Here is a 60,948-nt window from a genome sequence, read left to right on the forward strand (position 1 = left end):
CTTTGCAATTTTTCTCTATTTAAATTATAATTTGCTTTTCTATTATTTCTGCCAAAGTGGATAACCTCACGTTTTCCCACATTATACTCCATCTGGAAGTAGACCTGAGTCCATGATCGGATTAGCCATGATCACACTAAATGGCGGACCAGGCTCGAGGGATTATATGGCCTACTCCTGCTCCTATTTCTTATGTCCTTATGGGCCACATTTATGCTCACTCACTTAGCCTGTCTATATTCCTTTGCAGATTTTTTGTGTCTTCCTCACAATTTGCTTTCCCACCCATCTTTGTATCATCGGCGAACTTGGCTAAATTAAACTCGATCCCATCATCCAGGTCATTAATATTGATTGTAAATAGTTGAGTACCCAGCACCAATCCCTGCGACACCCCACTAGTTACTGTTTGCCAACCGGAAAATGACCCATTTATCTCGACTCTCTGTTTTCTGTTCGTTAGCCAATCCTCTATCCAAGCATATATTATTCCCAATCCCGTGAGCTTTTATCTTGCGCAGTAACCTCTTATGTGGCACTTTATCGAATGCCTTCTGAAAATCCAAATACACCACATCAACAGGTTCCCCCTTATCCACCCTGCTCGTTACATCCTCAAAGAACTCCAGCAAATTTGTCAAACATGATTTCCCTTTCATAAAACCATGCTGTTTGATTGAATCATGCTTTTCCAAATGTCCTGCTACTGCTTCCTTAATAATGGACTCCAGCATTTTCCCATTGATAGATGTTAGGTTAACTGGGTGATAGTTTCCTGCTTTTTGTCTGCTTCCTTTTTTAAATAAGGATGTTACATTTGCGGTTTTCCAATCTGCTGAGACCACCCCAGAATCCAGGGAATTTTGGTAGATTACAAACAATGCATCCACTATCTCTACAGCTACATTTCATAAGACCACAGGATGTAAGCCATCAATTCCAGGCGACTTGTCCGTCTTTCGTCCCATTATTTCACCGAGTACTACTTCATTCGTGATAGTGATTGTAATAAGTTCCTCCCTACATATAACCTCTTGATTATCCACTTCGATATTACTCTCAGTGACCGAGTGGTTGACTCTAATAGAAACATAGAAACATAGAAAATAGGTGCAGGAGTAGGCCATTCGGCCCCTCCAGCCTGCACTGCCATTCAATGAGTTCATGGCTGAACATGCAACTTCAGTACCCCATTCCTGCTTTCTCGCCATACCCCTTGATCCTCCTAGTAGTAAGGTCTTCATCTAACTCCTTTTTGAATATATTTAGTGAATTGGCCTCAACAACTTTCTGTGGTAGAGAATTCCACAGGTTCACCACTCTCTGGGTGAAGAAGTTTCTCGAACTAAACTAATCTCGAACTATTTCTGTCAGATATTAACTCCTGCGCGGTCCCAGCAAAAACTTCCACTCCCTCGTCCCTCCGATGTTTTTGCAGGATTGCTTTGTGAAGACAGCTGAATGGGGAGAAATTACAACATGCTGCGGTGCAGAGGGACCTGGGGATCCTTGTGCATGAAACTTTTTTGGAGTTTACCTGAAAAACATAAACATTAATCTGTGCCCCCCGACCTGGATGACACACCAGACATTTACAAGGCCCTTTTTTCATTTTTTTTTTTTTTTGTGTTTTTCTTTTTTGGGGTTTTTTTTTTTGGGCACTAATATCACATTTTTTTTTTCCAGTGCCCCCTATAAAAGGGGAGGGGGACACTAAAAGCACCGGCAATTAAAACAAATTAAACTTTAAAACATAAAATCAAATTAAAATTTGGTTGCCGGGCGTGATGATGCACTCCAGTCCCTCCGGTGCCCACCTCTCGCGGAAGGCCACGAGCGTACCGGTGGACACCGCGTGCTCCATCTCCAAGGACACCCTGGACCGGATGTAAGAGCGGAAGAGAGGCAGGCAGTCAGGTTGAACGACCCCCTCGACCGCCCGCTGCCTGGACCGGCTGATGGCACCCTAGGCCGTGCCCAGGAGCAGTCCTACGAGGAAGCCCTCGGACCTACCCGCTCCCCTCCGCACAGGGTGCCCAAAGATCAGGAGAGTGGGACTGAAGTGCAGCCAGAATTTCAGGAGCAGCCCCTTTAAATAATAAAACAGGGGCTGCAACCTCGTGCACTCAATAAAAACATGGAACACGGACTCCTCCAGACCGCAGAAATTGCAGGCGGCCTGGGAGTCCGTGAACCGGCTTAAAAATTTGTTGCACGGCACTGCTCCGTGCACCACCCTCCAGGCCAAGTCCCCGATGAATAGTGGGAGGACTCCCGCATAGAGTGCCCTCTATCGGGGACCACTGCCTCCTCCGGACGGCAAGATGGTACGCCATGGCGTGTCCGGACGGCCGGCGAGGATGGAAAAGTTGAGAGTGTGCAGGAGCAGCCCATACAGGAAACCCCTCCGCGCGGAACTGAAAAGCACGGAGGAGATTTCCCCGAGGCGGCTCAAGTTGTGAGGCGCCGGCCCCCGAGGGAGGTTCCGGGGTTTGGCGCCGATGAGGAATTCCGTCCGGACGGGGGTCAGTTCGGACGGGATCTCCCCACGTGCTTGAGCCTCCTTGATGCACCTAACAGAGTCAGGGCCCAAAGCTGTTTTTAGCGACTCGATGGCTTTGGCCGCGCGGCGGACGTCGGCTGAATTTAGGCGCCACGCCAGCGTGCCTGGCGCCATCCAGCCCGCTCCTCCGCCATCGAGCAGGTCCCTGACCCTGGTCACCTCACCAGCCACAGCCCTCTCCTCCGACCGCCACATAAAACCTCGGTCGTGGAGGTACGGATTCCCGAGCAGCGGCTCCTGCAGGACAGCCGCCACTCCAGCCGGCGGAGAGCTGCGCTTGGTGGAGACTTTGTTCCAGACCCTGATGAGTTCCTTGTAAAAGACAGGCAGCTCCCGGAGGGCGGTCCTGACACCCCCCAAGTTCATAAACAGGAGCTGCATGTCGTAATTGAGGTCGCGCTGCTGGCGGAAGAAATACGTCGCCAGAGCACACCACCTAGGAGGGGGCTCGACGTAAAGGTATCTCTGCAGGGTCTGAAGACGGAAAGTCGCGAGCTGGGCGCTGACGCACACAACGACTGACCGCCCTCCTCAAGCGGGAGACTCAAGACCGCGGCAGAGACCCAGTGCTTCCTGTTGTTCCATAAGAAGTCCACCAGCTTCTTCTGTAACTTGGCGACAAACGCAGGGGGAGGGGTCAAAGTGACCAGCCGGTACCACAACATTGCGGCCACCAGCTGGTTTATGACTAGCGCTCGACCCCTGTAGGACAGCACTCGGAGCAGTCCTGTCCAGCGCCCTAGGCGAGCGACGACCTTGGCCTCCAGCTCCTGCCAGTTCGCCGGCCAGGCTTCCTCGTCGGGGCTAAGGTAGACTCCCAGATAGAGGAGATGGGTCGTACTCCAGGCAAAAGGCCTGAGCTCCTCCGGCAGGGAGTCCACCCGCCACTGACCCACCAGGAGTCCGAAACATTTCTCCCAGTTGATCCTGGCGGAGGACGCGGCCGAGTAAATCTCCTGGCACTCACACATCCTCCGCAGGTCAGCGGGATCCTCTACCGCGAGGAGCACGTCATCGGCATAAGCCGAGAGGACGACCTCCACGCCCGGCCCTTGCAGAGCCAGTCCCGTCAACCTCGTCCGCAGGAGGCGCAGGAAAGGCTCCACGCAGATGGCATATAATTGGCCGGACATGGCGCATCCCTGGCGCACCCCTCTCCTAAAGCGAAGGGGCGCCATCAAGGACCCGTTAACCTTAATCAGACACTCTGCGGCGGCGTACAAAAGTCGGATCCGGGCGACGAAATACGTCCCGAACCCGAAAGCGTGCAGAGTTCCGAGCAGATAGTCGTGATCCACCCTGTCGAACGCCTTCTCTTGGTCGAGAGATAGGAAGGCGACCGACAGACCAGCCTCCTGGGAATGATTGATGAGGTCCCGGACCAGATGGATGTTGTCGTGGATTGTCCGGCCCGGGACCATGTAGGACTGGTCGGGGTGGATCATGTGGTCCAGCACGGCACCGAGGCGAGCATACATCGCCCTGGCGAAGATCTTGTAGTCCGTGCTGAGGAGGGAGACCGGGCGCCAGTTCTTAAGGAGGTGGAGATTGCCCTTCTTAGGCAGCAGGACGATGACTGCCCTGCACCAAGAGAGGGGCATCTCCCCGGTCGCCAGACTTTCCCCCAGGACCCGCGCGTAGTCGCTCCCCAGGACGTCCCAGAATGCCCTGTGGAACTCCACGGTCAGCCCGTCCAGCCCCGGGGTTTTTCCCCTCGAGAGCCGGTCGAGGGCACCGGTCAGCTCCGCCAGGCTTAGCGGAGCTTCCAAATTTTCACCGCCCTCCGGGCTGACTTTCGGCAGGTCCTCCCACAAAACTCTATGCGCTTCCTCGCTGGACGGATCCGGAGAGAACAGAGCCCCGTAATATTCACGGGCCCTGTTGTTGACGCCCTCCGGATCCAAGACGAGAGAGCCGTCGTCGGCCAGCAGCGTCAAGAGCTGCTTGCGGACACTCTGCCTTTTTTCCAGCGAGTAGAAGAATAGGGAGCCGCGGTCCAGATCCCACAGGAACCGGATCCGCGACCTCACGAACGCGCCTCGGGACCCGACGAGCTGCAGGTCCTTCAGCGTGGCCTTCTTCGCTTCGTACACCGTCCGCAGGGCCGGGTCCCCGACGACTTGACCGAGACGGGACTCCAGGTCGAGCACCTCTTTTTCTAGGCGCCTGACCCTGGCTGCCGGCCTCTTGGTCGACCCCCTCGCGTACTCTTGACAGAAGACGCAGACGTGAGCCTTGCCCACGTCCCACCATAGCCTCAAGGAGGGGAAGCCCCCCTGCTTCCTTCTCCAGTTGGCCCAGAATCGACGGAACGAGTCCTGGAACCGCTCGTCCTCCAGCAGCCGGTTGTTAAAGTGCCAGTACGCGGACCCCATCCTTGCGCGGAGCGAAGCAAGCTCCGCCCACACCAGGTGGTGGTCCGAACACGGCACCGGCCGCATGGAGGCCGCCGGGACGCAGGAAACGTTCGCCCGAGACACGTAAAGGCAGTCGACTCTGGACCATCCTACTCCAGGCCTCACCCAAGTAAAGGCGCTGGAGTCGGGATGGAGATTTCGCCAGACGTCCACCAAGTCGAAGGACCCGACCAGGTCCCTCAACTTCCCCATCGCCGTCATGCTCTGCGGGGCACCGGAGCGGTCCCTCGCCTCGAGGGTGCAGTTAAAATCCCCCCCGAGGACAATGCAGTCGCCGACGTCGACGGAGCCAAGAAGAGCGGACACCTCTTCGAAGAAGCGCATTTGCTGCGGGCCTGGCTGAGGGGCGTACACGTTCATGAGATGGAGCGGCACGTCCCCCAGGCGAACCGTTACGTGCAGCAAGCGGCCTGGCATGGGCTTCTCGACCCCCAAGATCTCCGGCTAAAAATGCAGGGCCAGCAAGATGGCCACCCCACTAGAAGTGGCGGTGAGGTGGCTCATGCGGACCTCTCCTTGCCATTCCAGGAGCCACGTGGCTTCGTCTCCCGGAACGGTGTGGGTTTCTTGCATGAAGCACACCGCATATTTCCCCTCCAGCAGGAGCGAAAAATTGTTAAATCTACGGCGTGCCTCTTTGCCGCCGTTGATGTTGAGGCTGGCTATGGTTATCTCCATGACAAAAGCATAGTGTAACCTCTACCTAACCTATTGTTGGGGGGGGGAGTGGAGTCGTTTGCTGACCTCCACTCCTTCAGCAGCCCAGCGAGGAACTTTTTGAGCCGGCGCAGCTCAAGGCCTTGCATCTTTGATAAGGGCCCGCCCGCGGCCATGGTTTTAGCGGCGGCGCGGACGGAAGCGATGAGCAGCCCCGGCTCGGATCATCTTTCCCGGACCAGATGGGCTCGGTTGCGGCGACCCTGGCTCTCGACAAAAAAGTCCCGGAGTACCTCTACGGGAATGAGGGGGGACTCAGCGGCGGGCACGAGGAGATCCACCGCCTCACTGGCGATGGACTCGAGATCTTCACCCGCGTCCTCCACCGAGTCCCCGTCCTCCTCCGGGAGGTCGCCGCTAGCAGCCGGCCCGTCGACCGCACGAGGTACGGCAAACGGCCCGGCCGCTCCATCCGGCCCTGGCTCTGCCCCGATCCCACCCCCAGGATCGTCGGCAGAGGAGTCCCCACTGGGCTCTTTTAGAATTGGTGCTGGGTCGGGGAGCGACAGCGGAAGGGGTTCCTCCTCCGCCCCAGGAACCGGGAAACACGGAGAGACCTGGTCAAAGAAATGAACCAGGTCCTCCAAGTCCCCCAGCCCCAAAGTAGGGGGCGAGGGTTGTTGTTTTTCCCCTTCTCCGCTGCCACCCCCCGGCCCAGCGTGTACAGATTCATTAAAATTGCTAATACTTTGTATTTCTGCCGGGTCGAGCAAGTCCCGGGGGAAGTTGGATATTGGCTGGGCGGGCTCGGGTTCGGCCTTTTCGGCCCCGCCCGCCTCAGTCCCCGGGACGCTCGACCCGGCGGCAACGCATTCCTCTGCTGGCCCCACGCCCCCCATGACAGGCAGATCTTTCACACCATCCCCGGGAGGCAGCGGCTGGGCAGCCTCGACTGTCCCACCCTCCCCGGGGACAGATTCCTCGCGCCTATGGCACGGTTTGGGGGCGCCGGTGGGGGACGCGTGACACGCGGCGGGCACCGACTCCTCCGCGGAGGGATGTTGTTCCCCCCCCGCCTCATTGGAGCGGCGCCTCCTTTTGTTCCTGGGGGGGGCGCGGAGGCAGGGAGACCTCCATGTCTGCCGAAGCCTCCCGCTCCACCCACCCCTTTTTCTTGTCTTGCCCGCGCCCGAGCCCCTCTGTGATACTGATCAAGGGCTCGGGCACGGGCTCAGGGCACCCCGCGCTCGCCGGTGACGGGGTTGGGCCGAGCGCGGTAAATAGATTATCTGGTGCACTGAGGGGACCCGCCTCTAGATGTTTCGTCTTCTTCCGTGCCTTCTTTCCGGTCGGACGCTCTCCCTCCCCCCCACCGGAGGCCGTGAAAACAAAGGCCTCCGACGATGCCTGCGCACCTATGGCTCCCGGCACGCGGACGCAACTAGGGGGAGGGGTGGCGGCGGCGCCAGCCTTGGCCGCCTTTGGTGGTTTGGCGGCTTTGGAGGCGGGGCAGTTCTTGCGAACATGCCCCACCTCCCTACAGGCATGGCACCGCACGCCGTCCGATGTCCAGAAGACACGGTAGGCATTCCCCTCGTGCACCACATTAAAATTGCCCTCTGTTGTCTCCTCCCACGCCAGCCGGACAAAGAGCTGGCGGCGGAAGGAGAACACATGGCGCAGGCTGTTCTCCCTGAGGCCGAGCGGTATGGGGTTGATCCCCGACCTTACCTCCCCCAGTTGGTGTCGGTGAGGGAGGAGGAGCTCAGCGGGAACAAAGGGCGGGACATTCGATAGAATGACCCTCTGCGCGGTGGCCTCGAGAGGGTCCACCGGCAGGAACGCCCCGCCCACCGTGAGCCCCTTTTCAATGGCCAGGGACACCGCTCGCTCCGACCCCAGGAAGAACACGGCCTTCCCAGACATCTTGGAGGCTGCGACAATGGCCGAGGGGCCGACTACCCCAGCCATCGCCCGCACGCACTCAATGCTCATTGTGGGGTGAGTGTAGCTCTTGACCCCGTTTTTCTTTGTAATGAGTCTGAAAGGTGGCAGGGCAGCAGGTGGCGCAGGAGGTGCCGTGGATGTGGACGCCGCCTGCGCATATGTCCTAGCTGGCCCTGCCACCGGCGTAGATGGGGTCGCCATCACGGGGTCCCTTTAAGGGCCACACCCACCCCAAAGTCACAGGCCTTAATGGTCTTAAGTGGCCTCGTTTGAATGTATGAACAGAGGGAGCTCTGAAAGAGGCACACCTCTCCCCTAGTTGGCAATTGGGGAGGGGCCTTGCTCCCTCTGCTCAGTTGTTTTAATTGTTTTTTATTAAAAAATTAGGAGGAAGGGCTCTCAGAGAGAGAGGGGAGAGACAGAGAGAGAGAGATAGAGTGAGGGGGTGTGGGAAAGAGGGAGGCTGCGAGGGCAGGTCTCCCCTCACAGCAATGGGTGGGTGCACTCCCCAGATGGCAAAACAAAACACAGTCTTTGGGGTGGGGGGAGAAGATGTCTTCACCTGGGGCAGCTGGAGCCACACAGGCACACACACCCAACGATGTTAACCAGGGTAATCAATAGTTATCAGCCTGGTAGCTCCAACTATCCCAGGCTAGGCAATGGGGGAGGGGAGCTTCAGTGGTGTGTGGGGCCTAGTTGTAAGCAAGAACCCCACACACACTTCCACACACACACACCCCCCGCGATGTTCCGGCCCTTGAAAGGTCTTCCTTTCTCCCCCCACCAATAAAACAATGTCTTTCGGGGAATGCACCAACACCCACCTGCAGAATATTGCAGAATCTCCCTCCCTCCACACAGGTTGTTGCTCTTTCCACTCTCTCCAACTCTCTGTAGCAGTAATAAAGTTGGTAATTTTTCTGCGCTCCACCTCTCCCTCCGGATGTTGATTGGGTAGCAAGCCAGCCCTTCCCTCCTATTCCTGGGCTGTTCTCAGGGCTCACTCCAGACAGGAGCAAAGCAGGTAGCTCCTTCTCTCTCTGCAGCTTAGCTCCAACTGAATAGGCCACGCCTCCACTGCTCCACCATTGGCCCTTGTGCATGAGACTCTTTTAGGAGTAAACAAAAAACATTAAACCGTGCCCCCCGATCTGGGGGAAACACCAACATTTACAATGCCCTTTTTTATTTAATTTTTATTTTTTGGGGTTTTTTTGGGCACAGAATTGAATTTTTATCCAAGTGCCCCCTACAAAAGGGGAGCGGGACACTAAAAGCACCGGCAATTAAAACAAATTAACTTAAAAACATAAAGTCAAATTAAAATTTGGTTGCCGGGCGTGATGATGCACACCAGACCCTCCGGTGCCCACCTCTCGCGGAAGGCCGCGAGCGTACCGGTGGACACCGCGTGCTCCATCTCCAAGGACACCCTGGCGCGGATGTATGCGTGGAAGAGAGGCAGGCAGTCTGGCTGAACGACCCCCTCGACCGCCCGCTGCCTGGACCGGCTGATGGCCCCCTTGGCCGTGCCCAGGAGCAGTCCTACGAGGAGGCCCTCGGACCTACTCGTTCCCCTCTGCACAGGGTGCCCGAAGATCAGGAGTGTGGGACTGAAGTGCAGCCAGAATTTCAGGAGCAGCCCCTTTAAATAACAAAACAGGGGCTGCAACCTCATGCACTCAATAAAAACATGGAACACGGACTCTTCCAGACCGCAGCAATTGCAGGCGGCCTGGAAGCCCGTGGGTGATCCCAAAAAGTTAGTTTGCAGGTGCAGCAGGTAATCAGGAAGGCGAATGGAATGCTGGCCTTCATTGTGAGAGGGATGGAGTACAAAAGCAGGGAGGTCCTGCTGCAACTGTATAGGGTATTGGTGAGGCCGTATCTGGAGTACTGCGTGCAGTTTTGGTGACCTTACTTCAGGAAAGATATACTAGCTTTGGAGAGAGTACAGAGACGATTCACTAGGCTGATTCTGGAGATGAGGGGGTTACCTTATGATGATAGATTGAGTAGACTGGGTCTTGACTCGTTGGAGTTCAGAAGGATGAGGGGTGATCTTATAGAAACATTTAAAATAATGAAAGGGATAGACAAGATAGAGGCGGAGAGGTTGTTTCCACTGGTTGGGGAGACTAGAACTAGGTGGCACAGCCTCAAAATACGGGGGAGCCAATTTAAAACCGAGTTGAGAAGGAATTTCTTCTCCCAGAGGGTTGTGAATCTGTGGAAATCTCTGCCCAAGGAAGCAGTTGAGACAAACTCATTGAATGTATTCAAATCACAGATAGATAGATTTTTAACCAATAAGGGAATTAAGGGTTATGGGGAGCGGGCGGGTAAGTGGAGCTCAGTCCACGGCCAGATCAGCCATGATCTTTTTGAATGGCGGAGCAGGCTCGAGGGGCTAGATGGCCCACTCATGTTCCTAATTCTTATGTTCTTATATTATGTAAACACCCTGCACGGAATGATCCCAAATTGAGCATTTCCAGGGGACAAGGCTCCCAGCTTTAATCATTCTCTGTCCTTTCCCCCCAGGCCCAGTTCCTTTGTTCAGATTCTGATAAAAGTAAATTGGGAAAAGTGCATTTTGATTTTTATCGGCTCAATTATTGCAGAGAGCTGCGCATGCGCGGCTCAGCCCCACCTCCTGTGTCGATTTCCAGTGAGCACAAGAGCGCATGCGCCCTCCGCTCCCCCAGTCCTGCCTGTGATCACCATTCACTCAGTAAGCGGAAGAAGATGGTTTCAAACAGACGGAAATGGAGAGCACGCGGCCCCGGGGTAAGGCAGCGAGCAGCAGCCTCCTTACAGCAGCGCAGCGCTTTGGGAGCGTGTCCGCAAATGGGCTCAGAGACCGGCACTGAGTCCGGGGGGAGTCGGGGTCTGTATGCAAGGGGCGGAGTGGAGCAAGAACCAGTGTCAGTGCGTGGTGTGAGGGAGAGGCCATTCTCGGGCTGTGTGTGGACAGTGTGTGTCCAGGGGGAAGGGAGATAGAATGGGCAGAATCTGCTGTTTACAATCATTGCTGCTTTCTCTCTCCTAACCAGGAGTGAACGTTCCTGGTTTAGTTCCGTCGGGGGCTGTTTGTTTGTCAGAGGCAGAGTGGAGCAGGAACTAGTTCCGGAGCATGGAGTGAGTGGGGGAAGGGAGAGGCCATTCTCGGGCAGTGTGTGGACAGTGTAAGATAACAGAGAAAGTAAATCACCTCGCTCTTTCAAATCGTTGCTGCTTTCTTTCCCCAAATCAGTAGTGAATGTTCCTGATTCAGTTCCAATCTCACCGTGTCTGTTGTTCTTGGACAGTGAACAGTGGAAACATAACCTGGCTGTGAGGATGTGAGGAGTTTCACAAAGTGCATCTATTGCAGGAGAGGAGTGTGGGAGAAAATATTTTAAAACTGGTTATATTGTCTGGTGCATTGAGTTCTCCAGAACCATGTTGCTGGTGATCGAGAGATACATTGTTCTTCTCTCAGATCCATCATAATCTTCACCTGCATCTTGTGACTAATATTGTTCTTGTATGATTATTCTCAGAGCAATATTCTTCAACCAGCCAGAACAAATGTGAGCTTTCCTCCACCCGGAACATGAGGAACAGTTCAGGCAGCTCCTTCTCCCACACAGTAAGTACATTATCACTCACAGAGCGTAGGGACAAAGAACTGGCCTCAATCCTATTATCACAGGCAGCAGAATCAGTCAGTCCCACAGTGATCCGAAGTGGCAGAGTGACATTGTGAATTTTGCAGCCACATGGAGCAGTAGAATCAGATGCTGTTTCACCATTGGAACCGATCACACTGGCAGGTACATGAAACACCCACACTCACTTGCCAGAAACTGGCAGGTAGAGAATAAAACCCCTATCGGAACAAATAACACAGATAGTATAAATCGTACTCTCATATCAGAAGCTGATGGGTACAGAGCAAAAGCCATATTCAAGTTTCAGAATCTGATGGATTCAGTATTTAACCCCCAGAACATACCAGAAGATGACAGGTGCAGAATAAAACCCACATTCCTGTACCATAGACTGACAGATACAGTATACAACACACACACATATATATGAAAGTAACAGAATAAAATCCGCACTTGCACACCAGAGAGTGACAGGTAAAGTGTAAATCCCATGTGCACATATCCAAAAACTGAAAGGCAGTAAGTAAAATTGGTACTTGCATCGCAGAAACTGAGAGGGGCAGAGTAAAACCCACACGCACACACCAGAAAAATGAAGGTAGAAGGCAAAATCTTCACTCCCATATCAGAGAAATACAGGTAAAAAGTAAAATTGATCCTCACGTTCACATACCAGATACAGAGTAAATTCCACACTCTCACAGCAGGAACTGACAGGTACAGACTAAAACACACAATCAAGTAGCAGGAACAAATGGGTACAGGTTAAAACCAGACCAACATAGCAGAAACTTAGAGGCACAGATTAAACCTCAACACACATACCAAAACCTGACGGGTACAGAAGAATACACACACTCGCACATCAGAGACTGAGGAGACAGTATAAAACCCACACTCACATATCACAGGCTGAGATATAGTATAAAACCCACACTCACATATCAGAGGCTGACATTAAAATCCACATTCCCATAACATAAATTGACAGACACAGTGAAATGCCATACTCGCTTATCAGTACTTGACAGGTACAGAGTAAAGACATCTCTTCCATCGCAGAAACTGACAGGTACAAAGAAAAGCCCACTCTCAATTAAGCAGAAACTGGCAGGGAAAGAGTAAGGCCCACAATCACATATCAGAATTTGACAGGTACAGAATAAAACCCAGACTCCCATAACAGAAATGGAGAGATACAGAGAAAGGCCCACACTCACATACCAGAGACAGATAGATACAGAGTGAAAATCAGACTCATTTACCAGAGACTGACAGATTCAGCATAAATACTCACCTCCATAACAAAAATTGACAGAAAGTAAAACGAATACCCTATCAGGAATTGGTGGTACACAGTAAAACAATACTAACATACTGGAGAATGACGGGTATGAAGGAGAGCTCACATTCACGTAACAGAGATGGACAGATCGAGCACAAAACACACACACTCACACACCAGGAATGGAAAGATACAGAATGAAACCCACAGGCAATTACCAGAAATTGACAGGTACAGGATAAAACCCACACTCTCGTATTAGAAACTGTCACACACAGTAAAACGCTCATCCACATACCAGAGATGGGCAGATACAGAGTCAATCCACATTCATATACCAGACACCCACAATATAAGAAAATAAGAACATAAAAAATAGGAGCAGGAGTCAGCCATACGGCCCCTCGAGCCTGCTCCGCCATTTTGTACTGCAGCACTTTGCAATCTTTCTCCATTTAAATAATAACTTGCTCTTTGATTTTTTTTCTGCCAAAGTGCATGACCTCACACTTTCCAACATTATACTCCATCTGCCAAATTTTTGCCCACTCACTGAGCCTAACTGTGTCCTTTTGCATATTCTTTGTGTCCTCCTCACACATTGCTTTTCCTCCCATCTTTGTATCATCAGCAAACTTGGCTACGTTACACTCAGTCCCTTCTTCCAAGTCGTTAATATAGATTGTAAATAGTTGGGGTCCCAGCACTAATCCCTGTGGCACCCCACGAGTTACTGATTGCCAACCCGAGAATGAACCATTTATCCCGACTCTCTGTTTTCTGTTAGTTAGCCAATCATCAATCCATGCTAATATATTACCCCCAACCCCGTGAACTTTTATCTTGTGCAGTAACCTTTTATGTGGCACCTTGTCAAATACCTTCTGGATGTCCAATTACACCACATCCACTTTATCCACCCTGTTCATTACATGCTCAAAGAATTCCAGCAAATTTGTCAAACTTAATTTCCCCTTCATTAATCCTTGCTGACTCTGCCTGACTGAATTTTGCTTTTCCAAATGTCCTGCTACTGCTTCTTTAATAATGGACTCCCAACATTTTCCCAACAACAGATGTAAGGCTAATTGGTCGACAGTTTCCTGCTTTTTGTCTGCCTGTTTTTTCACCGAGTGCGGCTCTCAGGCCCCAGGTAACACCCAGTGCACCTCTCGGGGCCCCGGGCAACACCCAGTGCAGCTCTCGGGCCCCGGGCAACAACCAGTGCAGCTCTCAGGCCCCGAGTCAGAGCCGCCAAGCCTGGCACCAGCAAACCCTGGGGGCAGTGCCACCCGCACACCACTTGCATTTATGCAGCAGGCCCAGCAATTCCCAGTCGCTCTATCAGGGAGGGCGCTGGATGTGGAAGTCTCTCCCTGACCTCCTGTGTGGGTCTGTTCGTTGCATCAGTTTGAGCTGGAGTGGGGAGGAGGGAGAAGCTGCTGGGTTTCACCCCCAGTACTTCTGGGCCCAGTGGGACCAACAATTTCCCATGTGGGACTGTCACGGGAGGTGGGTTCCCTTTCCTGAAGGACAGTCGTGACCCAGATGTGTTTTTATGACAATCCGGCAGCTTTCATTGTCACTTTTTTCTAGTGCTGGCCCCACAAATGACCAGATTCATCAAGCTCAATTTCACAAACTGCCTTTGTGTTTTTGTGGGTTCTCTCTCACACTCCCTTTTACCTGTTTGAAATTCACTTTATAGGGTATTAAAAGGGGAGGATTTGTAGACTGGAAGCTCAAACCAAACATCACTTCAAGATCTGACAGTCACTCGATACATCGGGACCGGAATATCATCAGCTTTTGACCATGGAAGCAGAAGGCACCGTTCACAGTGGGGAGAAACGGTACACGTGCTCTGTGTGTGGACAAGGCTTCAGCCAATCATCCAACCTGGAGAGACACAAGCACAGTCACATTGGGGAGAAACCATGTAAATGTGAGGACTGTGGGAAACGATTCAACTACCCGTCCCAGCTGAAAATGCACCAGCCATTTACCTGCTCTGACTGTGGGAAGGGATTCACTGCATCATCCCACCTGCTGACACACCAAGTTCCCACTGGGGAGAGGCTGTTCATCTGCACGGAGTGTGGGAAGGGATTCACTGTATCATCCAGCCTGCTGACACACCAGCGAGTTAACACTCGGGAGAGTCCGTTCACCTGCTCCGACTGTGGGAAGGGATTCACTGCATCATCCCACCTGCTGACACACCAGCAAGTTCCCACTGGGGAGAGGCCGTTCACCTGCTCCGACTGTGGGAAAGGATTCACTCAGTTATCCGCCCTACTGAGACACCAGCGAGTTCACACTGGGGAGAGACCTTTTAAATGTTCTGACTGTGAGAAGAGTTTTAAAAGCAAACAGCAACTCCTGACACACCAGCGAGTTCACACTGGGGAGAGGCCGTTCACCTGCTCCGAGTGTGGGAAGAGATTCACTCAGTCATCCAGCCTGCTGACACACCAGCAAGTTCACACCGGGGAGAGGCCGTTCACCTGCGTGGAGTGTGGGAAGGGTTTCACTGTATCATCCAGCCTGCTGATACACCAGCAAGTTCACACTGGGGAAAGGCCGTTCTCCTGCTCCGACTGTGGGAAGGGATTCACTCAGTTATTCGCCCTGCTGAGACACCAGCGAGTTCACACTGAGGAGAGACCTTTTAAATGTTCTAACTGTGAGAAGAGTTTTAAAAGCAAACAGCAACTCCTGACACACCAGCGAGTTCACACTGGGGAGAGGCCTTTTAAATGTTCTGACTGTGAGAAGAGTTTTAAAAGCAAACAGCACCTGCTGATACACCAGCGACTTCACACTGGGGAGAGGCCGTTCACCTGCTCAGAGTGTGGGAAGGGATTCACTCTGTCATACCACCTGCTGAGACACCAGCGAATTCACACAGGGGAGAGGCCGTTCAGCTGCTCTGAATGTGGGATGGGATTCACTCGGTCAGCCCACCTGCTGAGACACCAGCGAATTCACACTGGGGAGAGGCCGTTCACCTGCTCAGAGTGTGGGAAGGGATTCATTCGATCATCCAACCTGCTGAGCCACCAGCGAGTTCACAAGTGACTGCAGGGGTTGGATTCTGCTGTTATTGCTGCTGTTAATCACATCCTGGACTGAATTGTGTTCATTCTGACAGTTGGGGTTTATATCTCTTGTAACGCTAATGTTAATAACTCCTGTAGCTGGACTGGAATTTAATATTTGATATATCGACACATAAATTAGTGTTGCTTTCAACACATTGCTGTGGATTTTTGTCTTTCCCACCTGAATGTTTAGCATCACCTGGCTGGAGCTGAGAAAGGACAATCTGGGGGGAGGATCATACAGGGGGAACAGAATTTCAGCCTGGACACACTAAGATCACTTCATTCCTCTGAACTCAAATGTGTATAGGCCCAACCTATCGTCATAAGTTGACCCCCCTCATCTCCGGAATCTACAGCAGACATGAGCAAGGACCTGAGGCTTATTGAAAGACACATTTCATTACAGACAAGGTTACACTGGGAGAAATGTTCAGTTAGAACAGAAGAAATGGGAGCAGGAGTAGGCCATTTGGCCCCTCAGGCCTGCTCCGCCATTCAATAAGACCATGGCTGATCTGATCATGGACTCAGCTCCACTTCCCTGCCCGCTCCCCATAACCTTTTACTCCCTTATCACTCAAAAATCTGTCTATCTCTGCCTTAAATATATTCAAAGACCCAGCCTCCACAGCTCTCTTGGGCAGAGAATTCCATAGATTTACACCCATCAGAGAAGAAATTCATCACCTCAATTTTAATTGGGCGGCCCCTTATTCTAAGACTATGTCCCCTAGTTTTAGTTTCCCGTATGAGTGGAAATATCCTCTCTGCATCCACATTGTTGAGCCCCCTCATCATCTTATATGTTTTGATAAGATCACCTCTCATTCTTCTGAACTCCAATTTGTATAGGCCCAACCTACTCAACCTTTCTTGATGAGTCAACCCTCTCATCTCTGGAATCAACCTAGTGAACCTTCACTGAACAGCCTCCAATGCAAGTATATCCTTCCTTAAATACAGAGACCAAAATACAGAGTCCATTACAGGCAAAATGCCAAGCAAACCAGCAGCACACTGGCACCTTAACTATGTCTCATCGGTCTACAGGCTTTTCTTAAATAGATTTGCTGAGTGGATATAAACTTATACAAGGTTTGCAGGCGTGATGCTCTATTCACATATTGGAGGTAGAAGAGATGCTGTGAGGTACTTTCAGCAGCTGAAAGTGACTAACAGACTAGGTTTTGTGTTTAGTGAGCCTGGGCGTGTTACCAATACCAGCAAAATCGGGACAGTGCAGCATGGATATGAAAGTGGCTAAGTGACACAAACAGAGTAGTGGTGAACGGTTGTTTTTCAGACTGGAGGAAGTGGAGTTCCCCAGGGGTCAGTACTGGGGCCGCTAATGTTGGTGAATCTGTCCTCCCAGGGGTTTTGTAGGATCTTGCGGAGACATCGTTGGTGGTATTACTCCAGCAACTTGAGGTGTCTACTGTACATGGTCCATGTCTCTGTGACATACAGGAGGGCAGGTATTACTACAGCCCTGTAGACCATGAGTTATGTCACAAATTTGAGGGCCTGGTCTTCAAATACACTTTTCCTCAGGCGGCCGAAGGCTGCACTGGTGCACTGGAGGCAGTGTTGAATCTCGTTGTCAATGTCTGCTCTTGTTGATAAGAGGTTCCCGTATGGTCCACGTTGTCCAGGACCGCGCCGTGCATCCTTGATGACTGGGGGGGCGGGAGGTTTGTGGAGTACCTTTGTCTTACAGATGTTTAGTGCAAGGCCCATGCTTTCGTATGCCTCAGTAAATACCTTGACTATGATTTGGAAGTTCAGCCTCTGTATGTGCGCAGACACAGGCATCGTCCGCGTATGGTAGCTCGACGACCGAGGTTGGGGTGGTCTTGGACCTGGCCTGGAGACGACGAAAGTTGAACAGGTTCCCACTGGTTCTGTAGTTTAGTTCCACTCCAGCGAGGAGCTTGTTGACTGAGATGGAGCAATTCTGGGTACCGCATTTTAGCAAGTATGCGAAGGCTTTGGAGAGGGTGCAGAAAAGATTTATGAGAATGATTCAGGGATGAGGGACTTCAGTTACGTGGATAGTCTGGAGAAGCTGAGGTTGTTCTCCTCAGGGCAGAGAAGATTGAGAGGAGATTTGACAGAGGTATTCAAAATCATGAAGGGTCTGGACAGAGCAGATGGAGTGGGATTAGCTGACGCTCTTGCAGATAGCCGGCATGGGCTCGATGGGCAAAACGGCCTCCTTCCGTGTTGTAACCAGTCTCTGATTCTAAGATGAAGAAAAACCTGTTACCCAGGATGCTCCATCTCCCGGACACTGGGACCCAGTTGGGAACAGAGACCCTGAAGCCCCGTCCATTCTCTGTTCCTGAACCAAGATGGCCATGCATGCGCCCTGATCCCGCCCTGTGCAAGATGGCGGCCAGTGACCCTGCTCACCCGGGCCTGTCACCATGGGGCATGAGGGCTCTAATTTGGGTTCTGAGATTTATCTGTATCTAAACCGTGCTGTACCTGCCCTGGGATTGTTTGATGAGATAGTGCAGAGGGAGCTTTACTCTGAATTTAACCAGTGCTGTACTTGCTCTGGTAGTCTTCGACAGGAAGGTGTCGAGGAAGTGTTTCAATACATATGAAAAATGACGGACAGGGAAAGACCATCTGGTCCATCAAGCCTGTCCCACACAATTGCGATATATCACAGCATATACACTCCACTCCACCCGAATCCATGTGATCTCCTGGGAGAGGCAAAAAAACATTTAAAAAACCCAGGCCAATTTGGGAAAATAAAATATGGGAAATTCCTCTCCGACCCATCTAAGCGATCGAAACTAGTCCAGGAGATCACTCTGGCCATTAAATTCTCTGCAGTACCTACCTTCTGTAAGTGTTAATCTCCGCCGCAGCCACAAACAAATCCAGCTTTTGCTTGAAGGAATTCAGTGAGTCTGTATCCACCACATGAGAGGGCAGCTTGTTCCAGAGGTCTACTATTCTCTGGGAAAAGAACCACCTCCTGACATCTAACCTAGATGTAGCCTTATACAACTTAAATTTGTGCCTCTGGTCCTGCCTAACCTACTTCATTGAAATAAACGGTCAGCTGGAACACTTTCACGTTCATTATCTTATAAACCGCAGTCATATCCCCCTAAGTCTACGCTGATCTAAGGAAAAGAGTCCCAACTCTTTTAACCTATCTTGATAACTAAGATACTTTAGACTTGGAATTAGTCTAGTGGCCCTCTTCTGCACCTTTTCCAGAGCCTCAATATCACCCACCTTGTGAGGAGACCAAAACTGGACACAGTATTCCAAGTGCAGCCTGACTAAGGTATTGTATCAGGACAAAACAGTACGCCTCGTCTTATACTCCATTGTCCTATGGAAACACCCAACGCCCTATTTGCTCTAGCTATCGCTGCACAGCATTGCTCATGTACCTTTAAGGATGTATGCACTAGAATGCCCAAATCTCTTTCCATCTCCACCAGCTTTAATGCCTTTCCCGAGAGGGTTTACGAATGTTGAGCATTTGCCCTGCCCACATGCATGCCACTGAACTTATCTAAGTTATACATCATTTTCCAGTCATGAGACCAGACTCCCAACACCTTAAGATCTGCCTGAATCAGACGAGCCTATTCTACAGTTCCAGCACTTGCACAGATTTTCATATTTCCAAATTTGCAAACTGTGCCCCCAACCCCAAAATCCAGATCCTTAATATAATTAGTGAAAAGCAACGGTCCCAGCACTGATCCCTGCGGGACACCACTGGTGACCAGTCTCCAAACAGATCCAAATCCATCTATAACTGCTCTTTTCCGGCATCCTGCCAGCCAGATCTGAATCCAGCTCAATATATTTCCACTAATACCGGAGGCTCCCATCTCACAGAGAAGCTTCTTGTGTGGTATCCTCTCAAAAGCTTTTTGAAAATCTAAGTAGACAATGTCTACTGGGCTTCCCTCATCCACCAACTTTGTAACTTTTTCAAAAAATATAATTAAAATTGTGAGACATGAACTCTTTTTTTTATGAAGCCATGTTGGGTGTCCCCAATATGTCCCTCCCTATCCAAGTATTCATATCTTGCATCCCTTATGATTCAAGCATCTTACCTATTGCTGATATTAAACTGATGGGCCTATAGTTACCCGGGTCTGCGTTGTCACAATTTTATAAAATGGGGACTACCTTAGCCTCCTTCCAGTCTGTAGGAACCATTCCAGATTGCAGTGAGCTATTTAAAATACAGGCCAGGGGCTCGCACAGCACATGTCCCATCTCCCGGAGGACCCTCGGGTGGGTATTATCCGGCCCTGCTGCTCGATCTATTTTCAAGTTCTTAATTTTTTCTAAAACAATCTGGTTATATAAGTTAATGTTACTGATAAAACTAGTATTATTAAATTCTAATATTTGAGCATGATTTTCAAGGGTGAATACTGATGCAAAGTACTCATTTAATATTTCCGCCATACTCAGTGAGTCCTTTGTAACCTGTCCTTGAACACCCTTCAGTGGCCCAAAACAGTCTTTGATAGTTCTCTGACTCTTCACATAACTCAAAAAGCTCTTCCCATGACTGCCACAGTTGTCCACAATCCTTTTTCCCATTAGCCTTTTTGCTGATCGAATAGCAGCCTTCGTTTTCTTTAATTGTTCCTTGTATTCACCCTATTTATTTGAGTGTTAAATGATTTAATTTATAGAGACATTTCTGTTTATATCTGATTTGTCTTTGTACAGAGCCAGTCGGCCACCTTGGCTTTTTCTCACCACATGTCTATCTTTTGATTTTGTCGACATGTTGGTTTTCAACATTTTTAATCGTATTCTTAAAAACTTTCCATTTATATTCAACATCGGTCGCATCAGCACCGAGGGGGGTTGGCCAATTTACCTGTTGCAAGTCCTCTGCCATTTTGGAGAAGTTTGCCCGTCTGAAATGTGGCGCGAGTCGCAGGTTCTCAGTCCCTTTGGTTCTCCCGGCCAATTGGGAGCGTATAATGTGATCAGTGTTGCCCAGATGTTCCCCCACACCAGGTCAGGCTCACCACTAAACACCAGGTCCAATATATAACTTTCCCCAGTGACTTCATTAACATGTTGAGTCAGGAAACAGTCCTGTATATTGTCAATAAATCTTTCAGCTGCACTTCCCCCAACAGCAGGTAAAGCAGCGTGCCCCTGAATGTCAGGGCAATAACAATGAGCTTCCCTCAGGTTAATTCTCTCTCTGTCCCCCACACAAGCTGCCTGAGCGGCTGAGTGTTTCCAGCACCTTATGTCTTTATTCTCTCAGATTGCAGCATTCCCGCTGCTGAGCTCAGGGGCTGTGTGGGCGGGGCCCTGACGTCACACACGGCGGGCGGGGCCATGTCCCGCGCGCTGCCCGGCTCGCGAAGTAACAGTTCAACTGCCCCGGGTTCAAATCAGGAGCCACGTGACCCCGAGTGGTTCCTTCTGCAGTCCTCTGGGCGGGGCTCTGTGGTGGAGCGGATCTGGGATTGGTGCAAGGGGCTGTCAATCTCCTGTGTGCAGCCAGGGTTACCGGGGCCGCGCTCTGTCACTGGGGGAACTGGGCTCACGGACTGAGAGCGGGCGTCTCAGCCCGAGAGCTGAACAAACACTGGGAGGGACTTTAAAGTGTAACAGTGCCGCTTTGTAACTGTGCACAGAAAATGGCGCATTGCCATCTACATGAGGGAAAATGCGGAAGTGTCAGATCTGATGTTTGCTGTCACACAGGGCGGGACTTTAAAGTTTAAATTAAAGTGTTTGTAAGTGAGCACAGAAACCGAGGTTAGATTACTGTCATCATCAGGTCCCGGGGAATGTGCTGACCCGGACAGTGTGTAACCCGGGGGTGGGCCCAGTGAGATCAGACAGTGTGTAACCCGGGGGCCAGTGAGATCAGACAGTGTGTAACCCGGGGATGGGCCCAGTGAGATCAGACAGTGTGTAACCCGGGGGCCCAGTGAGATCAGACAGTGTGTAACCCGGGGGCCCAGTGAGATCAGACAGTGCGTAACCCGGGGGTGGGCCCAGTGAGATCAGACGGTGTGTAACCCGGGGGCCCATTGAGATCAGACAGTGTGTAACCCGGGGGCCCAGTGAGATCAGACAGTGTGTAACCCGGGGGTGGGCCCAGTGAGATCAGACAGTGTGTAACCCGGGGGTGGGCCCAGTGAGATCAGACAGTGTGTAACCCGGGGGTGGGCCCAGTGAGATCAGACAGTGTGTAACCCGGGGCCCAGTGAGATCAGACAGTGTGTAACCCGGGAGTGGGCCCAGTGAAATCAGACAGTGTGTAACCCGGGGCCCAGTGAGATCAGACAGTGTGTAACCCGGGAGTGGGCCCAATGAAATCAGACAGTGTGTAACCCGGGGGCCCAGTGAGATCAGACAGTGTGTAACCCGGGGGTGGGCCCAGTGAGATCAGACAGTGTGTAACCCGGGGGCCAGTGAGATCAGACAGTGTGTAACCCGGGGGTGGGCCCAGTGAGATCAGACAGTGTGTAACCCGGGCGTGGGCTCAGTGAGATCAGACAGTGTGTAACCCGGGGGCCAGTGAGATCAGACAGTGTGTAACCCGGGGGTGGGCCCAGTGAGATCAGACGGTGTGTAACCCGGGGGCCCATTGAGATCAGACAGTGTGTAACCCGGGGGCCCAGTGAGATCAGACAGTGTGTAACCCGGGGGTGGGCCCAGTGAGATCAGACAGTGTGTAACCCGGGGGCCCAGTGCGATCAGACAGTGTGTAACCCGGGGGCCCAGTGAGATCAGACAGTGTGTAACCCGGGGGTGGGCCCAGTGAGATCAGACAGTGTGTAATCCGGGGGTGGACCCAGTGAGATCAGACAGTGTGTAACCCAGGGGCCTAGTGAGATCAGACAGTGTGTAACCCGGGGGCCTAGTGAGATCAGACAGTGTGTAACCCGGGGGCTTAGTGAGATCAGACAGTGTGTAAACCGGGGGGCCCTGTGCGATCAGGCAGTGTGTAACCCGGGGGTGGGCCCAGTGAGATCAGACAGTGTGTAACCCGGGGGCCAGTGAGATCAGACAGTGTGTAACCCGGGGGTGGGCCTAGTGAGATCAGACGGTGTGTAACCCGGGGGCCCTGTGCGATCAGACAGTGTGTAACCCGGGGGCCCAGTGCGATCAGACAGTGTGTAACCCGGGGGCCCAGTGAGATCAGACAGTGTGTAACCCGGGGGTGGGCCCAGTGAGATCAGACAGTGTGTAATCCGGGGGTGGACCCAGTGAGATCAGACAGTGTGTAACCCAGGGGCCCAGTGAGATCAGACAGTGTGTAACCCGGGGGCCTAGTGAGATCAGACAGTGTGTAACCCGGGGGCCCAGTGAGATGAGACAGTGTGTAACCCGGGGGCCCAGTGCGATCAGACTGTGTAACCCGGGGGCCCAGTGAGATCAGACAGTGTGTAACCCTGGGGCCCAGTGAGATCAGACAGTGTGTGCCACGTGCTAGTCAGAGTAGGAATCGCAGGATAGCGCAGATGAATACGTGGCTTGAGCAGTGGTGCAGCAGGGAGGGATTCACATTCCTGGGGCTTTGGAACCGGTTCTGGGGGAGGTGGGACCAGTACAAACGGACGGTCTGCACCTGGGCAGGCCCGGAACCAATGTCCGAGGGGGAGTGTTTGCTAGTGCTGTTGTGGAGGAGTTAAACTAATATGGCAGGGGGATGGGAACCAATGCAGGGAGACAGAGGGAAACAAAAAGGAGACAAAAGCAAAAGACAGAAAGGAGATGAGGAAAAGTGGAGGGCAGAGAAACCCAAGGCAAAGAACAAAAAGGGCCACTGTACAGCAAAATTCTAAAAGGACAAAGGGTGTTAAAAAAACAAGCCTGAAGGCTTTGTGTCTTAATGCAAGGAGTATCCATAATAAGATGGATGAATTAACTGTGCAAATAGATGTTAATAAATATGATGTGATTGGGATTACAGAGACGTAGCTCCAGGATGATCAGGGCTGGGAACTCAACATCCAGGGGTATTCAACATTCAGGAAGGATAGAATAAAAGGAAAAGGAGGTGGGGTAGCATTGCTGTTTAAAGAGGAGATTAATGCAATAGTTAGGAAGGACATTAGCTTGGATGATATGGAATCTATATGGGTCGAGCTGCAGAACACCAAAGGGCAAAAAACGTTAGTGGAAGTTGTGTACAGACCTCCAAACAGTAGTAGTGATGTTAGGGAGGGCATCAAACAGGAAATTAGGGGTGCATGCAATAAAGGTGCAGCAGTTATAATGGGTGACTTTAATATGCACATAGATTGGGTTAACCAAACTGGAAGCAATACGGTGGAGGAGGATTTCCTGGAGTGCATAAGGGATGGTTTTCTAGACCAATATGTCGAGGAACTAACTAGGGGGGAGGCCATCTTAGACTGAGTGTTGTGTAATGAGAGAGGATTAATTAGCAATCTCGTTGTGCGAGGCCCTTTGGGGAAGAGTGACCATAATATAGTGGAATTCTGCATTAGGATGGAGAGTGAAACAGTTAATTCAGAGACCATGGTCCAGAACTTGAAGAAGCATAACTTTGAAGGTATGAGGCGTGAATTGGCTAGGATAGATTGGCGAATGATACTTAAGGGGTTGACTGTGGATGGGCAATGGCAGACATTTCGAGACCGCATGGATGAACGACAACAATTGTACATTCCTGTCTGGCGTAAAAATAAAAAAGGGAAGGTGGCTCAACTGTGGCTATCAAGGGAAATCAGGGATAGTATTAAAGCCAAGGAAGTGGCATACAAATTGGCCAGAAATAGCAGCGAACCCGGGGACTAGGAGAAATTTAGAACTCAGCAGAGGAGGACAAAGGGTTTGATTAGGGCAGGGAAAATGGAGTACGAGAAGAAGCTTGCAGGGAACATTAAGACAGATTGCAAAAGTTTCTATCGGTATGTAAAGAGAAAAAGGTTAGTAAAGACAAACGTAGGTCCCCTGCAGTCAGAATCAGGGGAAGTCATAACGGGGAACAAAGAAATGGCAGACCAATTGAACAAGTACTTTGGTTCGGTATTCACTAAGGAGGACACAAACAACCTTCTGGATATAAAAGGGGTCAGAGGATATAGTAAGGAGGAGGAACTGAGGGAAATCCTTATTAATCGGGAAATTGTGTTGGGGAAATTGATGGGATTGAAGCCCGATAAATCCCCAGGGCCTGATGGACTGCATCCCAGACTACTTACAGAGGTGGCCTTGGAAATAGCGGATGCATTGACAGTCATTTTCCAACATTCCATTGACTCTGGATCAGTTCCTATCGAGTGGAGGGTAGCCAATGTAACCCCACTTTTTAAAAAAGGAGGGAGAGAGAAAACGGAATTATAGACCGGTCAGCCTGACCTCAGTAGTGGGTAAAATGATGGAATCAATTATTAAGGATGTCATAGCAACGCATTTGGAAAGAGGTGACATGATAGGTCCAAGTCAGCATGGATTTGTGAAAGGGAAATCATGCTTGACAAATCTTCTGGAATTTTTTGAGAATGTTTCCAGTAGAGTAGACAAGGGAGAACCAGTTGATGTGGTATATTTGGATTTTCAGAAGGCTTTCGACAAGGTCCCACACAAGAGATTAATGTGCAAAGTTAAAGCACATGGGATTGGGGGTAGTTTGCTGACATGGATTGAGAACTGGTTGTCAGATAGGAAGCAAAGAGTAGGAGTAAATGGGTACTTTTCAGAATGGCAGGCAGTGACTAGTGGGGTACCGCAAGGATCTGTGCTGGGGCCCCAGCTGTTTACACTGTACATTAATGATTTAGACGAGGGGATTAAATGTAGTATCTCCAAATTTGCGGATGACACTAAGTTGGGTGGCAGTGTGAGCTGCGAGGAGGATGCTATGTGGCTGCAGTGACTTGGATAGGTTCGGTGAGTGGGCAATGCATGGCAGATGAAGTATAATGTGGATAAATGTGAGGTTATCCACTTTGGTAGTAAAAACAGAGAGACAGACTATTATTTGAATGGTGACAGATTAGGAAAAGGGGAGGTGCAACGAGACCTGGGTGTCATGGTACATCAGTCATTGAAGGTTGGCATGCAGGTACAGCAGGTGGTTAAGAAAGCAAATGGCATGTTGGCCTTCGTAGCGAGGGGATTTGAGTACAGGGGCAGGGATGTGTTGCTACAGTTGTACAGGGCCTTGGTGAGGCCACACCTGGAGTATTGTGTACAGTTTTGGTCTCCGAACTTGAGGAAGGACATTCTTGCTATTGAGGGAGTGCAGCGAAGGTTCACCAGACTGATTCCCGGGATGACGGGACTGACCTATCAAGAAAGACTGGATCAACTGGGCTTGTATTCACTGGAGTTCAGAAGAATGAGAGGGGACCTCATAGAACCGTTTAAAATTCTGATGGGTTTAGACAGGTTAGGTGCAGGAAGAATGTTCCCAATGTTGGGGAACTCCAGAACCAGGGGACACAGTCTAAGGATAAGGGGTAAGCCATTTAGGACTGAGATGAGGAGAAACTTCTTCACCCAGAGAGTGGTGAACCTGTGGAATTCTCTACCACAGAACGTTGTTGAGGCCAATTCACTAAATATATTCAAAAAGGAGTTAGATGAAGTCCTTACTACTAGGGGGATCAAGGGGTATGGCGAGAAAGCAGGAATGGGGTACTGAAGTTGCATTTTCAGCCATGAACTCATTGAATGGCGGAGCAGGCTAGAAGGGCCGAATGGCCTACTCGTGCACCTATTTTCTATGTAACCCGGAAGCCCAGTGAGATCAGACTGGTGTAACCAGGGGAGGATGGGCCCAGTAAGTTCAGACAGTGTGTTACCCGGGTAGGATGGGCCCAGTGAGATCAGAGTGTGTAACCCGGGGGCCCAGTGAGATCAGACAGTGCGTAACCCGGGGGCCCAGTGAGATCAGTCAGTGTGTAACCCGGGGACCCCGTGAGATCAGACAATGTGTAACCCGGGGGCCCAGTGAGATCAGTCAGTGTGTAACCTGGGTAGGATGGGCCCAGTGAGATCAGACAGTGTGTAACCCGGGGACCCGGTGAGATCAGACAGTGTGTAACCTGGGGGCCCAGTCAGATCAGGCAGTGTATAACCCGGGGTGTATGGGCCCAGTGAGATCAGACAGTGTGTAACCCCAGGGCCCAGTCAGATCAGACAGTGTGTAACCCGGGGAGGATGGGCCCAGTGAGATCAGACAGTGTGTAAACCGGGGACCCAGTGAGATCATGACAGTGTATAAGCCCGGGGCCCAGTGAGATCAGACTGGTGTCACCCGGGGAGGATGGGCTCAGTGAGTTCAGACAGTGTGTAACCCGGGGAGGATGGGCCCAGTGAGATCAGACAGTGTGTAACCTGGGAAGGATGGGCCCAGTGAGATCAGACAGTGTGTAACCCGGGGAGGATGGGTCCAGTGAGATCAGACAGTGTGTCACCCGGGGAGGATGGGCCCAGTGAGATCAGACAGTGTGCAACCCGGGGACCCAGTGAGATCAGACAGTGTGTAACCCGGGGAGGATGGGCCCAGTGAGATCAGACAGTGTGTAACCTGGGGACCCAGTGAGATCAGACAGTGTGTAACCCGGGGAGGATGGACTCAATGAGATCACACAGTGCCGGTTTGTCTAAGCAAGAGACAGTAAATGCCGCAGTTTTGTCAAGAACTCTGGCGATTTGTGTGATGCTCCCGTGGGCTTGCCGGGGAAATGACAAACTCCAACAAGAATACTCGACCCTGAACTTTCAGTTTTATTAAGCGTCAGAAAAGTATACGTTACATTCCACTTCACACTGTCAATATTTGTCTCATTTTCTGCCCTGCCATTATTAGATCTTCTGGTGAATGATGGAGTGATTGAGAAAGTTCCACAGGTGGAAGGAAACAGGGACTGTAGACTGAGGAACAATGGCCGGTGAACCAGCACAGGATTGTGAGAGCACCAACCAGAGATAACCCTTCTGATTTAAAGAGCTTCCATAGATCGACAGGGGCGAAAGGTAAGAGAGAGTCCCATTGACCCAGATACACCCAAGTCCTGGGGATGGACCACTGAGAAAGGTCAGAGAGAGTCCCATTGACTCAGAAAAACATTGGTCCTGGGGATGGACTGAGGAGAAAGGTCAGAGAGAATCCCATTGACTCAGATACACACTGGTCCTGGGGAACTGCGGAGAAAGGTCAGGGAGAGTCCCATTGATTCAGATACACACTGGAGATGGACTGGGGAGAAAGGTCAGAGAGAGCCCCATTGACTCAGATACACACTGGTCCTGTAGACAGTACACAAAGATTACAAGGTAAGGCAGGAAATGATGGGAATGAGATTGGGAGAGTCTGACCACCGAGCACAATTATCCAGCAGGAGGTCGTGCAGTGGGACTTGAAATAAGATCAGTTTCTGTCTCTGAACACACAGTCACATTGAATCGTGTGTGTTTATAGAGTAAATTTAGTATCACAGTGTTGAGGTAAGTGCAGTAGAGGTTGTATACATGGACTTTCAAAAGCCATTTGATAAAGTATCACATAATGGACTTGTTTGTAAAATTGAAGCATATGGTGTTAAAGGGACAGTGGTAAATTGGATCTGTCATTAGCTGAGGGACAGAGGTCAGAGAGCAGTGGTGGACCGATGTTTCTCGAACTGCGGAGAAGTTTACATTGGGTCAACCAGGTGTCGCAATTGATGCCTTTGCTTTTCTGGTTATATTTTAAATGACCTGGTCTTCGCTATCGGGAGTGGACCTTCGAGGTTTGCTGAGGGCAAGAAAGTTGATTGTAGTAAATGGTGAGCAGGATCGCAGCAGACTTTAGAAAGGCACAGACAGACTGGTGAACTGGACTGAAACATGGCAGATGCAATTTATTATAGCTCAGTGTGAAATGATACACTTTGGGAAGTTCAACATGGAGAAGCAGTATAATGCAGACAGTACTATTTTAAGGGGATGTAAGAGCAGAGAGACCTGGGGGTAAATATCCACAAATGTTTGAAGATGGAAGGGTAAGCTGATAAGACATTTAAGAGAGTGTAAGGCATCTTTCACTTTGTAAATGGAGCACTAAACATAAAAACAAGGAGCTCAATGCTAACCCATTACAAATCAGTGGTGAGGCTGGAGTATTGTGTACAATTCTGAGCAACACACATTAGGAAGAATGCCAAGGTGTTGGAGAGGGTACAGAGGAGGTTTACCAGGATGATACCTGAGACTTCAATTATGTGGAGAGATTAGACATGCTTGACCAATCTTCCAGAATTTTTTGAGGATGTAACTAATAGAGTGGATAAGGGAGAACCAGTGGATGTGGTGTATTTCGAATTTCAAAAGGCTTTTGACAAGGTCCCACACAAGAGATGTGCAAAATTAAAGCACATGGTATTGGGGGTAATGTATTGACATGGATAGAGAACTGGTTGGCAGACAGGAAGCAAAGAGTAGGAACAAACGGGTTCTTTTCAGAACGGCAGGCAGTGACTGGTGGGGTGCTGGAAGGTGCCATGCGGCTGGGGGGGAGTCGGGGGTTGTGGAAGGGGCGTGGCGGGGAGGTGCTGGGGAGGCTGATCAGCCATGATCTTGTTGAATGGTGGTGCAGGCTTGAAGGGCCGAATGGCCTACTCCTGCACCTATTTTCTATGTTTCTATGCTGGGACCCCAGCTATTTACAATATACATTCATGATTTAGACAAAGGAATTGAATGTAATATCCCTACATTTGCAGATGACACTAAGCTGGGTGGCAGTGTGAGCTGTGAGGAGGAAGCTAAGAGGCTGCAGGGTGACTTGGACAGGTTAGGTGAGTGGGCAAATGCATGGCAGATGCAGTATAATGTGGATAAATGTGATGTTATCCACTTTGGTGGCAAAAACAGGAAGGCAGAATATTACCTGAATGGTGACAGATTAGGAAAAGGGGAGGTGCAACGAGACCTGGGTGTCATGGTACATCAGTCATTGAAGGTTGGCATGCAGGTACAGCAGGCGGTTAAGAAAGCAAATGGCATGTTGGCCTTCATAGCGAGGGGATTTGAGTTCAGGGGCAGGGACGTGTTGCTACAGTTGTACAGGGCCTTGGTGAGGCCACACCTGGAGTATTGTGTACAGTTTTGGTCTCCTAACTTGAGGAAGGACATTCTTGCTATTGAGGGAATGCAGCGAAGGTTCACCAGACTGATTCCCGGGATGGCGGGACTGACCTATCAAGAAAGACTGGATCAACTGGGCTTGTATTCACTGGAGTTCAGAAGAATGAGAGGGGACCTCATAGAAACGTTTAAAATTCTGATGGGTTTAGACAGGTTAGATGCAGGAAGAATGTTCCCAGTGTTGGGGAAATCCAGAACCAGGGGACACAGTCTAAGGATAAGGGGTAAGCCATTTAGGACTGAGATGAGGAGAAACTTCTTCACCCAGAGAGTGGTGAACCTGTGGAATTCTCTATCACAGAACGTTGTTGAGGCCAATTCACTAAATATATTCAAAAAGGAGTTAGATAAAGTCCTTACTACTAGGGGGATCAAGGAGTATGGTGAGAAAGCAGGAATGGGGTACTGAAGTTGCATGTTCAGCCATGAACTCATTGAATGGCGGTGCAGGCTAGAAGGGCCGAATGGCCTACTCCTGCACCTATTTTCTATGTTTTGTTTCTATGTAACCCGGAAGCCCAGTGAGATCAGACTGGTGTAACCAGGGGAGGATGGGCCCAGTAAGTTCAGACAGTGTGTAAGCTGGGGAGGATGGGCCCAGTGAGATCAGACAGTGTGTAACCCGGGGGCCCAGTGAGATCAGACAGTGCGTAACCCAAGGAGGTTGGGCCCAGTGAGATCAGACAGTGTGTAACCCGGGGACCCCGTGAGATCAGACAGTGTGTAACCCGGGGAGGATGGGCCCAGTGAGATCACGACAGTGTATAAGCCCGGGGCCCAGTGAGATCAGACAGTGTGTAACCTGCGGAGGATGGGCCCAGTGAGATCAGACAGTGTGTAACCCGGGGAGGATGGGTCCAGTGAGATCAGACAGTGTGTAACCCGGGGAGGATGGGCCCAGTGAGATCAGACAGTGTGTAACCCGGGGACCCAGTGAGATCAGACAGTGTGTAACCCGGGGAGGATGGACTCAGTGAGATCACACAGTGCCGGTTTGTCTCAGCAATAGATAGTAAATTCCGCAGTTTTGTCAAGAACTCTGGCAATTTGTGTGATGCTCCCGTGGGCTTGCCGGGGAAATGACAAACTCCAACAAGAATACTCGACCCTGAACTTTCAGTTTCATTAAGCGTCAGAAAAGTATATATTACATTCCACTGCACACCGTCAATATTTGTCTCATTTTCTGCCCTGCCATTATTAGATCTTCCGGTGAATGATGGAGTGATTGAGAAAGTTCCACAGGTGGAAGGAAACAAGGACTGTAGACTGAGGAACAATGGCCGGTGAACCAGCACAGGATTGTGAGAGCACCAACCAGAGATAACCCTTCTGAATCAAAGAGCTTCCATAGATCGACAGGGGCCAAAGGTAAGAGAGAGTCCCATTGACCCAGATACACATTGGTCCTCGGGATGGACCACTGAGAAAGGTCAGAGAGAGTCCCATTGACCCAGATAAACATTGGTCCTGGGGCTGGACTGAGGAGAAAGGTCAGAGAGAATCCCATTGACTCAGATACACACTGGTCCTGGGGAACTGCGGAGAAAGGTCAGAGAGAGTCCCATTGACTCATATACACACTGGTCCTGGGGATGGACTGGGGAGAAAGGTCAGAGAGTGTCCCATTGACTCAGATACACATTGGTCCTGGGGATGGACTGGGGAGAAAGGTCAGAGAGAGTCCCATTGATTCAGATACACACTGGAGATGGCCTGGGGAGAAAGGTCAGAGAGAGCCCCATTGACTCAGATACACACTGGTCCTGTAGACAGTACACAAAGATTACAAGGTAAGGCAGGAAATGATGGGAATGAGATTGGGAGAGTCTGACCACCGAGCACAATTATCCAGCAGGAGGTCGTGCAGTGGGACTTGAAATAAGATCAGTTTCTGTCTCTGAACACACAGTCACATTGAATCGTGTGTGTTTTTAGAGTAAATTAAGTATCACAGTGTTGAGGTAAGTGCAGTAGAGGTTGTATACATGGACTTTCAAAAGCCATTTGATAAAGTATCACATAATGGACTTGTTTGTAAATTGAAGCACATGGTGTTAAAGGGACAGTGGTAAATTGGATCTGTCATTAGCTGAGGGACAGAGGTCAGAGAGCAGTGGTGGACCGATGTTTCTCCAACTGCGGAGAAGTTTACATTGGGTCAACCAGGTGTCGCAATTGATGCCTTTGCTTTTCTGGTTATATTTTAAATGACCTGGTCTTTGCTATCGGGAGTGGACCTTCGAGGTTTGCTGAGGGCAAGAAAGTTGATTGTAGTAAATGGTGAGCAGGATCGCAGCAGACTTTAGAAAGGCACAGACAGACTGGTGAACTGGACTGAAACATGGCAGATGCAATTTATTATAGCCCAGTGTGAAATTATACATTTTGGGAAGTTCAACATGGAGAGGCAGTATAATGCAGACGGTACTATTTTAAGGGGATGTAAGAGCAGAGAGACCTGGGGGTAAATATCCACAAATGTTTGAAGATGGAAGGGTAAGCTGATAAGACATTTAAGAGAGTGTATGGGATCTTTCACTTTATAAATGGAGCACTAAACATAAAAACAAGGAGTTCAATGCTAACCCATTACAAATCAGTGGTGAGGCTGGAGTATTGTGTACAATTCTGAGCAACACACATTAGGAAGAATGCCAAGGTGTTGGAGAGGGTACAGAGGAGGTTTACCAGGATGATACCTGAGACTTCAATTATGTGGAGAGATTAGTCATGCTTGACCAATCTTCCAGAATTTTTTGAGGATGTAACTAATAGAGTGGATAAGGGAGAACCAGTGGATGTGGTGTATTTCGAATTTCAAAAGGCTTTTGACAAGGTCCCACACAAGGGATGTGCAAAATTAAAGCACATGGTATTGGGGGTAATGTATTGACATGGATAGAGAACTGGTTGGCAAACAGGAAGCAAAGAGTAGGAACAAACGGGTTCTTTTCAGAACGGCAGGCAGTGACTGGTGGGGTGCTGGAAGGTGCCATGCGGCTGGGGGCGGTCGGGGGTTGTGGAAGGGGCGTGGGGGGGAGGTGCTGGGGTGGCTGATCAGCCATGATCTTGTTGAATGGTGGTGCAGGCTTGAAGGGACGAATGGCCTACTCCTGCACCTATTTTCTATGTTTCTATGTTTCTATGCTGGGACCCCAGCTATTTACAATATACATTCATGATTTAGACAAAGGAATTGAATGTAATATCCCTACATTTGCAGATGACACTAAGCTGGGTGGCAGTGTGAGCTGTGAGGAGGAAGCTAAGAGGCTGCAGGGTGACTTGGACAGGTTAGGTGAGTGGGCAAATGCATGGCAGATGCAGTATAATGTGGATAAATGTGATGGTGGCAAAAACAGGAAGGCAGAATATTACCTGAATGGTGACAGATTAGGAAAAGGGGAGGTGCAACGAGACCTGGGTGTCATGGTACATCAGTCATTGAAGGTTGGCATGCAGGTACAGCAGGCGGTTAAGAAAGCAAATGGCATGTTGGCCTTCATAGCAAGGGGATTTGAGTACAGGGGCAGGGAAGTGTTGCTACAGTTGTACAGGGCCTTGGTGAGGCCACACCTGGAATATTGTGTACAGTTTTGGTCTCCTAACTTGAGGAAGGACATTCTTGTTATTGAGGGAGTGCAGCGAAGGTTCACCAGACTGATTCCCGGGATGGCGGGACTGACCTATCAAGAAAGACTGGATCAACTGGGCTTGTATTCACTGGAGTTCAGAAGAATGAGAGGGGACCTCATAGAAACGTTTAAAATTCTGATGGGTTTAGACAGGTTAGATGCAGGAAGAATGTTCCCAGAACCAGGGGACACAGTCTAAGGATAAGGGGTAAGCCATTTAGGACTGAGATGAGGAGAAACTTCACCTAGAGAGTGGTGAACCTGTGGAATTCTCTACCACAGAACGTTGTTGAGGCCAATTCACTAAATATATTCAAAAAGGAGTTAGATGAAGTCCTTATTACTTGGAGGATCAAGGGATATGGCGAGAAAGCAGGAATGGGGTACTGAAGTTGCATGTTCAGCCATGAACTCATTGAATGGCGGTGCAGGCTCGAAGGGCCGAATGGCCTACTCCTGCACCTATTTTCTCTGTTTCTATACCAAAGACTGACAGGAACAAAGATAGATACATACTCCCATATCAGAGACTGACTTGCACACAGATAGATAAATACTCCCATACCAGAGACGGACAGGCACACAGATAGATACATAATCCCATACCAGAGACTGACAGGGACAGAGATAGATATCTACTTCCAGACCAGACACTGATGAGCACAGAGATAGATACATACTTCTATACCGGTCACTGACAGGCACACAGATAGATACATACTCCCATACCACAGACTGACAGCACAGAGATAGATACATACTCCCACACCGGGCACAGAGATAGATACATACTCCCATATCAGACAGTGACAGGCACAGATAGATACATACTCCCACACCGGGCACAGAGATAGATATATACTTCCATTCCAAGCACTGATAGGCACAGAGTTGGATACATACTCCATACCAGAGAGTGGCAGAGACAGAGATACATAGTCCCATACCAGAGACTGACAGGCACAGTGATAGATACATACTCCATACCAGAGAGTGGCAGAGACAGAGATAGATATATACTCCGATACCAGAGACTGACAGGCACACAGATGGAAACATCCTTACCAGACACGAACTGGCACAGAGATAGATACATGCTCCCACACCAGCGACCGACAGGCACAAAAATAGATACATACTCCCGGACCAGAGACTGACAGGGACAGAGATAGATACATACTCACATACCAGAGACTGACTTGCACAGATAGATACATACTCCCATACCAGAGACGGACCGGGACAGAGATAGATACATACTCACATACCAAACACGGACAGCATGGATCGATACATACTCCCGTACTTGACACTGACCGGGACAGGCAGAAATGGATACATCCCCCCATACCAGAGACTGACAGGTACACAGATAGATACAGATGGGAGTACCAGATGGGTAGATCAAGGCCAAGGAGAGGCTTGAGTTCGGGGCCCAGGAGAGGCGAGGGCCCAGGGGCAGCATGGACCAGCCCACACTGCGATATGTGTGCGCACTAGGTCAGTGCCGCAGAGCTGGTCTCCAGTCGTCTTGGATAACCCTTGCCACTGGACCAAGACCTAGCTCTGTCAAGTCCGTGTGGTGGCTGGTGTGCAACTGCCACCACATGTTAAAAAAAAAATCGACGCACAGGTACCTTTCACCCTTTAACATGTAGTTCGGGACCTGGAATATTAGGTCCTTCATTGAAACACCTGTGAACTTTTTGGCATGGAAGCAAGTCATCCTCGACTCGAGGGACTGCCTATGACGATGATGACTCCCATAACAGACACGGACTGCACGGATCGATACATAACTCCCATAGCAGACACTGACAGGGACAGAAAGATACAGAGTCCCACACCAGCGATCGACAGGTACAGAGATAGATACGTACTCCCATACCAGACTTGTTGGGGGGAGGATGACTCATCAGGGGAGGGCAGCAGCAGCCAAGTTCATGGCACCGTAGGTGGCTCTGCTGCAAAGGAGGGCAGGAAAAAGAGTGGGAGCGCGATAGTGATAGGGGATTCGATGGTGAGGGGAATAGATAGGCGTTTCTGCGGACGCAACCGAGACTCCAGGATGGTATGTTGCCTCCCTGGTGCAAGGGTCAAGGATGTCTCGGAGCGGGTGCAGGACATTCTGAAATGGGAGGGAGAACAGCCAGCCTGAAGGCTTTGTGTCTTAATGCAAGGAGTATCCGCAATAAGGTGGTGCACATTGGTACCAACGACATAGGTACGAAAAGAATTTAAGGAGCTAGGAGCTAAATTAAAAAGTAGGACCTCAAAAGTAGTAATCTCGGGATTGCTACCAGTGCCACGTGCTAGTCAGAGTAGGAATCGCAGGATAGCGCAGATGAATACATGGCTTGAGCAGTGGTGCAGCAGGGAGGGATTCAAATTCTTGGGGCATTGGAACCGGTTCTGGGGGAGGTGGGACCAGTACAAACCGGACGGTCTGCACCTGGGCAGGTCCGGAACCAATGTCCTAGGGGGAGTGTTTGCTAGTGCTGTTGGGGAGGAGTTAAACTAATATTGCAGGGGGATGGGAACCTATACAGGGAGACAGAGGGAGACAAAAAGGAGGCAAAAGCAAAAGACAGAAAGGAGATGAGGAAAAGTGGAGGGCAGAGAAACCCAAGGCAAAGAACAAAAAGGGCCACTGTACAGCAAAATTCTAAAAGGACAAAGGGTGTTAAAAAAGCAAGCCTGAAGGCTTTGTGTCTTAATGCAAGGAGTATCCGCAATAAGGTGGATGAATTAATTGTGCAAATAGATGTTAACAAATATGATGTGATTGGGATTACGGAGACGTGGCTCCAGGATGATCAGGGCTGGGAACTCAACATCCAGGGGTATTCAACATTCAGGAAGGATAGAATAAAAGGAAAAGGAGGTGGGGTAGCATTGCTGGTTAAAGAGGAGATTAATGCAATAGTTAGGAAAGACATTAGCTTGGATGATGTGGAATCTATATGGGTAGAGCTGCAGAACACTAAAGGGCAAAAATCGTTAGTGGGAGTTGTGTACAGACCTCCAAACAGTAGTAGTGATGTTGGGGAGGGCATCAAACAGGAAATTAGGAGTGCATGCAATAAAGGTGCAGCAGTTATAATGGGTGACTTTAATATGCACATAGATTGGGCTAGCCAAACTGGAAGCAATACGGTGGAGGAGGATTTCCTGGAATGCATAAGGGATGGTTTTCTAGACCAATATGTCGAGGAACCAACTAGGGGGGAGGCCATCTTAGACTGGGTGTTGTGTAATGAGAGAGGATTAATTAGCAATCTCATTGTGCGAGGCCCCTTGGGGAAGAGTGACCATAATATGGTGGAATTCTGCATTAGGATGGAGAATGAAACAGTTAATTCAGAGACCATGGTCCAGAACTTAAAGAAGGGTAACTTTGAAGGTATGAGGCATGAATTGGCTAAGATAGATTGGCTAATGATACTTAAGGGGTTGACTGTGGATGGGCAATGGCAGACATTTAGAGAACGCATGGATGAATTACAACAATTGTACATTCCTGTCTGGCGTAAAAATAAAAAAGGGAAGGTGGCTCAACCGTGGCTATCTAGGGAAATCAGGGATAGTATTAAAGCCAAGGAAGTGGCATACAAATTGGCCAGAAATAGCAGCGAACCTGGGGACTGGGAGAAATTTAGAACTCAGCAGAGGAGGACAAAGGGTTTGATTAGGGTAGGGAAAATGGAGTACGAGAAGAAGCTTGCAGGGAACATTAAGGCGGATTGCAAAAGTTTCTATAGGTATGTAAAGAGAAAGAGGTTAGTAAAGACAAACTTAGGTCCCCTGCAGTCAGAATCAGGGGAAGTCATAACGGGGAACAAAGAAATGGCAGACCAATTGAACAAGTACTTTGGTTCAGTATTCACTAAGGAGGACACAAACAACCTTCTGGATATAAAAGTGGTCAGAGGGTCTATTAAGGAGGAGGAACTGAGGGAAATCTTTATTAGTCGGGAAATTGTGTTGGGGAAATTGATGGGATTGAAGGCCGATAAATCCCCAGGGCCTGATGGACTGCATCCCAGAGTACTTAAGGAGGTGGCCTTGGAAATAGCGGATGCATTGACAGTCATTTTCCAACATTCCATTGACTCTGGATCAGTTCCTATCGAGTGGAGGGTAGCCAATGTAACCCCACTTTTTAAAAAAGGAGGGAGAGAGAAAGCAGGGAATTATAGACCGGTCAGCCTGACCTCAGTAGTGGGTAAAATGATGGAATCAATTATTAAGGATGTCATAGCAGCGCATTTGGAAAATGGTGACATGATAGGTCCAAGTCAGCATGGATTTGTAAAAGGGAGATCATGCTTGACAAATCTTCTGGAATTTTTTGAGGATGTTTCCAATAAAGTGGACAAAGGAGAACCAGTTGATGTGGTATATTTGGACTTTCAGAAGGCTTTCGACAAGGTCCCACACAGGAGATTAATGTGCAAAGTTAAAGCACATGGGATTGGGGGTAGTGTGCTGACGTGGATTGAGAACTGGTTGTCAGACAGGAAGCAAAGAGTAGGAGTAAATGGGTACTTTTCGGAATGGCAGGCAGTGACTAGTGGGGTACCGCAGGGTTCTGTGCTGGGGCCCCAGCTGTTTACATTGTACATTAATGATTTAGACGAGGGGATTAAATGTAGTATCTCCAAATTTGCGGATGACACTAAGTTGGGTGGCAGTGTGAGCTGCGAGGAGGATGCTATGAGGCTACAGAGTGACTTGGATAGGTTAGGTGAGTGGGCAAATGCGTGGCAGATGAAGTATAATGTGGATAAATGTGAGGTTATCCACTTTGGTGGTAAAAATAGAGAGACAGACTATTATCTGAATGGTGACAGATTAGGAAAAGGGAAGGTGCAACGAGACCTGGGTGTCATGGTACATCAGTCATTGAAGGTTGGCATGCAGTTACAGCAGGCGGTTAAGAAAGCAAATGGCATGTTGGCCTTCATAGCGAGGGGATTTGAGTACAGGGGCAGGGAGGTGTTGCTACAGTTGTACAGGGCCTTGGTGAGGCCACACCTGGAGTATTGTGTACAGTTTTGGTCTCCTAACTTGAGGAAGGACATACTTGCTGTTGAGGGAGTGCAGCGAAGATTCACCAGACTGATTCCCGGGATGGTGGGACTGACCTATCAAGAAAGACTGAATCAACTGGGCTTGTATTCACTGGAGTTCAGAAGAGTGAGAGGGGACCTCATAGAAACGTTTAAAATTCTGACGGGTTTGGACAGGTTGGATGCAGGAAGAATGTTCCCAATGTTGGGGAAGTCCAGAACCAGGGGTCACAGTCTAAGGATAAGGGGTAAGCCATTTAGGACCGAGATAAGGAGAAACTTCTTCACCCAGAGAGTGGTGAACCTGTGGAATTCTCTACCACAGGAAGTAGTTGAGGCCAATTCACTAAATATATTCAAAAGGGAGTTAGATGAAGTCCTTACTACTCGGGGGATCAAGGGGTATGGCGTGAAAGCAGGAAGTGGGTACTGAAGTTTCATGTTCAGCCATGAACTCGTTGAATGGCGGTGCAGGCTAGAAGGGCTGAATGGCCTGCTCCTGCACCTATTTTCTATGTTTCTATGTTTCTATGATACAAACTCCCAAAGCAGAGACTGACAGGCACACAGATAGATATTACTCCCATACCAGTCACTGAATGCACACAGATAGATACGTACTCCCATACCAGAGACTGACAGGCACAGAGATAGATACATACTCCCATACCAGACACTGACAGGCACACCGATAGATACATACTCCCATACCAGGGATTGACAGGCACATAGATAGATACATACTCCCATACCAGAGACTGACAGATTCAAAGGAAAACCATCTCTGAATTAGGTAGAAACTGGCAGTTATAGGATAAGACCCACACTAATAAATCAGAAGATGACAAGTACAGAATAAAATCCAGATTCCCATAACAGACACTGCCAGATACAGAGTAAAGTCCACACGCACATACCAGGGACCGATAGATACAGAGCGACGCTCACGTACCAGGGACTGAGAGAAACAGACTAGAACCTACCATCGCAAAGCTGAAAATGACAGAAACAGAGTACTCCCCTCTATTCCATATCAATAAAAGTGGAGAGAGGAACAGAGTTAATGTTTCAGGTGTATGAGCCTTTGTCATCGAACTGAAACGTTAACTCTCTCTCTCTCTCTCTCTCTCTCTCTCTCCACAGATGCTGCCTGACCCACTGAAATTTCCAGCATTTTCTGTTTTTATTTCCAATTCCAGCATCCACAGTATTTTGCTTTTAAACTTGTATATCATAATAAAAATAAGAACATAAAAAATAGGAGCAGGACTGGTATGGAATAAAACACACTGTCATATCAAACACTGACAGATACAGAGTAAAAGTCATAATCACATACCAGAGGTGGGCTGATACAGAATAAAGTCCATAATCACAAACCCGGTTCCAATACAGTACATAGAAACACCCCACAATAATCAGAGAATGTGTGTAAAGATTAAAATCCACATTCACAAACGAGAAATTCACAGGTATTGATTAAAACACTCACTTATATATCCCAAACAGAAAGTGGATTCAATTTTGACTGGATCCTACGGCCATGAATTGAACCCAGATCAACTAGCTTGGAAGGCAGCTGTGCTCACCACTCTACCACCATCACACGCATCAAGCGGGAAAGCATCGTTTTCTGTTTTTACACGTGCCTGTCAATCCCACACTGACACACTGTACCAGAGAGTGACAGATACAGTGTCTTTACTATACTCCCAGTCAATCCCACACTGACACACTGTACCAGAGAGTGACAGATACAGTGTCTTTATTATACTCCCAGTCAATCCCACACTGACACACTGTACCAGAGAGTGACAGATACAGTGTCTTTACCATACTCCCAGTCAATCCCACACTGACACACTGTACCAGAGAGTGACAGATACAGTGTCTTTACTATACTCCCAGTCAATCCCACACTGACACACTGTACCAGACAGTGACAGATACAGTGTCTTTACTATACTCCCAGTCAATCCCACACTGACACACTGTACCAGAGAGTGACAGATACAGTGTCTTTACTATACTCCCAGTCAATCCCACACTGACACACTGTACCAGACAGTGACAGATACAGTGTCTTTACTATACTCCCAGTCAATCCCACACTGACACACTGTTCCAGAGAGTGACAGATCCAGTGTCTTTACTATACTCCCAGTCAATCCCACACTGACACACTGTACCAGACAGTGACAGATACAGTGTCTTTACTATACTCCCAGTCAATCCCACACTGACACACTGTACCAGACAGTGACAGATACAGTATCTATCCTACACTGACCAGTGAGTCCCACATTAGCACACAGTAGCTGAGTGACAGAGGCAGTGTCTGTCCCACACTCAATGATTAACCCCAGCACTGTAGACGTCTCTGCAAAGACACGTTTGGTTGAAATGAATTGCCCAGTAATGTCTATCCCACACTCAGTGATTAACCCACTGTTCACACTACAATCGGGTGAGCGCCTCCACCTGCTTTTAATGGTTGTTTGGAGTTTTCAGCCGGACCAATAAAATACTTTGCAATAGTTTAAGCTGAACATAAACATGGTTCTGAGCGATCTGTGGAATTTAAAATGGGTTCTGCCGAATGATTGTCACTTGTTGCAGCACTCGCTTTCAGCCAGGAGATGGCAGCAACCTCTAACAGTTAGGAGTGTACAGATTGTGTCCACACATCTCGACGGCCATGAGTCTGGTACTACCCGGAGAGTTGGCCAAGCACACTAGCTCCAAGTAAATCTCCACAAATTACTGACAAAAAAACCCAGAAAACACCACGATTCACATACAGGAAACTGACAGATGCAGGTTAAAATCCCAACTCCAGTGATTCACAACCCTCTGAGTGAACAAATTTCTCCCAATCTCAGTTCGATATTATTGTACCAACGCTACCTTACTCTTATACTCCAACCCATTTGCATTAAGGGCTAACATACCATTTATCTTCCTAATTGTTTGCTGTAACTGCATGTTAACTTTCTGTGATTCATGTACGAGGACACTCAGATTCCACTCAATAAATAAAGTCAGTTTTTTCATTCATATAAAGTAAAATTCACACTCACATCTCAAAGTCTGAACAATACACAATAAAACCCACACTCACATATCAGTGACTGTCAGGGACAGAGTAAAACACACTCACATAACAGAAACTGACAAGTAGAGAGTAAAACATGCATTTGCATAACAGAAACTGACCAGGTACAGAATAAAACCCACACACACATCCCAGAGACAGCGAGACAATGTGAAAATCACACTCACATACTCGAAGCTGACAGGTGTATAATGAAACCCAAATTCGCCGAGCAGAAACTGAAGAAAAAACAACACTCACATAAATCATATTTCCAAATATATTTATCAAAGTTAGGTGCGCCTTTGTCGAGCTGTGTCAAGTAAATATCCCTTACGTTTGAGAAATTCCTTGACCTGCAAGTCTAAATAAATATTTAATCACTTAACACAATGATGTAATCAAATTCAGCTGTAAGAAATGGGAGAAGGCCATAAGGCCCCTCGAGCCTGCTCCACAATTCAATAGGATCATGGTTGAACAGCCAAAAATCCACGTGGTGCTCCTGACAAAGAAATCCAATGCTGGGCCCAGCAAGAGCAAGTAAAATGGACAAGATTTAATCTAATACCACATTGGTTCTTTTCAGAGCCACGCACTCTAACTGTGAAAGGGCTCCTTACTGTCTGAAGAAACTGATCTATTGATCACAATCTTATCAGCTGTGCTTCAGTTGGTAGCACCCTCGCTTCTGAGTCAGACTCCAGGGACTTGAGCACAAAAATCGAGGCTGACATACCAGTGCAGTGATGAGGGAATGCTGCACTGTTGGAGGTGCCATCTATAGGAAGAGATGTTAAACCGAGGTCCGTCGCTCTCTCAGGTGGATGTAATAGATCCCACGGCCACTATTTTGAAGAAGAGCAGGTCAATTATGCCCGGTGTCCTGGCCAATACTTATCCCTCGATCAACACAACACAATGGATTATCTGGTCATTACACATTGCTGTTTGTGGGCGCTTGTTGTGCGCGAAATGTCTGCCGCCGTTCCTACATTACTACAGTGTCTACACTTCAAAAAGCACTTCATTGGCTGCGAAGCACGTTCAGAAGTCCGATGGTCGTGAAAGGCGCAATATAAATCCAGGTCACTATTTCTCTACTTGATATTAAATCCCTACGGTTGATAAACTGGGAGTTTCCTGACCAGAAGTCACCCTCAGTCAATCTCGGTTATAAACCGGTCAATGTCTGTTGAACATGTAAAAATCCAGATCGATAAACAGAGCAGTGAGTTTGCTCTTCAGATTATTGAATATATACTAAAAGATTTATGAACCTTGCTCATAAAGTTTTTGCCTGATAGCAGAACAGGAGGTGTTGCAACACATGACCTCATTCATGAATTTTAGATAGTGGCGAGCACAAATTTGATTGGTCTCTTTAAACATCCAATCAGAGAGATACAGAACAATGGATATGGACAAGCCAATCACAACCATTGCCTTCGCCCATCCCTCATTAGCATAGGGCTGTGGGCGGAGTGTGGGGCTGCCGATATAATGCGGGCTCGGAGCAGAGTTTCCCCAAATCTGCGCCTGACTGAACGAGACGATGGCTGACGAAAAGAAAACAGGTTGTGGGGACCTGACCCATCCACCTCCATGGCACGAACCTGGTATTGCAGTACTTCCAGGAACGGTGCAGTGGCTCTAGGCCTTTTGGCTAAGAGCATTGGCGCAGAGTGATCCTTGAATGGGCCCAAGGTGACCTCTGGCGTTTGTGATTTGACAAAGAATTGGAACGATTGGCTACGAATTTCAAAAAAAAAAGAAAACAGGTTCCGCCAAGAAAGGTGCCAAGAAAGTAATCAAGAAAACCCCAGCGAAGAGCGGCAAGAAGCGCAGAAAGTCGAGGAAGGAGAGTTACGCCATCTACATCTACAAAGTGATGAAGCAGGTTCACCCCGACACCGGCATCTCCTCCAAGGCCATGGGCATCATGAACTCGTTTGTGAGCGATATTTTCGAGCGCATCGTGGGTGAGGCTTCCCGCCTGGCCCATTACAACAAGCGCCGCACCATCAGTTCCCGGGAGATCCAGACCGCCGTACGCCTGCTGCTGCCCGGGGAGCTGGCCAAGCACGCCGTGTCGGAAGGGACAAAGGCGGTGACCAAGTACACCAGCTCCAAGTGAGACTGCCCGCTGTCCTGACAGATCAAACCCCAAACACAACGGCTCTTTTAAGAGCCACCCACAACCTCTCTGAAAGAGCTGCATAAACGCATCTCCCTTTACACTCTGTTTACTGTAATTATTTCCTGAACAAGTATATTTGAGAACTTTAACACTTCCAGTTGTAGATTTAGTTTTAAATTCTCAGATATCAGTTTCACTGTCCCGTTCCACTTTAGCGTCGCTGGAATTTTCCGCCAACTACAAACACGGTCCCTGGTCGCTGTTTCCCTGTGCTCTCAGACACGTTCATTTGCACCGCCTGCCAAATTAAGAGCTTGTTTAGGGACTGAGACTCAGATTTCAGTCACACATTCTCTCTCGCAAGCCCTTTTCAAGTTTATTTTTCCATTCCTGTTGCAGATCAGTCCGTTTATTAACCCGAGACTCCCCGCAGTGTTACAACCCAGAATGGGAGTTCTTAGAGACCAGAACCGGGGCAGTTTGAATACTCTGTCCCTCTTCTCTTTTCACAGAAGGACTCCCAGTTCTGGGCTCACTCCCGTCTTTGCAGGATCGATAATCTGTGAAACCCAATTTTTACAAAGATTAAGTTGGAATGTGTCCCATTGCAGAATCGGTGGGGATTGATTCCCGCCCATTAGACAGTTTGAAATAGTACCCGAATTTAATCCTGATTGTAACAGCTTGAAACTTGCAAGGGGAAGATGTAAAAGACAAAATTAATTCAAACGTGTTGGGAAATCTTTGACTAATAGTGAATTTATATAAACATAATCCGCTATTTTAAAATTTCTTGGTGGGGTTTTTAAATTAAAAATCGATATTCTGACTGTTGGAGACAGCAATTTCCACCCTACTTTCATTGGTGGGCTAAGCAGACTGTGATTGGTCACCTGGAAAGACCAATGAAATGCACCACCGAGCGACCAATCACAAATTTGCTCCCTGCATTCCTAGAGAAGGTACAAGAAAGGCAGATGTGGGAGGAGTTTCTCATTCTTTCTCTGAACGTGTGGATTGTGGAAATGTCTGGGAGAGGAAAAAGCGGCGGTAAAGTTCGGGCCAAGGCCAAGTCTCGCTCCTCCCGGGCCGGACTGCAGTTCCCTGTGGGCCGTGTTCACAGGCATCTGCGAAAGGGGAACTACGCTGAGCGTGTGGGTGCCGGAGCCCCGGTCTACATGGCTGCTGTGCTCGAGTATCTGACCGCTGAAATTCTGGAGCTGGCCGGCAACGCGGCCCGCGACAACAAGAAGACCCGCATCATCCCCAGACACCTGCAGCTGGCCATCCGCAACGACGAGGAGCTCAACAAGCTGCTGGGAAAGGTGACCATCGCTCAGGGCGGGGTGCTGCCTAATATCCAGGCTGTGCTGCTGCCCAAGAAAACCGCCAGTGCGTCCAAGGGCAAGTAAAGCGGACAGCATTTAATCAAATAACCCAAAGGCTCTTTTCAGAGCCACCCACACTATCTATGAAAGGGCTGCTTTCTGTTCTGTGGATAACAATAGTCCCAGATTTAATTTAACATACTTCACTATAATTAAGCTTGAAGTTTGCTGATCAGAAATGAGCCTCAGATGTTTTTAGTTATAAGGTTAACCATCTAGAAGTGTGGATTTTCAAACTGCCGCAGAAGTCCGATGGCCGTGTAAGGCACTAGAAACATCAAAGTGTTTCTTTCCATTAATTAAATAGCTGAAATAACTTCCCAACCAAACTGTCCACACTGCCATCCCCAGGTCACTGTTGTGCTGGGTGGAAAGGGTGGAGTTGTTCAGCCGCCGAATCCATAGAGAGTGAGGCCCTGCCGTTTGAGAGCCTACACCACATCCATGGCAGTGACCGTCTTGCACTTGGCGTGCTCGGTATAGGTGACGGCGTCCCTGATGACATTCTCCAGGAAAACCTTCAGCACCCCGCGGGTCTCCTCGTAGATCAGGCCCGAGATCCGCTTGACACCGCCACGGCGAGCCAGGCGGCGGATGGCGGGTTTGGTGATGCCCTGGATGTTGATGTGAATGTCTAAAAATGTATAGAGACATTGAAGTTGAAAACGTGGGAATTGTATAGGGACAGTATAAGCTAACAAAGAATTCATGGTGGAATAGCCATGACATCTCAGACTCGAGACTGCAAAATGTTACAACACTAACACATATTGAAACAAAACCCACAGCTTGCAGAAAAACCTCAAGGTCTTATTAAATCATGTTATTAACCTGAAACATTAACAGAAGGTCTTTGTTTAAGATCAGACCATACTTAGGTCGGCTTATGAGTGGACAAAGGGAAAGAGGGATGAAAAGGGATAGGCTGGACTAGGATGTCACTCTAGCCCTATCTTGTTATCTTTTGCCGAAAATGTATAACCGTCGTCCCTTTACAATGTAACGTCACTTTGTCCGTAGGAAGTGGGTGCGTTCTATCAGAGTTGCATTCCTTCTGTCTGATAAGGTCCCCGATCGGGATTTGCCTTTTAAATAAAAGATTGCTTTGTTTAAAGCACAAACGATATTCGTTTCAGTAATTTTGCTGAACCAGATTGAAGTAAAAGAATCCAGAAATCAACATTTGGTGTCAGAAGTGGGATCTCAACGGACGACTGCCGAAAACTTGCGAATTAAGAGCCAGACTAGCCTTGGACGAGATGAGGGGAAAGTGGCCACTGGAGTGAGTATGATTTCAATACTGCTCCAGTTTCCCCCGGTTTCAAAAGTCTGAGGAAAGGTTAACCACTCGCTGGTTCTCAGGTGGTTTCTGAACGAGATCCAGGACAACCTGGTGAATACCTTTCAAACTGAGAATAGGGATAGAGATAGGGAAATTGCGCGGTGACACAAACCAAGCGGCGACTTGGAAAGATAGGTTAGAATAGGTAAGTCTGCCTGGGTTCGAGGCCCAGAGCCTGCCTGGGTTCGAGGCCCAGTGTCTGTGTGGGTTCGAGGCCCAAGTAGATCCGTGCGGCGACACGGAAAGTAGGGATAGTTAGAGCTTGATAGGGATAGATGATCAATCATGGATCCAAAAATTAATAGAAAAGAAGAGACTCTTGTGAACGTTTGTTTTAAATGAGAAATGCTTCTGTGATTTTTACTGTGTAAAAAAAAAAGCCGGGGAGTTGTGGTTTGTTTTAGCTCCACCTACTTTTTCAAACAGAATGAAAGTTTTTTTTAACCCTTCGTAGTGTTGTCCTGTATGTGGGAAGTTTAAGAGTGTGAAGCTTATTGAATACATGGTCCCGGTGATTAAAAAAGGATTTGACATACTCACTTACTTGTCGAAAGAAAACATTCAGAGAAGGCACAGCAAAACAACTGAGATGGATTCAAAAGGATTCAAAAAAAATATTATATTAAATGACACGACCTTGAGGCTGGAACAATTGAGATAACGAAAAGCAGTCCACAGCCTACGTGCCAGACTTCCCTCTAGTTATGGAAAAGACAAAAAAAAGTAGTAACGTACTAAATAGGTGCTGAAAGAAAAAAAAAATGTTCTAAGATTTTAAATTATGAGAAAAGTTCCATTGCAGTCTTAAAAAAAAAAATGCATCAATCCTGTCGAGTTGGCAGAAAAATTCCATTAAATTAGGGCTTTCATTGACAGAAGGAGGACATATTAAAAACCGTAGACGTCTTAAAGAGTCCACTGGGACCTCTGAGAAGTTAAAATGGTTGGCTTTGCATTGACCAAGGCTGATGACGAAATTGAATTTCAGTAAACAAATAGCTATTAAAAATGTGTGGTCTCGTTTTAAATCAATTTAAAAAAAATATCTTTGGCAAATAGTTGAATTGGAGTGTTATCAAATGCTGCCTTTCCTGATGAAAAGATTTTTTTTTCAGATGGTTATGTGAAGTCACGTAATGACATCAGGTCGTCTTACAAACCTGTAAAGGAGTTAACCCTTTCCATTGACAGCCGTTTCATGCTGAACATTATCAATTTGGATTTTTTAATAGAAAAAAGACTCACCTAACAGAGGAATAGTGCGACAGTCAGAATAAAAATAAAAACAGAACTAGCTTATGTAATAATACTTGCCTGATACAATAAAGAAAGATACCCAAACAAAACAAATTGAAGAGTTAAAAGGCTAAGATAAATAAGCTGAAAGGGATCCACAAACCCAACTTAACCCTGACCTCCGATTTCATGGAGTGACCTCGACATGCATGGATATAATGCAGAATCAAGGGTCCTGTGGGCGCTTGTAAAGCAAACCCTGAGCCCAACTGAGCATGCCCGATTTCTAACTCACCTAGGACGTGCTACTCATGATGCATTGGTGCTTGCTCACACTAACGATGTCCAAGATCGCCTAAACGCTATCTTTAATGCTCTCACCACGACCCTTCAGAAGCCCATCAGTATGGAGCCGCCTCGGGTGGAAAGACCAAAACCTGAACCAAGGGGATACCAGATGGAACCGCAGTATTGCGTGCAGGGTTGGGTGGATAAACGGGGATACGGTTATATCAAACACCCAAATGGCCCGGGCCCTGCTAATTACGGACCGCCCTACTGTCCCCAGCCTGGTATGGGAAGAGGTCGGGGCTGGGAAAGATGAGATGGATGCTTTATTTGTGGGCAAGAAGGACATTGGAATAGAAATTGTCCCTCCCGTCAGCACGAAAAAGGAAGAGGAGGGGGGGAAGGGGGGAGAGGACGGGGATCTTACACTAACTTCTCCCAGAACAACCCCTTTGGCCAACCGTCCCCCGATTATTCGTATTGACTACGCAGCTTGATTGTGCAGGGACCCTCCCCGGATGACGAACCGATGATATTGTTAAAAATTCGGAATGTGTGGCAACCCTTCTTGATAGATACGGGAGCCTTCATGTCTTCTATACAATCAAAGCTTAAACTCCCCGCCTTCACTGAAACACAGGGACTGTCAGGATTCCTGGGACAAGTCTCTACATTCCCGGTGTCAGAACCGGTTAAAATGGGTTACCAGGAAGAATCGGTGGAACATCGATTTGTTATCACATCCAATCTGGACTGTAACTTGATGGCTAGAGACCTCCTCTGCAAATTCCAGTTGCATTTGGAGTGTGGAGATGATGGGATTATTGTAAAACAGGGAACCCTTAAGCGGCAGTATTATACCACTAGAACCCCTCAGTGGTGGTCTCTGGACCTGCCGCAGGCACCCTATCACGTGACCCTAGCATACGATCCCAGTGGAAAGAATCAGGACCTGCAGAACTTTTAGCAGGATCACGAAGGGGAAGTGAAGGAAATTCTATTAAGGGCTAGAGTGACTGGACCGGAAGGGAAGGCAGATTTTGTGGAAATGGACAGCCCCCAACGGTGGCACCACATATTACTCGAAGTATTACCTCCCCACCATGCTAAAGATTTGGAAGTTATGGTGCGCCAGGCTATAGACGAGGCTGACCCTACCAGCCGGGATGTGCAAATTGTAAAACATGGCCGAACAGTCCAATTCCACGGGGCCCCCGAGAAGGTCTTAACAACTCTGCAGCATCATACTGGCTCTGGCATACCTGACTATGTGGATCCTCATGTGTGGGCAGAGGACCACTCCCAAGTGGGTTATACTCCCATTGATCCGATTGAGATCCCAGTGCAGGGCAATGTGGACTGGCCCTCTATCCGACAGAACCCACTGAAATCACAGGCAATCCTAAACTGACCTTTCGGCACTGTACTGTAATTAATCCGGCCTGTTTTCTTACTGAGCCACCCAAAGATGAGGAAGAACCCAGTCATGATTGTTTATCTTTAATTTAAGAGGCCATATCAGTCAGGGAAGATTTTGTTGATGTACCAATTGAAGATCCAGACTGTATTATGTATGTTGACGGAAGTTCTTCTATTAATTCAGAAGGTACACGAATCTCAGGATATACCATAGTAAACCAGGAGAATCAGGTCTTGGAATCTGCCGCTTTTGAAACCGCCTATTCTGCCCAACAAGCTGAACTATTCGCCCTCACCCGAGCCTGTATCTTGGCCAAAGACCTCAAAGTCAATATCTATACCGACTCTAGGTATGCCTTTGGGGTGGCCCATGATCTGATTTGTTGCAAGCCCTCATGCTCCCCAAGCACATTTCTGTTGTTAAATGTACCGACCACACCACCGGAAAATCCCCGGTTGATATAGGGAACCACTGTGCTGACAAAGAGGCTAAACAGGCCTCTCGTGACCAACAGATGGTCGTGCCCAAAATGATGAGTCAGACTAAAAATCCTGCGAAGTATAAGTTAGCCTCGGGAAAAACCAATGCCAACCATCCAAGATGTTATAAAAGCACAGGAGGACGCTCCTGAAAAAGATAAACTGTTGTGGAATTATTATGGATGTACTTATGACAAGGTTTCTAAACTCTGGACCACTCCCGCGGAACAGACTTGCATTGACGAGTTGGCTCTATGGGTTATTGAATGTATACATTTTGCTACTCATTGTGGAGCAAGAACCACGAGTGATACACTTTTGGCTACTTGGTGGCACCCTAGACTCCAGGCGCTCGCCCAGAACATCAGTAGTCGTTGCTTGGTTTGCCAGCAACATAATCCAGGAAAGGGAGTCCCCTGTGATTGGGGTAAAATGCCACTACCCGAAGGTCCCTTTGAGACATTTCAGTTGGACTACATTGAGTTGCAAAAAGTTCAGTGTTACAAATATGTGTCAGTAATAGTAGATGTGTTTAGCAGATGGATTGAAGCCTACCCTACCCTGGACAATAAGGCTCAAACTGTTGTTAAGGTGTTAATGAGGGAAATTGTTCCTAGATATGGTATCTCAGCTCGACTGATGACCACCTATGTTCTTTCTCTGACTCAGGCTCTGCAACTAGCTCACAACCAGGTTCAAGATGCTCACCTCGACCTCCCAGTTTTACCCGAATTGTCCCTCGTGGCACCAGGGAAGTATGGATTTGGAAGGGATTAGAGCCACAATGGGAGGGGCCTTTTCAGGTGTTACTCACTACCCCCACTGCAGCCAAGGTTGAGGGGAAAAGTGCCTGGGTTCACCTGCACCACTGCAAGCTCACCACCCTCTAACGAACCTATTTTACTGGTTATTCTAACTTCTGTTTCTGTTCCAGACTTCCTCTTCTCCATAGCTGAACAAGGCCGTTGGCATCCTAATTGGAATGTGGACCAGTTTGAACTTTTACCCGTAGTGATAGACAGCCAGCTACACCGACGGTAACCTGAGAAGAGAGACGGGAAAACTGAACTCTTTTAATCAGCAAAATAATTGGACTATTTATCTGAATCCTGAGCCATAAGATGAAACTGTCTGTATGCCACAGTCTGTATAATAGTGTTGATATATGACAGTTTCGGCACATGGGAGGGGAGACAGAGACGAGAGCTCCATGTAAACACCTTTTTGTACATGTCTTATGTTTATGCGCAAAATGGTAACTTTTCTAGATGTTGGGTGTGTTCACATTCCCTATACATTCCCTATACATTCCAAAGGGGGAATTCCTTTGCGCCCCGTTCCACTAACCCTAACTGAGACTGTCAGATGGATTCAGAACCAAACTATCACGAGAGGAGGAGGGCCAATGCAATACTGCTGAAGCTCTGGAGGGCATCACAGCTGAAATGGTAGCAATAAGGACCGTAGCATTACAAAACCGAATGGCCCTCAATTATCTGTTAGCTGAGAAAGGGGGAACGTGTGCCCTGATAGGATCTGAATGTTGCACTTACATTCCTGATAGTTCAGAAAACATAACCAATCTCGCTGATCACATAAGAAGGCAGGTGAAGAAGTTATCCACACCAGCAGAAGGATCTAGCTGGTTTGATTGGCTATCAGATGGATCTTGGAGATCCTATCTAATTGTTGGTTGCCTTAACCTTTGTTGTAAAGTAATGATGGCAAGGTTAGCAAACCCACTTGTGGTCAAGGGCTCCTTGATCCAATGAAGTAAAGAACTACTCGACAATAACAACAATATGGATCAGGAAAGAGAGTGCGAATGGCTGAATGCGATACTCCTGGAATAGTCACCAGGGTTATCATGTAATGATAAAAGGGGGGAATGTGAATGTTTAAAAATGTATAGAGACATTGAAGTTGAGAACGTGGGAATTGTATAGGGACAGTATAAGCTAACAAAGAATTCATGGTGGAATAGCCATGGCATCTCAGACTCGAGACTGCAAAATGTCACAACACTAACACATATTGAAACAAAACCCACAGCTTGCAGAAAAACCTCAAGGTCTTATTAAATCATGTTATGAACCTGAAACATTAACAGAAGGTCTTTGTTTAAAATCAGACCATACTTAGGTCGGCTTATGAGTGGACAAAGGGAAAGAGGGATGAAAAGGGATAGGCTGGACTAGGATGTTACTCTAGCCCTACCTTGTTATCTTTTGCCAAAAATGTATAACCGTCATCCCTTTACAATGTAACGTCACTTTGTCCGTAGGAAGTGGGTGCGTTCTATCAGAGTTGCATTCCTTCTGTCTGATAAGGTCCCCGATCGGGATTTGCTTTTTAAATAAAAGCTTACTTTGTTTAAACCACAAACGGTATTCATTTCAGTAATTTTGCTGAACCAGATTGATGTAAGAATCCAGAAATCAACATTATCACGGAGCACTTTACGGTGCCGCTTGGCTCCGCCTTTACCCAGTCCTTTGCCTCCTTTGCCTCGCCCAGACATGATGATTCTTCACTCAAACTGTCGCTGAATGAGGAACCAACTGCTCCTGGCTCCTTTTTTATAGAGCCGGCCCCGACCTGACTGAGAAAGCGCAGAGTGAGAGAGGCGGGAAGGGCAGGAGACAGAGTGAGAGATTAAACAGAGAGCGCGGCAGGGGAGGAGACAGAATCAAGATTGAGAGACAGAGCAGAGCGCGGCCTCTGATCTTCCAGCTCCACCTCCAGCTTTCTGCAACCGCCAATTTCAAATTGTTTTCTCCACAATACAACCGATACACAGCACTCCGCACAAACCCTTACAGACTCGGAATTAATATTCAAGGCTTCCAGGAACCAGAAGCTGTTAAATAAGGTCCTGGTACAATTCACAATCAGGAATATTCCCGCCTATATAGTCCGTTCCCTGTCAATCTCAGACCTTATTCCATCTCCTCTCACAGACAGGTTCAGCACTTTACAAACACCTTATTCCAGCTGATTTGGAGAATCTGGTGTTTGGGGTTTGAGTTGTGAGGCGGGGTACCTGCTCGATGGCGGAGGAGCGGGCTGGATGGCGCCAGACATGCTGGCGTGGCACCTAAATTCGGCCGACGTCCGCCGCGCGGCCGATGCCATCGAGTCGCTAAAAACAGCACTGGGCCCTGACTCCGTTAGGTGTGTCGAGGAGGCTCAAGCACGTGGGGAGATCCCGTCCGAACTGACCCCTGTCCGGACGGAATTCCTCATCGGCGCCAAACATCGGAACCTCCCTCGGGAGCCGGCGCCTCACAACTTGAGCCGCCTCGGGGAAAACCCCTCCGTGCCTTTCAGTTCTGCGCGGAGGGGTTTCCTGTACGGTCTGCTCCTGCACACTCTCAACTTTGCCATCCTCATCTGTCGTCCGGACACACCATGGCGTACCATCTTGCCGTCCGGAGGAGGCGGGGGTCCCAAATGGAGTGCACTCTACGCAGGAGTACTCCCATTATTTATCAGGGACTTGGCCTGGAGGGTGGTGCACGGAGCAGTTCCGTGCAATAAATTTTTAAGTCGGTTCACGGGCTCCCAGGCCGCCTGCAATTTCTGCGGTCTGGAAGAGTCTGTGTTCCATGTTTTTATTGAATGCACAAGGTTGCAGCCCCTTTTCCAATATTTAAAGGGGCTGCTCCTGAAATTCTGGCTGCACTTCAGTCCCACACTCCTGATCTTTGGGCACCCTGTGCGGAGGGGAGCAGGTAGGTCCGAGGGCCTCCTCATAGGACTGCTCCTGGGCACGGCCAAGGGGGCCATCAGCCGGTCCAGGCAGCGGGCGGTCGAGGGGTTCGTTCAGCCTGACTGCCTGCCTCTCTTCCGCGCGTACATCCGCGCCAGGGTGTCCTTGGAGATGGAGCACGCGGTGTCCACCGGTACGCTCGCGGCCTTCCGCGAGAGTTGGGCGCCGGAGGGACTGGAGTGCATCATCACCCCCGGCAACCAAATTTTAATTTGATTTTATGTTTTAAAGTTTAATTTGTTTTGTGCACCAGGCTATAGACGAGGCTGACCCTACCAGCCGCGATGTGCAAATACCTGACCATGTGGATCCTCATGTGTGGGCAGAGGACCACTCCCAAGTGGGTTATACTCCCATTGATCCAATTGAGATCCCAGTGCAGGGCAATGTGGACTGGCCCTCTATCCGACAGAACCCACTGAAATCACAGGCAATCCTAAACTGACCTTTCAGCACTGGACTGCAATTAATCCGGCCTGTTTTCTTACTGAGCCACCCCAAGATGAGGAAGAACCCAGTCATGATTGTTTATCTTTAATTTAAGAGGCCACATCAGTCAGGGAAGATTTTGTTGATGTACCAATTGAAGATCCAGACTGTATTATGTATGTTGACGGAAGATCTTCTATTAATCTAGAAGGTACACGAATCTCAGGATATGCCATAGTAAACCAGGAGAATCAGATCTTGGAATCTGCCGCTTTTGAAACCGCCTATTCTGCCCAACAAGCTGAACTATTCGCCCTCACCCGAGCCTGTATCTTGGCCAAAGACCTCAAAGTCAATATCTATACCGACTCTAGGTATGCCTTTGGGGTGGGCCATGATCTGATTTGTTGCAAGCCCTCATGCTCCCTAAGCACATTGCTGTTGTTAAATGTATCGCCCACACCACCGGAAAATCCCCGGTTGATATAGGGAACCACTGTGCTGACAAAGAGGCTAAACATGCCTCTCGTGACCAACAGATGGTAGTGCCCAAAATGAGTCAGACTGTACAATCAAAGCTTAAACTCCCCGCCTTCACTGAAACACAGGGACTGTCAGGATTCCTGGGACAAGTCTCTACATTCCCGGTGTCAGAACCGGTTAAAATCGGTGGAATATCTCCCACTTATAGTTAGCGCCCCACATTGGGCGGGTGCAGTCGGTATACTGGGCTTCTGACTCGCATTGATACCTGGATCAAAGCCAGATAATCACCGCCTGCACTACATAAAGCCCCAGTTGTAGTAACACAAGACGAGCACGGAGTGTACACAGGACAGTTTGCGTGGAGCCGGTCGCAGCTCTTTCCTTTGCTGATTTGGTGGCTCTGAAAAGAGCCGTTGTTGCACTTGGTGCGCAAGTTTGGAGCCCGGGCAGGGGGAGTCTAGGCGCGCTCCCCGCGGATGCGGCGGGCCAGCTGGATGTCTTTGGGCATGATGGTGACTCGCTTGGCGTGGATGGCGCACAGGTTGGTATCCTCAAACAGCCCCACCAGGTAAGCCTCGCTGGCCTCCTGCAGGGCCATGACGGCCGAGCTCTGGAAGCGCAGGTCGGTCTTGAAGTCCTGAGCGATCTCCCGCACCAGGCGCTGGAAGGGCAGCTTGCGGATCAGCAGCTCGGTGGATTTCTGGTAGCGGCGGATCTCCCTCAGAGCCACGGTGCCGGGTCTGTAGCGATGAGGCTTCTTCACTCCGCCCGTGGCCGGAGCGCTCTTCCGGGCCGCTTTGGTCGCCAACTGTTTGCGAGGAGCTTTCCCTCCGGTCGATTTGCGCGCTGTCTGCTTGGTCCTGGCCATCTTCTGAACGGATCTCAGCACAATCTGGGACACACGGACTGGGAATGGTCCTTTTAAAGTGTCTATCAGGGCCCGCCCCTGGGCTGTGATTTGTCATAACCCGACCGCCAATCATGTTTCAATCACCGAGAGCGAAAGGGAAGGGCGGGGATTACTGGGCCATGATTGACTGAAATGAAACTGACAAGTTCGTCAATTTCAAACAGCCCGCCAATTTCAGAGTCTCCACGAACAGAGATTAAAGAAACTCTAATTTCCCGCCAGCAATTTAAGAATTCGGCTCTTTATAACCTCGATGGTGCCCCATTATAAATCACCAATCCCATTCTCTTTCACATTCCGGTTTGAATTCTGTCCCGTTCCCTGATGGGTCTGTAGCGGGCGGGAATAATTCCCCGGTCACTGCATCCTGTCAACACAAAGTCCCGCATCAATCCCGCCAGTGCCGTCCCGTTTCACCGATTCTTACACAAAGCTCACAACATGACAGGATTATCTGTGAGGGGAGACTGTATATCCCCGCCCGCTGATTGTGACCGGGACACCCGGAGTTTCTGACCTCATATTAAACTATTGTTCTAAAATATTTAATAATTCCCATATTCCTAAAGCGACTACACTGCAAAAGTACTTTATTGGTTTTGACAAGTTCGATGGCCGTGTAAGGCGCTACATAACTCGGCGTGTTACTTTCCATTAAATAAATAACTAAAATAATTTCCCACCCAAATTGTCCACACACCCATTCCCAGGTCACTGCTCTCTCTGTGAGGCGGTGGGTGGCTCTTAAAAGAGCCTTTGTGTTGTGCTGGGTGGAAAGGGTGGAGTTGTTCAGCCGCCGAATCCATAGAGAGTGCGGCCCTGGCGTTTGAGAGCGTACACCACATCCATGGCAGTGACCGTCTTGCGCTTGGCGTGCTCGGTGTAGGTGACGGCGTCCCTGATGACATTCTCCAGGAAAACCTTCAGCACCCCACGGGTCTCCTCGTAGATGAGGCCCGAGATCCGCTTGACACCGCCACGGCGAGCCAGGCGGCGGATGGCGGGTTTGGTGATGCCCTGGATGTTATCACGGAGCACTTTACGGTGCCGCTTGGCTCCGCCTTTGCCCAGTCCTTTGCCTCCTTTACCTCGCCCAGACATGATGATTCTTCACTCAAACTGTCGCTGAATGAGGAACCAACTCCTCCTGGCTCCTTTTTTATAGAGCCGGCCCCGACCTGACTCAGAAAGCCCAGAGTGAGAGAGGCGGGAAGGGGAGGAGACAGAGTGAGAGGTTAAACAGAGAGCGCGGCAGGGAAGGAGACAGAATCAAGATTGAGAGACAGAGCAGAGCGCCGCCTCTGATCTTCCAGCTCCACCTCCAGCTTTCTGCAACCGCCAATTTCAAATTGTTTTCTCCACAATACAACCGATACACAGCGCTCCGCACAAACCCTTACAGACTCGGAATTCATATTCAAGGCTTCCAGGGACCAGAAGCTTTTAAATAAGGTCCTGGTACAATTAACAATCAGGAATATTCCCGCCTATATAGTCCGTTCCCTGTCAATCTCAGACCTTATTCCATCTCCTCTCACAGACCGGTTCAGCACTTTACAAACACCTTATTCCAGCTGATATGGAGAATCTGGAGTTTGGGTTTGAGTTGTGAGGCGAGATATCGCCGCCAGTCCCATCGTCTCAACAGAGACTCTTCCCCCTGAATCTGTGAAATGACAATGACCAGGAACTGAGACTGGAGCCGTACTCAAACCCCAGTTAGTGAGGCCCGGGCCGGACATCCCATTCACTGTGTTTTATTGTAGCCACTGGGGGAGGGGTGGGTGCAGACACTGGGGGAGGGGTGGGTGCAGACAGTGAGGGAGGGGCGGGTGCAGATACTGAGGGAGGGGTGGGTGCAGAGACTGCGGGCGCGGTGGGTGCAGCCAATGCCAACGAGTCACCAGGGATCCCGGAGTCATTTTCAATGATTTCTATCTGGAAACTGAGCCCGGGACAAGGATTATTTGATTCCGGGATCAGCTCTTTTCTGAGAGGCGTGGGTGGCTCTGAGAAGAGCCTTTGGGTTGAAATGTTTCGAAGTTGCCTTTTTATTTTTTGGGGGGCGCTGCTTTCTTGGCCTTTGCTGCTTTGGGCGTGGCCTTGACCCTCGGGTTCTCCACCTTTTTGACCGCCTTCACTTTCTTGAGGCTCTTGGGCTTCTTCGCCGCCGCCTTCTTCCCAGCCGGCCCTTTCGCTGTCTTTTTTGCCGTTAGCGCCTTCTTGGTGCTCGTTTTCTTGGCTGCTGCTTTTTTTGCTGGAGATTTCTTGGCTGTTGCTTTCTTTACTGGAGATTTCTTGGCTGCTGCTTTCTTTGCTGGAGATTTCTTGGCTGCTGCTTTCTTTGCTGGAGATTTCTTGGCTGCTGGCTTCTTCACCTTCTTTCCCACTTTCCCCTGGGAATCAGTATTAGCGATTTTGAATGAGCCCGAAGCGCCCGTGCCCTTGATCTGCTTCAGGGAACCATTCATCACATTCTTCTTGATACTGGACCTGATCTGGAAGCCGCGCTTCTCCACATCGACGCCTTTGGCCGCCAGAGCCTTCTTTATCGCGGCCAAGGACGTTCCCCTGCGATCCTTGTCATCGGCCACAACCTTGAGGATCTGGTCGCCCAACCTGGGACCGGCTGGCCCGGAGCGGGGAGCCGCCTTCTTCTTCTTGCTGGGAGCCTTGGTTTGAGCGACGACGGCAGGAGGAGCCGTTTCGGCGGCTGCAGTATCAGTCATGTCGGCGACTCTGGAAAATCTCTCTGACAGTCAGAGCTGGGTCAGAAATGAAACGAGAGGCGGCGACACAGAGCAACTTAAAGGCAGCGAGCGGACGGGGAGGAGACATCCTGCTGTCAGCTCCCGGCCCCTCCAGCCTCTCTGTGTTTCTTTCTCCTCACTAACTCTCCGATTCCAATTCAACTCGGGCCCTCCACATTCCCAGTCTGGCCTCTTTCTGTCCCGAAGACCGGGATGTTTGCTGCCGAGAAAGTTCCATCCGAATTGAAGGCAGCAATTTCGATTTAAACCCGTTTCATTGCTGCACTGGTCACGCTCTCTCAGCCGATCGCGGATATTTTCTCTGTTTTTGACTGAAATTTGAAATCAAATCAAACTTTCTGATTCATTCCCACTTCAGGCCTGAGCAGGGCAGCAGGGCGATCCTGTGACAGGGAAATCTTTGAATTTTACACAAGAGGGACTCTGAAATCCGGCGATGAGAGCGGACACACAAACACAGTGACATTAGTCTAACCCGCCCGCCCCTTTAACACACTCTCGCTCACACAATGTTGAAATCTGCACATTCACAGCACAAACTGTTCCCAGATTTACAGTTCCCAGCACAGGTTTTCCTCTCCGCTCGGCTGTGCTGCCGATTCTCGGGTCAGTTGTCGTTTCCCAGCTCAGTAAGTGTGAAACACTCTGAGGCCGGCGCTCCTCACAGTGTCTGTTCCCAGATTCAGGGGCAGGAGCCAATCACAGCTGTGGCTGGCTTAACCCATATCTGCTTTTAAGTTGTTGTATTGTTCGAATGCAGAAATATGTTTGACTAACATGAAAATACAATTATGAGCTCACCGCCTGCAGCCTCTCTTTGTCTCTCTCTCCTCAGAAAATGAGGGACATATAACAGTAACTGGTGCCCTATCCATCCCATACTCAACACCCAGAGATGGCTATCAGAGAGAGCGGCAGAGAGACAGACACAGTATCAATCTTGAACTACCGAACTGTGTCTCCATATTACTCTCAATAATATTATCACACATTAATGTACAGCACCAGCGGAAAAGACACAGAGACAGATACAGTATCAGTTTTACACTTTGTATCAGTGTCTCCATAATACGCTCAGTAACAGTGTCACACCTTCACGTATTGCACCAGAGAGAAACAGAGACATTATCAGTCTTGCACTTCCAACAGTGTTTCCACATCACGCTAAATAACAGTATCCCGCCTTCACAAAAAGTACAAGAGAGAGGGATAGCAACAGAGAGGCAGAGAGAGGGGAGAGGGTTGAACGAGAGACAGGTGAGTGCGAAGTAGGTCGGTGAGACAGAGAAGACATGCACAGTATCACTTCCAGACTGACCTGTGAAGTCCCGTTTTATTCTGAAAGTTCCCATTGGAGAGACAGAAGATGCAGTCTCCTCTCTCACTGATATTGTACCAGAGACAGACACATTATTAATCCCACACTGCGGGACAGTGTCAGAGAGTGAGAGAAACAATGTCACACATTTATCACTTGCTTGCCTGTTGAACTCTCTGCAATCGTGCAGCCCAGGGCCATAAAAACATAACAAATCGGAACAGGAGTAGGCCATTTAGCTCCTCGAGCCTGCTCTGCCATTCAATAAGATCACGGCTGATCTGATCATGGACTCAGCTCCACTTCCCTGCTCCCTCCCCATAACCATTTACTCCCTTATCGATCAAAAATCTGTCTATCTCCGCCTTAAATATATTCAATGACACAGCCTTCACAGTTGTCTGGGGCAGATAATTCCATAGATGTACAACCCTCTGAGAGAAGAAATTACTCTTCATCCCAATTTTAAATGGGCGACCCCTTATTTTAAGACTATGTAACCTAGTTTTAGTTGCCCAATGTGGAAATATCCTCTCTGCATCCACCTTGTCAAGCCCCCTTATTATTTTATAAGTTTCAATAAGATCACCTCTCATTCTTCTGATCTCCAATGTATACAGATCCAACCTACTCAAACTTATCCTCATAACTCAACCCCCTCATCTCCAGAATCAACTGAGTGAACATTCTCTGAACAGCCTCCAATGTAAGTATATCCTTCCTTAAATACGTAGACCAAAACTGTACACGGTACTCCAGGTGTGGCATTACCAATACCCTGTACAGCAGGACTTCTCTGCTTTTAGACTCTATCCTTCTTGCAATAAAGGCCAACATTCCATTTGACTTTCTGATTACTTGCTGTACCTGCATACTAACTTTTTGTGTTCCATGCACAAGGACCCCCAGGGCTCTCTGTACTGCTGCACGTTGCAATTTTTCTCCATTTAAATTATAACTTTCTTTTCTATTATTTCTGCCAAAATGGATAACCTCTCATTTTCCCACATTATACTCCATCTGGAAGTGGACCTGAGTCTATGAGCGGATCAGCCATGATTGTATTAAATGGCGGAGCAGGCTCGAGGGGCCATATGGCCTACTCCTGCTCCTATTTCTTATGTTCTTATGTTCTTATCTGCCAAATGTTTGCACACTTACTTAGCCTGTCGAGATCCCTTTGCATATCTACTGTGTCCTCATCACAATTTGCTTTCCCACCCATCTTTGTATCATCAGCAAACTTGGCTAAATTAAACTCGGCCCGTTCATCCAAGTCATTAATATTGATTGTAAATAGTTGAGGACCCAGCACCGATCCCTGTGGCACCCCACTCATCACTGTTTGCCAACCATAAAATGACCCATTTATCCTGACTCTCTGT

The 60,948-nt window shown here is 48.9% G+C and overlaps 6 protein-coding genes and 1 long non-coding RNA gene across 7 annotated transcripts; 3 read left to right on the forward strand and 4 right to left on the reverse strand.

Moving 5' to 3' along the window:
• Nucleotides 1–10,272: 10,272 nt before the first annotated feature.
• LOC139248204 (zinc finger protein 84-like) lies at nt 10,273–15,783 on the forward strand. Its single transcript, XM_070871951.1, has 3 exons — nt 10,273–10,377; nt 11,133–11,221; nt 14,237–15,783. The coding sequence occupies exon 3, from the start codon at nt 14,344–14,346 to the stop codon at nt 15,607–15,609; it is 1,266 nt and encodes a 421-aa protein (XP_070728052.1). The 5' UTR covers nt 10,273–10,377; nt 11,133–11,221; nt 14,237–14,343; the 3' UTR covers nt 15,610–15,783.
• A 5,478-nt stretch (nt 15,784–21,261) lies between these two features.
• On the forward strand, nt 21,262–52,143 carry LOC139248325 (uncharacterized). The gene is made up of 4 exons (XR_011591054.1): nt 21,262–21,400; nt 27,463–27,629; nt 30,985–31,151; nt 50,812–52,143. It is a non-coding gene; the product is annotated as an uncharacterized lncRNA (long non-coding RNA).
• LOC139248322 (histone H2A type 2-A-like) lies at nt 44,750–45,136 on the forward strand. The gene has a single exon (XM_070872118.1). It carries the CDS (start codon nt 44,750–44,752, stop codon nt 45,134–45,136), a length of 387 nt encoding a protein of 128 aa, XP_070728219.1.
• Nucleotides 45,544–52,398, reverse strand: LOC139248323 (histone H4). Its single transcript, XM_070872119.1, has 2 exons — nt 52,325–52,398; nt 45,544–45,736 (listed from the first exon to the last, which is right to left on the reverse strand). The coding sequence occupies exons 1-2, from the start codon at nt 52,396–52,398 to the stop codon at nt 45,544–45,546; spliced, it is 267 nt and encodes an 88-aa protein (XP_070728220.1).
• A 2,623-nt stretch (nt 52,399–55,021) lies between these two features.
• On the reverse strand, nt 55,022–55,432 carry LOC139248086 (histone H3). Its single transcript, XM_070871835.1, has one exon. It carries the CDS (start codon nt 55,430–55,432, stop codon nt 55,022–55,024), a length of 411 nt encoding a protein of 136 aa, XP_070727936.1.
• An 831-nt stretch (nt 55,433–56,263) lies between these two features.
• On the reverse strand, nt 56,264–56,646 carry LOC139248177 (histone H4). The gene has a single exon (XM_070871917.1). The coding sequence runs from the start codon at nt 56,573–56,575 to the stop codon at nt 56,264–56,266; it is 312 nt and encodes a 103-aa protein (XP_070728018.1). The 5' UTR covers nt 56,576–56,646.
• Nucleotides 56,647–57,525: 879 nt separating this feature from the next.
• On the reverse strand, nt 57,526–58,214 carry LOC139248327 (histone H1-like). Its single transcript, XM_070872121.1, has one exon. The coding sequence runs from the start codon at nt 58,201–58,203 to the stop codon at nt 57,526–57,528; it is 678 nt and encodes a 225-aa protein (XP_070728222.1). The 5' UTR covers nt 58,204–58,214.
• Between the last annotated feature and the right edge of the window lie 2,734 nt (nt 58,215–60,948).

This window comes from Pristiophorus japonicus, unplaced genomic scaffold (genome assembly GCF_044704955.1).
Source record: "Pristiophorus japonicus isolate sPriJap1 unplaced genomic scaffold, sPriJap1.hap1 HAP1_SCAFFOLD_29, whole genome shotgun sequence".
NCBI classification, from domain to species: Eukaryota; Metazoa; Chordata; class Chondrichthyes; family Pristiophoridae; genus Pristiophorus; species Pristiophorus japonicus.

What these genes read in the sequence shown, in the direction of transcription:
- LOC139248204 (XM_070871951.1), top strand. Translation starts at nt 14,344, where the DNA reads ATGGAAGCAGAAGGCACCGTTCACAGTGGGGAGAAACGGTACACGTGC.
- LOC139248086 (XM_070871835.1), bottom strand. Translation starts at nt 55,432, where the DNA reads ATGGCCAGGACCAAGCAGACAGCGCGCAAATCGACCGGAGGGAAAGCT.
- LOC139248322 (XM_070872118.1), top strand. Translation starts at nt 44,750, where the DNA reads ATGTCTGGGAGAGGAAAAAGCGGCGGTAAAGTTCGGGCCAAGGCCAAG.
- LOC139248327 (XM_070872121.1), bottom strand. Translation starts at nt 58,203, where the DNA reads ATGACTGATACTGCAGCCGCCGAAACGGCTCCTCCTGCCGTCGTCGCT.
- LOC139248323 (XM_070872119.1), bottom strand. Translation starts at nt 52,398, where the DNA reads ATGTCTGGGCGAGGCAAAGGAGGCAAAGGACTGGGTAAAGGCGGAGCC. An exon ending in CACCGTAAAGTGCTCCGTGA is followed by an intron (nt 45,737 to 52,324) that starts TAATGTTGATTT and finishes AGACATTCACAT; the next exon opens with CAACATCCAGGGCATCACCA.
- LOC139248177 (XM_070871917.1), bottom strand. Translation starts at nt 56,575, where the DNA reads ATGTCTGGGCGAGGTAAAGGAGGCAAAGGACTGGGCAAAGGCGGAGCC.